General features: G+C 34.4%; 2 protein-coding genes and 1 non-coding gene across 3 annotated transcripts; 2 read left to right on the top strand and 1 right to left on the bottom strand.

Moving 5' to 3' along the window:
* Window positions 1-23,990: 23,990 nt before the first annotated feature.
* Window positions 23,991-24,098, top strand: LOC112760215 (small nucleolar RNA R71). The gene has a single exon (XR_003180666.1). It is a non-coding gene; the product is annotated as a small nucleolar RNA R71 (small nucleolar RNA).
* A 10,389-nt stretch (window positions 24,099-34,487) lies between these two features.
* On the bottom strand, window positions 34,488-35,309 carry LOC112754092 (uncharacterized). The gene has a single exon (XM_025801683.3). It carries the CDS (start codon window positions 35,283-35,285, stop codon window positions 34,488-34,490), a length of 798 nt encoding a protein of 265 aa, XP_025657468.1. The 5' UTR covers window positions 35,286-35,309.
* Window positions 35,310-57,732: 22,423 nt separating this feature from the next.
* On the top strand, window positions 57,733-61,234 carry LOC112755317 (putative expansin-B2). Its single transcript, XM_025803315.3, has 4 exons — window positions 57,733-58,005; window positions 58,657-58,769; window positions 59,835-60,025; window positions 60,601-61,234. Exons 1-4 carry the CDS (start codon window positions 57,807-57,809, stop codon window positions 60,932-60,934), a joined length of 837 nt encoding a protein of 278 aa, XP_025659100.1. The 5' UTR covers window positions 57,733-57,806; the 3' UTR covers window positions 60,935-61,234.
* Window positions 61,235-65,040: the final 3,806 nt, after the last annotated feature.

Here is a 65,040-nt window from a genome sequence, read left to right as displayed (position 1 = left end):
AATGTTGACCCCATGATGATGGGATGACTTCCAGGTTTCCCGGCAACGACGCCAATGTTCCGAGGGTTACTTGAAACTGAAGGTCGATCTCGGAGGAGATCTGCTGTTGTGGCCGGAGCTGTCGTGTCTGACTTGCTGAACCTTGAGATATTGCTAATCCTTGATCACCGGAGGGGGTGGTACCTGCAAGAGACTTCGATGCTTAAGTTAGCACGGGCTTTGAGCAGGTTTTTTGTGTAGAATCAGAGTATGAGTTATACCTGGGTGCTCCAGTGTATTTATAGTAGTGTGGAGTGACCTCCCTTGAGATAAGTTAGTTATCTTATCTTATCTTTTTGTGGGTGAGTCCCCTTATCTTTGGCCAGCCGCCTTTAGGTGGGCTGTGTTTCTTCTGCTTTGGGCCTACTTGGGCCCTTATAGCAATTTGGCCGAGCTTTTTGGAAAGAGGTCGGTGTCGACCAACGTTTATAAGAGGTCGGTAGTTTTTGTCTTTATCCAACCCGGCTCTCCTAGCTCGACCCAGGGTATAAACAGATAGTGGAAATAAATTGGTGATTATCATGGGGTTATGTTGACAAAGCCTACAAGAATTTGTCAAATAACTATAATCTATTAACTAGGGGGTGGAAAATAGGTCGAAACTTGGTTAACCAATACATTTAACCGTAAAAAAGATACGACTAGAAAATTGAGTAAAAGTCCGACTAACCCACTTCGCTTAACTCACAGTCGCAGGCATTGGCGGGGCAAAGTGGATAAGCACACTGGGCGCTTGTTTTTTTTTTTTTTCAAATTCCAACTCAATTCCTATTTAAAAAAAATTATCAACTTAGTTTATGAAAATGTTTGTGTGATAGAATTTTAAATACTTGCCAAGACTTGTAAAATTATAAATTTTTTTAAATAATTAGACTTGTGAACTGTTTTTTTTTTTAATAAAAATAAAAAATATATAAGCCACCAACTTGTCAACATTAGACAAAATGAACTTGTGTTCTATGACTGTTTAATTAGACATGGTTGAGCGGCCCAACCCGTCTAAAGTAGGCTCCGGATGGGGCGAGATGAGTTTGTCCATTTATTAAGTTTGGATTGAATGCCTCAATACTTATAATAAATTTAACAAAAATATTACTTATCCTTTAATTTTCAGTTTTTAATCAATTTTTTTAAAAATTTATTATTATTGAATTAATTTAAATATCTATTTTTACGTATTAATTATTCAAAAAATTAAAAAAATTATTTATTTTTCATTTTTTCTCTCCTCTAAAAACTGAATAAAAGATAATATTTAAAAGATATTTAGTTGCACTATAAATTTAGATAAGGAGTCAATTTTTTTTATTCAATACTATTTATTTTTTTAAATTTATTTTTTTATTTTTTTAAATTTTAAATTTTAAATTCTTAACTTTAAATTCTAAATTCTCAATCATAAATCTAAATCTTCTTTAAAAAAATAAAAGTTTTTACAGTAAAAAAATTTTGACTACTACTAACTAATTAAAAATTAATTTCATATACTTATTCCTTCGGATATATTGACGTTGTCCAAATAAAATACTCGACATGTTACTACAAAATTGTTATTTACAGACACCAAGCATGCAATCAGTGGCGGAGTTTGAAACAAAATTTTGGGGGCCCGGATAGAAGATAATTGTCAAGATGCTTTTGATATGGACTCCATTTAAAATAAGCTCATCTAACCTCATCTCTCTGATTTGGGTGATATTGCCAAATTTAAAGCCGTTTTCCAGGGTTTTGTTCCAAAGAATTAAGGTCAAACTCATCAGATGCAACTCTTTGAACTTTTAGAGGTTGTATTTCACTTTTTTCGTGATTCATTAAAGTAGAAAAACTATCTACAGGTGTTAATATTGTAAAAGTTATATGTTCTCCTTCTTAAATATTAGCCTTCCTCTTAAAAAATGCATCAATTCTTTAATTTTTCATGATTATTTTATATAAAAATTTGAATATATATCCTGTAAAATATGTAAAAAAGAAGTTAGAATGATAAATATTAAAATTTATAATATTTATTGAATTTTTTTCTATCAATTTATACAAATACGATAATATCAATACTTATTGAATATTCTAATATTTTTATGATATAAAAAATTAAATTAGATAAACAGTAAAATATAAAATGTAAAATAATACTAAATTACATAAATAAAAAATACCTAATTTTTTATATTTAAACTCAAAGGTAGAGAAAGTGTTGCTTATTGAATAGAGAAGAGCTGCGAAATACGAATACACTTAGTTAAGTCCAAATCTAACATGTTTTGAATATTTAAAACTAAAAATTATTGTGCAATAAAAACAAAAGATAAAGATTAAACTTTGGTATTTTAAGTCATAGCAAAGTATTTAAGCCAATTAAACTAATTTTTTTATTTTTTAAAGAAGTATTACTAATTTTTTTACCAAAAATTTGAGAACCATGGCTCCCCTTGTCTTAACTAAGCTCCGCCTGTATGCAATTTTTGGTTAGATCGACATACGAATGATTGAACTGTTATGTGAATACTTGGATATAGAGAGTTCGCCACACAATTCAGCCAAAGTGATGGTTCCACATATACGCAACATCGAAGTTCAATTCCAAGCCAATAAAGAATCCTGCAATTTGGTGATAATTTTGGAATGTTCATATGCACATACAGGCTACAGCATCCATTCATTTTAATTTTTGAGGATTATGTTTAGATCAAAAGAGAAATAAAATATTGGAATAATATTAATACAATCATAATACCATAATTTATATTAGGAAAATCCAATGCAATAATAACAGCCGAAAAATTATAACTGTTGTTTAATTTAATGATAGATGATCGGAAAATAATATAACTGTTTGTCTATTAGAGGTACCAACGATATACATTACAAAATGTTAGTACTTAATTGAAGTTTATCGAACTAATTTAGATTGGTCTAATAGTTAGCTCACTTCATTACTCTACTTATAATACAAGGGAGGCGTTACATGGCGGCGGATTTTTTTATGATTGGCGGCGGTTTTAAACCGCCGCAAAATCAAAGGCCGGCGGTTCACCGGACCACCATGGTTATTGGAGTTGGAATTGGATTCGGCGGCGGTTTTAGAAAGCCGCTGGTATAACCGGTACTAAATGAATATTTCGCGGCACACGATTAGAAAACCGCTGCCAAATGTGAGTTATAACATTTGCTTCATGTTTACCGGCGGCTTCAAAACCGCCGCTATTTATGAAGATGTTTTCAAGTTAGCACACGTTTAGCAGTGGTTTTAAAACCGCCGCTAAATGGTTCTGTGATTTCAATAACAGTTACCGGCGGTTGTAAACCGCCGTATTATGTAACAGATTTTTTAAACTTTAAATCATTTTTCGGTGGTTTAAAACCGCCGCCAAATAAAAATATATAAAAAAAATCTAGGATTCTATAAAAAAAAGCCTGTAATTTATTTGGATATTATAGAACTATTTTTTTTTTGAATTTTTTATTATTTTAAGAGTTAATATTTTCAACCTTAGAATCTAAACTTGCAGCAAAAACAAAAAACTTATCTGCAAAACAAAATAGTATATTCATAAAAATACGAAGAAAAACAAATCTCTTGCAAAGAATTGCATAGTCTAATTCAACAAAATGTTTGTTTCAATCTAAAATATCTCAAATCCTAATAAATTATTTTTCACTCTATCATTCCACGGAACTCATCCCTGCAGCGATGTCTGGTGGCAACTCCTCACCTTGCCATTGAAATAGATAAATCAGAGCACTCTCCATGACCTGCATCTTTTTTTTATCTGCTGCTGCCTCATCCTCCATCGCCTTCCTCTTCAACTTCTCGCCTTCCAGCTCTGCCTGCAGTTCAAGCAGCTTCCTCTGGGTCTCCTCTAGCTGGACTCCGTTACCTAGCGCATGTGAGTTCGAACCGAAAAGTTGACTAGGAGTCGGTCCGAAACCCACACCACGCACTCTTTCCGGTTTCTCTTTTCCGAAAGCAATGGAATCATTTTGAGGTAACACTCTAGCAGACGTATCCTCTTCCTCAATCTCCTCAATTCTTTCCTACAGTCACAAATTAGCACATACAATCATTTTGTGGATAGGTCCATCTCATGTCAAGAACACGCCAAATAGGAACATTAATTATATCACTTTCATCACAGTAAAACACACACAAATGTTACGATAAAAATTGGGGCTCAAAAGATAACAACGTAAAACAACTAAAATAGAGCATTTGTTTCATAGGATGCCAACCACTATAAAAAGAAATAAAGGATAAGTGAAACTGAATCATTTAAATTCTACCCCAACTGTCTCTAAGTTACATCGAAGTTGAAAATGTCTAGAAACATAGCAAGGTAAATTTGTAACAATAATTAAAAGTAAGGTGAATTGGAAATAGTAAAGTTCTTTTGGTCCATCTTGACATAGGGGAGTAAACCATTCAGTAAAGAAATGAAAAACAAAATAAAATAGAGAAGTCGACTATAACCCTATTTGAGATCATAACTTTATTGATCAATTATAATAAGTAGTACTTACACCAATTGCTCTTGCTTCCTCATATATATAGGAGCCATCCTTTTTTTTGTGCACTGTGATCCATAACTCTCCTCTACCGACTCTTCTTCCTTGTTGTTCCGACTGTATCAAAAAAGTTGAAGCCATCACCGTATTCCATACAACCAAGGTATCTTAAGTCATAGAAATAGTCCAGTAAAGAGTGAATAAAAAAGTAAAGTACCTCTTCTTCCATCCGCCGTGCAAAGCTTTTCGATCCGCCAGTGTGGGTATATAGTTATTTTGATCGATTAATCGCGTTTTTTTTTCTACACTTCTCCTATTGGTCCATCAGAGACAAAGGGCGATTAGAAAATGATTTAAAAAGACTCAATGCTAAATAAATTGTGTTGTGGTGTACCAGTGATATATTAGAGTACCTTCATCTCAGCTTTGGCGTGATACTCAAGGAACCATCTCCAATGCTCTCGATCAATTCCCGGCGGATGCTGCTCAATATTTTGTTCCATCATGAATGTTGGCTCATAAAAATCACCATACAACCTTAGCCTTGCTTCCTTCCAAGACTTCCCCATACTTTTCAAAATATTTTTCTTGATAGTTCCTTCACTATCTTTATCAAAGTAGAAAATTTGCTATACAAATAATACAGTTTGTCAATAATTAAAAAGATAAGTAGATTTGATTCAACATGAATATATACTTTTACCTTGACACATTCGTTATAAACCTTGTCTTTAGTGGTAATCTTATGCCAACTTTTCTTACAAATAGAAAATTTTTCAAAGTCAGATCCTAACAGACCAAGCACGCCACTCAACATTCCAACTTCATCTCCAATTGCTTGCTTTGCGCTGTTGAACCTGAGCACGACCTTTCTTCCGTTAGGCCGTTTCATAGCCTCCCTCACGCTTATTCTTGCCGGCTTGATTGTGCTGCCGGAATCTATAAGCCAAATATAATACTTTATATGTGTATCCATTGTGAACAGAATGCGAGAAAATTAATATATAATATAGATTCTAAATCATGTTGAACAAATAAAAATTATTAAATACGTTACCGATTATCTTAACTTCCCAAAAATCTGTAGTCTTGCGTCCTTTGTGACTCTGAGATCTAGGATTAACAAAGGGGTCCTCAGCTTCTTGATCAAGAGAATTGGTGCGGAATTTATAACCACAAAATAACTGGCAAATGCACCGGGTCGATCCCATGAGGATTGATGGATTAAGCAATAATGGTTAAATGATTTACTTAGTTAGAAAAACAGAAAATGGTGTTTGAAGGTTCAAAAGCATTAACAGTAAATTCAGAATATCGAAAAGCAAGCAGTAAACAAGTTGTGAATAATACATGGAGAAACAGTTAAGGCTTCAGAGTTATCTATTTTTCGGATTGACTTTTCTTACTAACTATTTTAATCATGCAAGATTTAATTCATGGAAAACTATATGTGACTAAACCCTAATTCCTTAGACCTTTTTAGTCTCCTCTAACTTTCATCAACCGCCAATTCCTTGGTCACTTAATTCTAATTAGAGGGTGAAGTTCAATTCTAGTTTATATGCCACAAAAATCCTAATTACCCAAATATAAGAGGATTATATGTCACGTATCCCATTAAGTCCAGATAATTAGAAATTTAGGAGAATTTGTTTTCAAGTAAAGAGCTTTTACAAGTTATACAAGAACTCAATTAGAAAAATGGTCATACTTCTATTCCACCCAAATTCATAAAATAAAGAACGAAAACAATTCTTGAAATATAAATCAGTACATGAATTAAAATAGAAAAATAATAGTATCAATCCATACAATAGACAGAGCTCCTAACCTTAACAGTGGAGGTTTAGTTGCTCATGGTTCAGAGAGAAAACTAGGATTCTGAAAACTGTAAATTGTGGAATGAGGTAGGTGAGAAGAGAGAGCCCGAAGGGCTGATTCTTTTTTCCTTTTATGTCTAATCCTAATTAATGTAAATTATATTTCCTAAAATTAAATAATATCTTTTCCTATTTTTAAATAAAAATTAAAGTCTAATCAGAATAAATAGAAGATCTCGCATAGTTTGTGCATAGGCGTGGGGACCACTTGATTCATTAACTCAGAAGCAAATCCCACGCCTAACTTGGCATGGAGCTGCGCCTTACTTGAGGTGGGCAGCAAAGAATGGCATGGAATGCTTGAACATTGGCACCTTACTTGAGGGGATTATGCGCCTAACTTGAAGAATGGAGTGCTACGTGCGTGTTGTTATGATGCTTCGCGCCTAACTTGAGAAATCTCAAGTTAGGCGCAGCCTTGGCAGTGTTGATGGAGAAGAAGTATGGACTATTATACATCGTTGGAAAGATCTAGAAGTTAGCTTTCCAACGCCACTAGAATCACATCCATTGGACGTTTGTAGCTCGAGTTATTTAGGTTTGAGTGCAGAGAGGTCAGGGTTGACAGCATCATTCGCCTTCTTCTCTTTTTCTACGGAAACTCCATCAAATCCATCCGAATGCTACCTAAAATAAATAGAATTGCACACGACTCAAAGTAACATCCATAGTGGCTAAAATATAATTAATTCTTGATTAAACTCAACAAATTAAATGCAAATTCACTAGGAAAAGATAGGAAAGATGCTCATGCATCAAGAATCTACATCATGTGCATCAGCTGGCAAGTTTACGTGGCCTGGCTCTGAGTCCTGAATGTTATTTGTGCTCATTTGTGGAGCAGACCTTGGTACACTGCGCGGCGGAAGGAAAGGGCGTGAAGTTGGAGGGACACTATCACCACTGTCCGGGAGAATTTGAGAGTCATCGTGGTGGGGAGTCGATTAATGGTTGTAACATGACAAGGGGGAATGGACAAATTGAATTATGATCAAATCCTCACCTGGGTGGGTCCTTCCGCTGATGAATCAGGGCTCTGCTCCTGCTCGTTTAGCGCGCTACCAAAAACAACTCGCGGGTTTCTTCACAATTAAGGGGAATCAATTGCTGGAAGTACGAAATAGGGGGAATTGAAACAATGAATTAAAACTTACGTAGCGGCATTTCTTGAATTAGTCGCCAGGTATATTGCGGTACGAGGGGTGGGCATGTTTCGCGCCTCTGCTCCTGCTTCTCTTTGCGCCAAGAAGACAGGCCAAAACGAGGGGGCTTGAAGATATATACCCCAATTGAGCAGCGGTTTTCACTGCCCAGCCGCTATCCAAGGGTGTTTTGCGGCTTCTGCCAGACCGCCACTCGCCTCTGCCGCTATCCTTCGAATGAGCGGCGATTATGGCCAAGGCCGCTATTTACTCGCCGTTACCCTCCGCCTCTGCCGTAGTAATTAAGTAAATATTGAAAATTTAAATTCTATCTTTTCTATATGCAGTAACCCATTAATAATAACAAATCTTTAAATAAAATCCAGATCTACAACAGATTAATCCTTAGCATGTCAAACTAAAAAATATTGTGAAAAACAAAAAAATTAAAACAATTACCGAAAGGGGTAAATCAATTTACGGTTCTTAATACAACACTAAAAATATGATAGAGTGACGAATTCGGTAAAGCTCTAATAACTCATACTAGCTAGTTATTACTACAATTTTGATTTTTTTTTTCAATCGACATAAAGTTAAGTTTGACATGAAACCTGAAGGAGCTATTGTATTTAGGTTTACTACAACAACTCTAAGCACAAATATTTCATTGAGTTATTGTGTCTACGTATCAGATACATTTTAAATACGACACTCATTAATACTAATTTGAGATGTATATCTGTCGTGTTCAATCATGTCTTAATAAAAAATAAAAACTTTTTCACTAAACACGCTTGGACATACATACATACCATCACGTATCAGCGTGTCTAACTTTATTCTTAACATGTATTGCTTAAATAAATTTAGAAATAGTATATATATTATTATTTATTAAAACAAAAAATATTTTACATATTTTATATAATTCAAATAAGATATTAAAAAGATTAAAAGATTAATTTATATTTTAATATTAAAATATCATTATTAATTTTCTAAAAAATACTTTATATTTTATATATATGCATATCTTATATTTTATAAGATTTTAAAATTCGTATGTCGATATATCTTATATTGTATCGTATCTCGTGTTGTGTCCGTATATTATAACAATAAACAAAATTGTTTTTAAGTATTAAATTTTACTGTTATATTGGATTAGTTGTTCATACTCGTAAATCGGTAGCTAATTGAGATTTAAAATTTTGTATCCAAATTCACTTAAACAATTTGAAGACTTAAACGAGATCTTACTATTTAAAATTAATACCAAATTAAATAGTGTATTTATATTTATTAAAGCCAAATTTAAATTTCTTTTTTCTAATTCAGTAAAATAACCTTACAGCGAATATTTTAGTCATTTAAAATTACCTAAAAGTGCATCTCAGTCTTTTAAAAATAAATTTAAAAATTTTCACATTCTAATTTCGTTAAACAACACATTAATTCCAAAAAGGTATTTTGGTCTTTTCAAAATTAATCCAAAATAAAATCTTTTAGATTTTACAATATAAAATTTTAAAAATATTTAATTTTAATGCATTTATAAACAAAAAAAAATATTTCTACCTATAAATATTTAGAACGTTGACAAAATCATTCATAAGGCTTTGTTTGATAACAATAGACACAAAGTAATGGACAAAAACATAAAGATATAACAACACATACATACATGCATAGACATAAACTTATACATTAAAAAAATACTTTGAGAGTTGGACAAGTGTTCACAATAGGAAGGAGGTGCACAAGAAATAGTTGGTGTGTATTTTTGTAATTATCTAAAATGTTTGGATGAAAAGGAACATATGAATTTTTCAGAACAAGGAAACAAGTATTGAAGAAACTATTAGTAACTCCTTTAGAGTGGAGTAGATTCCTTTTGTTGTTGATGATAATGTCGGAAATAACAATGTGATTTTTATATTCTTTTTATTTTTCTATTTTATTCTGTTTGTCTTTGTCGCTCCACTTTATTGTGTTGAGCTGTCTTGTTCAAAAAAAAAAAAAGACAATATACTAAATTTATATTCATATCAAAATACTAAATTTACCCGCATCAGTAACACCACAATCACCACTACCATCATCTACAACCATCATCACTACCACTATCAAATTCATCATCATCACCATCATCATCTATAATTAACATAAAGATCTTGATAAATTTCTTAACAATAACTATTTATCTATCTAAAAAAATGACAGAAAAAGACAAAAGCAGTAATCATAGTAACAATCAACCAAAATTAAAAAAAAATCAAGAGAATGAGACAGATGGGGTGATGACAATAGCAAGGCAGAAGAAGGTAATGGCGGCTACGAGTTGCTGGAAAGTCATGGCAGTTGTAAAAAGGCAGAAGGCGAGTAGGTACGATGCTGCGAGTGTTCTTATGTTGCGAGGGGTCGGTGCTGCGAGATACTGGGTCGCAAGGGATGGACGACGACAGCACTGCGAATTGCTGGGTCACGAAGGGTTGACGACGACGACTCTGTGATGGCGTGACGACTTGCTATCTCGTGAGGGTTAAATGGCAACGACGCTGTAATTTTGTTGTTTTCGTGAGAGCTGTATGGCAAAGGCACTGCGACCGTTGTAGTAGTGGGCGACAGATCTAAATGAGTGACAAAGAGTGGTGATAACGGCGGTGGCAGAGGGAGGAGTGATAGAGAGAAGAGAGTAGTGGTAGAAGATATAACACCCTTACTATCAGAAATCACGCTTCCGACTGCGCTACTTTGATAGCAAGAAGTATTACGACTACCTTACATACTAAATATTAAAATAGGAGCCTGTGACTCGACACTGTATCGCTGATTCCTTTAAAAACCAAAAAATAAATACTTTATCTTAAGAAAAATACAAGCAGACATAGATTCATATACAAGACTCTTTCTATATTATCTCGTAATATAATAAACATATAAACATACAACTCCTATCCCTCTTACAAACTTGTAATAACAAAGACAATGGAAGAAAATAATCTAATTAATACAACAACATATAAACCAAACGCAGTATAACTCTTCTTAGTGCTTCTTCATTCGGTTCTTGAAAAGTAAAGCTGTAGGGCGGTGAGAACCTAACCACACGGTCTCACCATGGAGTTTCAAAGTTGTCATAAGAAGATATTTAATAGGAAAACTATTTTCAAGTTCAGTGATTATCATTACCTTATGAATCTTTTAAAAGACCAATAGGTAATCGTTCAAAACCTTTTCAAAGAAACAATGTTTAATCTTTCGGAAATCCAAAACATTTCCTTTCTTATAAGAAAATCTCAATCAGAAACCAACCACGCAATCAAACAACACAATCATTAATTCAGCACCAAAGTTCAATCTCAAATGTAGCACGCCAGGGCAAACACAGGCAAGGCAGACAAGAAAAGCACAAGTAGGCAGCAGTTACAGCAAATAGTTCAAGTAGCAGTTACGAACAGTTTAGCAATTAGGCAAACCAAAACAAGTTCAAACTCAAGCAAAACATACAAATGCATATGATGCATGCCTGTCCTATGGCTGATGAGGCTCATCTGTCGGTTATCCAGCCAACCCGACAAGTCTGAATTGTACTTAGACTGTCCCCCGACGTGCATCCCCAAGAGTCTATGCATAGCTTTTTCTCAAATAATCAATATTACTCAATGGGGGTAACATTCCCAGAAATTTATATAGTGCCCGGTCACACACTTACGTCGTAGGGTCAACAGAGTATCGAGTTTTCAACCTGGTACACGTGGTGGCAAGCCACGACACTTAATCCAGGGAACCTCGTATCTCAGATATTTCAAATTCATAAGTGGTGCGCAGAAATTGTGATTACACTTTGATTATGTAAAATTCATCGCTCTTTCTTTCCCTGGTAATGGCGCCAAAAACATGATGCCAATACCATGGTTCACAACTTCGCACAACTAACCAGCAAGTGCACTGGGTCGTCCAAGTAATACCTTACGTGAGTAAGGGTCGAATCCCACGGAGATTGTTGGTATGAAGCAAGCTATGGTCACCTTGTAAATCTCAGTCAGGCGGATATAAAATAATAATGGAGTTTTCGAAAGTAATTAATAAAATAGGGATAGAAATACTTATGTAAATCACTGGTGAGAATTTCAGATAAGCGAATAGAGATGCTTTCGTTCCTCTGAACCTCTGCTTTCCTGCTATCTTCATCCAATCAGTCTTACTCCTTTCCATGGCTAGCTTTATGTAATGCATCACCATTGTCAGTGGCTACTTTCGGTCTTCTCTCGGGAAAATGATCCAAATGCCCTGTCACGGCACGGCTAATCGTCTGGAGGCATTGATGAGTTATTTTGGTGAAAAATAAATTTCTCCCAAAACACACAAATCTAACCGGCAAGTGTACCGGGTCATATCAAGTAATAAAAACTCACGGGAGTGAGGTCAATCCCACAGGGATTGAAGGATTGAGCAATTTTAGCTTAGTGGTTAATTTAGTCAAGCGAATCAAGATTTGGTTGAGTGTTTTGTGATTTGCAGAAATTAAATTGCATGGAAGTAAAGAGAACAGGGAATTAAAGTGCTGAATCTTAAAGAACAAGAAATTAAATAGCAGAAACTTAGAATGCAAGAAATGTAAATTGCGGAATCTTAAAGTGCAAGAAATGTAAACGGCTGGAATTGTAAAGGGAATTGGGGATTGGATTTGCAGAATTTAAACAAGGAAAAGTAAATTGCATCAAGCAGAGAAGTAGAAGAAGGTTTGGGTTAGATTGGATCTTGAAGCAGAAAAGTAAATGAACATGAAAACAGTAAACAGAATGTAAATTGGGATTTCAGATCTCAGGGGTCCAGAGACTAGAAAACCAGGTCTAGATCTCACTACCTTCCTTGATCCAACAAGAACAATTACAAGGGAAAAGTAAATTGCAAAGAAAATAGATGAAGAACAATTAACCCAAACTGAAATTCAATTAAGCAGTAAATAAACAGAGAGATCCAAGGATGAGATTGAAACAGAATTTCTTCAATTCTTCAACCCAAGATCCAAGACAATTGTAATAGAAATTGAAAGCAATAAAACTGAGAGGAAGAGAAGTGAATTCTCCTTCCCCAAGACAAAGAAATTAAAGATCACTCAATATCAAAAGCTCTCCGAAAACTATTATGAAAATTCAAAGGGAAAGCTCCCCGAAAACTTGAATTCTATCCTATTTATACACTTTCTTCCAATGATCTTCAAGCCTTGAGTTGGGCCTTTGCTCTTGGTGGAATTGGGTTGAAAGAGGCCTTGGTTGATTGCTCTTGGAGTTTGAAGAGGAACCAAAACGAACCAATTGAACCGGGTTTGAGTTTTGCAAAAGTTGGACCAAAAGTTTGAGCAAAAGTTAGGGGTCTAACTTTTGCTCCAACTTTTCATATCAGCTACCATAATCTGCTGATACCAACGTTGGTGCCAAAGTTAGGGGTCTAACTTTGGCCCTAACGTTGGCCTTACCTTGTGCACTTGTGGCGCCAACGTTAGCCACCAAGTTAGGGGGCTAACGTTGGCGCAAACTTTTGCTCCTCCCCTTGTGATTTTCATGTGCCAACGTTAGCCTCAAAGTTAGGGGGCTAACGTTGGCGCAAACTTTTGGTGCCCAGGGAGGTTTTCTTCATGCCAACGTTAGCCTCAAAGTTAGGGGGCTAACGTTGGCGCAAACTTTTGGTGCCCAGGGAGGTTTTCTTCATGCCAACGTTAGCCTCAAAGTTAGGGGGCTAACGTTGGCGCAAACTTTTGGTGCCCAGGGAGGTTTTCTTCATGCCAACGTTAGCCTCAAAGTTAGGGGCTAACGTTGGCGCAAACTTTTGGTACCCAGGGAGTGATTTTCAAGTTCCAACGTTAGCCCAAAAGTTAGGGGCTAACGTTGGGGCTAACTTTTCAACCAAAAGTTTGTGCAAAAGTTTGATGCTAACTTTAGGTCCAGCTTTTTGCTTCCTGGTTCAATTTCACTTATTCCATTGTCTTCTCTTTACTCCTAGCTATTCCTTCTTGCTTCAACCTTTCTCCAAACTTTCTTCACCTATCATTAATCAACCAAACACATCAAAGCTATGCTTGAAATCATGAGATATTCATTCTTTCATAATATGTGACAATTATAGTATAAAACCTCATGAAATAGCATGAATTCATACATGGTTGATTAAATCAAAGGAAACATGAAAATCTACCTAATTGGCTTGCTTGTAGCTCAAGAAAGTGCATAATTCTAATGAAAACAAAAGAAAAAGACTAGTTAAAATAGGCTAAGATGACTTGTCATCACAACACCAAACTTAAAGCTTGCTTGTCCTCAAGCAAGAAATAAATTTATACTCCAAGGTTCTTTCAATTAAGATGGATTGATGAATAACTTGTAAAGTCCAGTGAGTGAAGTGATCAGGTACAGTGGGGTGAACTCTAAATCATGTGCTCTTGCAAGGGTTTCAGTGCTTATTAGTCCTCACATATTGGGAGTCTTAGGTCTTGGGATTTTCATCCAAATGGTATCATGGAGATCTCTTTATATGTAATCACCTTGAAGCAGCTTATAGTTTCTGTGCTTTGGCCTCGACTCTAAGTGTCATGTCTCAAAGCGGCTCTTTAGATAAGCTTTCAATCAATACTCCTAAACCAGTTGGTTTTAAGGTATTAGGTGTTGAAGCACCCCTAAGGATTTACTTGCTCAAGCCTCTTTCTTTGACACACTTCAACCACAAGCATTTACTAGGATAACAACTCTTTGAGTTTTTGTTTCTTTCTTTCTTTTTCTGCCTAGTAATTGATGCTCAGAGCCTTGGGCCATGTTCTTTTTGTTTTTGTACTTTCTTTACTTTCTTTTGTTTTGTTTGCTGCTTCTCGGATCAATTGATTTTTGAGAATCTCCACAATACTTCTTTGAACTTCATGTCCTGCCTATGAGCTCCCATGCAAGTTTTCACAAGCATGCAACCTCAATACAAAATCATATAACCAGAACCACCACTTTTCCTAATCTTTTGCTTGCCTCAAAATTGTTTAATTCCTCAATCCTTCTTTTCAAAGAACTTTCATGTGATGCATTTCTTGAAAATGGAGTGCAAACAAGTTTTGAAGATAAGAATGTTGTGAATGATCAGACACCTTGCTTATTGAATTATAAAGAAAGATTATGCTATGCAGGCAGGCAGGGCAGATCAGGATACAATCCAACTTTCAATCACAGCAATATTTGATGTAAAACAATCACTTAACAATACAACCTTTTGGAGTTCGCTTGCTTTCCTTCTTCTCATCATCATCATTGCTGGCCTTTAGGTTCATCATTTGTTTCTTTGATTGATGATTCTTAATCCTTCCAAAAGCTTGTATGGACCTCTGCAATGATATGGAAAATTGCTTGTTCCCTAAGCACTTGGAAACAATGGTTAGTCTGGCTGATTTATTTATGGGCTTTTGAACTTACTTTGGTGTGAGAACACCAAACTTAGTACCTTGCCAATGGGTTTCATGCATCAAATTAACCATGTATAATAACTTTTTTTCTTTTCTTCTTCTTTTTCAAAAGCAATAAAACTGAAAACTAGGAAACAGCAGAATAGTTAACTAGTTCATCCAACATGCTTGAAGCCAGCATTATGCAGAGAGTGAGAATGTGTTTTATAATGGGATTTTGGTGAAACACCAAACTTAGAATCCTGCATTCTCCTTTAGATTGTTTTGGTGTGCAACACCAAACTCAGCTTCTTGCATTATAGATAAAACTACTTAACCTTTTTATTGAAATAGATATGAAAAGATAGTTACCTCCGGTTGGGTTGCCTCCCAACAAGCGCTCTTTTATTGTCACTAGCTTAACATCCTTCACTCTGTGCTCATGGAAGTTGAGGCTTCTGTTGCCTTAGATTTTCTCCTCTCGCTATGGGCTTCCTTCCCTCTGTTTCTCTTTCCATAGCCCTCTTACTTTCCTCCATGACTCCCTTCTCTTTCAACACAGCATCCTTTTCATGGCTCTTTGGGTTCAGAGTCCCCTCCTTCTCACTCAATTCAGCAAGGTATTGAACAAGTTGTTCCATCTGCCTTTCAAGTCTTCTGAGTGAAGCCTCCTGGTTCTTGCTTATCATCTCTTGATGTTTCTTTATTTCTTCCCGCTCTATTACCATCATTTCTTGAATTTTTATGGACCTCTCCATCAGCATTTCTAGAATATAGATTCTTTGAAAGGTTGGAAGTGGTTGTGGCTGTGTCAATTGTGGTGGTTGATGAGGGTCATTTTGAGCGAATGGTGAGGTAGGACGGGGTTGGAAATGTGTGTGATTGTTGTTGTGGGGATGTGTTTTAAGTTGGTTTTTGAAGCTGGGATTGTTGCAGTTGAAGTCCCTTGGTTTTTGGTTTTGGTTCTCAACCCCCCTACCATTAGAATGAGTTCTCCAAGGTGGATTGTACACATCATTCTGAGGCCTGTGTTGGAGCATGTTAGAGTGATTGCTTGGAGATTGTAGTTGCTCATAATTTTGTTGCTCATGGTTAATGACCCCAAAACTGTGTTCAGCTTGATTACTCCCATATGAGCTTTGAGTCAGGTTGTATGTATGTATTACAGCATGTCTCAACTCAGTGATTTTCCTAGCCATCATGTCCAGTTGTTGTAGAGTCTGCTGATGTATCTGCTTGTTTTGGCTTATTACTGCACGAGCACCTTCAATTTCTTTCTCTTGTGTGAATGGATGAACTTCTGCCTCTGGCTTAACAATTCTTTGTGATGGGTTCAATTTGACTAGGAGCCCATTCATCAGTTCTTCCCATCCGATAATGCTTCCTTGTGGAAAAGCTTCAAACCATTGGGCAACATCATTCATGGCTATGGATAGTTGCTTCGAACTATGGGTTACATTATCATCCAAGGTGGGGATATTACTCTCATGATTGCTAGAATTTGTTGAGTTCTCCTCCATGATCTGCACAGTCACAAAAATTCAAGTGATGATTGAATATTTTCAAGCTCAGAATGTGATTCAGAAGGTTAGTTGGCACAAAGTATCAAACAGTTGATAGACTTGGGAGATTAGTGGCATAAATTGCTTCTCTTGTGTAAGCAAGAGCATTGCATAGAGCCAGAAATTTCCCGGAAAACTTCACTTTGTTGCTAAAGCGAAATTTCAGTTATCTCAGGCAAAAATTCAAACAGTTAGTGGGTTAGTCGAAATTAGAGAAAAATAAAGAGAAAGTGCTTGATCTAGATCACCACCTCACTTAATCATTGTCAATCTAATCAATCCCCGGCAACGGCGCCAAAAACTTGATGAGTTATTTTGGTGAAAAATAAATTTCTCCCAAAACACACAAATCTAACCGGCAAGTGTACCGGGTCGTATCAAGTAATAAAAACTCACGGGAGTGAGGTCGATCCCACAGGGATTGAAGGATTGAGCAATTTTAGCTTAGTGGTTAATTTAGTCAAGCGAATCAAGATTTGGTTGAGTGTTTTGTGATTTGCAGAAATTAAATTGCATGGAAGTAAAGAGAACAGGGAATTAAAGTGATGAATCTTAAAGAACAAGAAATTAAATAGCAGAAACTTAGAATGCAAGAAATGTAAATTGCGGAATCTTAAAGTGCAAGAAATGTAAATGGCTGGAATTGTAAAGGGAATTGGGGATTGGATTTGCAGAATTTAAACAAGGAAAAGTAAATTGCATCAAGCAGAGAAGTAGAAGAAGGTTTGGGTTAGATTGGATCTTGAAGCAGAAAAGTAAATGAACATGAAAACAGTAAACAGAATGTAAATTGGGATTTCAGATCTTAGGGGTCCAGAGACTAGAAAACCAGGTCTAGATCTCACTACCTTCCTTGATCCAACAAGAACAATTGCAAGGGAAAAGTAAATTGCAAAGAAAATAGATGAAGAACAATTAACCCAAACTGAAATTCAATTAAGCAGTAAATAAACAGAGAGATCCAAGGATGAGATTGAAACAGAATTTCTTCAATTCTTCAACCCAAGATCCAAGACAATTGTAATAGAAATTGAAAGCAATAAAACTGAGAGGAAGAGAAGTGAATTCTCCTTCCCCAAGACAAAGAAATTAAAGATCACTCAATATCAAAAGCTCTCCGAAAACTATTATGAAAATTCAAAGGGAAAGCTCCCCGAAAACTTGAATTCTATCCTATTTATACACTTTCTTCCAATGATCTTCAAGCCTTGAGTTGGGCCTTTGCTCTTGGTGGAATTGGGTTGAAAGAGGCCTTGGTTGATTGCTCTTGGAGTTTGAAGAGGAACCAAAACGAACCAATTGAACCGGGTTTGAGTTTTGCAAAAGTTGGACCAAAAGTTTGAACAAAAGTTAGGGGTCTAACTTTTGCTCCAACTTTTCATATCAGCTACCATAATCTGCTGATACCAACGTTGGTGCCAAAGTTAGGGGTCTAACTTTGGCCCTAACGTTGGCCTTACCTTGTGCACTTGTGGCGCCAACGTTAGCCACCAAGTTAGGGGGCTAACGTTGGCGCAAACTTTTGCTCCTCCCCTTGTGATTTTCATGTGCCAACGTTAGCCTCAAAGTTAGGGGGCTAACGTTGGCGCAAACTTTTGGTGCCCAGGGAGGTTTTCTTCATGCCAACGTTAGCCTCAAAGTTAGGGGGCTAACGTTGGCGCAAACTTTTGGTGCCCAGGGAGGTTTTCTTCATGCCAACGTTAGCCTCAAAGTTAGGGGGCTAACGTTGGCGCAAACTTTTGGTGCCCAGGGAGGTTTTCTTCATGCCAACGTTAGCCTCAAAGTTAGGGGCTAACGTTGGCGCAAAATTTTGGTACCCAGGGAGTGATTTTCAAGTTCCAACGTTAGCCCAAAAGTTAGGGGCTAACGTTGGGGCTAACTTTTCAACCAAAAGTTTGTGCAAAAGTTTGATGCTAACTTTAGGTCCAGCTTTTTGCTTCCTGGTTCAATTTCACTTATTCCATTGTCTTCTCTTTACTCCTAGCTATTCCTTCTTGCTTCAACCTTTCTCCAAGCTTTCTTCACCTATCATTAATCAACCAAACACATCAAAGCTATGCTTGAAATCATGAGATATTCATTCTTTCATAATATGTGACAATTATAGTATAAAACCTCATGAAATAGCATGAATTCATACATGGTTGATTAAATCAAAGGAAACATGAAAATCTACCTAATTGGCTTGCTTGTAGCTCAAGAAAGTGCATAATTCTAATGAAAACAAAAGAAAAAGACTAGTTAAAATAGGCTAAGATGACTTGTCATCAGGCATCACCCTTGTCAATGGTCACATCCTATCTTCTCAGTGAACATGGTCAACGCACCCTGTCACGGCACGGCTATTCATCTGTCGGTTCTCGATCATACTGGAATAGGATTTACTATTCTTTTGCGTTCTGTCACTACGCCCAGCAATCGCGAGTTTGAAGCTCGTCACAGTCATTCAATCATTGAATCCTACTCGGAATACCACAGACAAGGTTTAGACTTTCCGGATTCTCTTGAATGCCGCCATCATTCTAGCTTACACCACGAAGATTCTGGTTAAGAGATCTTAGAGACACTCATTCAGTCGAAGGTAGAACGTAAGTGGTTGTCAGGCACGCGTTCATAGGGAATGATGATGATTGTCACGTTCATCACATTCAGGTTGAAGTGCGAATGAATATCTTAGAAGCGAAATAAGATGAATTGAGTAGAAAACAGTAGTACTTTGCATTAATCTTTGAAGAACAGCAGAGCTCCACACCTTAATCTATGGAGTGTAGAAACTCTACCATTAAAAATACATAAGTGAAAGGTCCAGGCATGGCCGAATGGCCAGCCCTTCTGATCTAAGAACCAGGCGTCCAAAGATGTCTAATACAATAGTAAAAGGTCCTATTTATAATAAACTAGTCACTAGGGTTTACAGAAATAAGTAATTGATGCATAAATCCACTTCCGGGGCCCACTTGGTGTGTGCTTGGGCTGAGCTTGAGTGTTGCACGTGTAGAGGTCCTTCTTGGAGTTGAACGCCAGCATTTGTGCCAGTTTGGGCGTTCAACTCTGGTTTTGGATCCTTTTCTGGCGCTGGACGCCAGAATTAGGCAGAGATCTGGCGTTAAACGCCAGTTTGCGTCATCTATTATTGGCCAAAGTATGGACTATTATATATTGCTGGAAAGCCCTGGATGTCTACTTTCCAACGCAATTGGAAGCGCGCCATTTCAAGTTCTGTAGCTCCATAAAATCTACTTTGAGTGCAGGGAGGTTAGAATCCAACAGCATCAGCAGTCCTTCTTCAACCTCTGAATCTGATTTTTGCTCAAGTCCCTCAATTTCAGTCAGAAAATACCTGAAATCACAGAAAAACACATAAACTCATAGTAAAGTCCAGAAATGTGAATTTAACATAAAAACTAATGAAAACATCCCTAAAAGTAACTAGATCCTACTAAAAACATACTAAAAACAATGCCAAAAAGCGTATAAATTATCCGCTCATCACAACACCAAACTTAAATTATTGCTTGTCCCCAAGCAACTGAAAATCAAATAGGATAAAAAGAAGAGAATATACTATAAATTCCAAACTATCAATGAAACATAGCTCCAATCAAATGAGCGGGACTTATAGCTTTTTGCCTCTTGAATAGTTTTGGCATCTCACTTTATCCATTGAGGTTCAGAATGATTGGCATCTATAGGAACTCAGAGTTCAGATAGTGTTATTGATTCTCCTAGTTCAGTATGATGATTCTTGAACACAGCTATTTTATGAGTCTTGGCCATGGCCCTAAGCACTTTGTTTTCCAGTATTACCATCGGATACATAAATGCCACAGACACATAATTGGGTGAACCTTTTCAGATTGTGACTCAGCTTTGCTAAAGTCCCCAATTAGAGGTGTCCAGGGTTCTTAAGCACACTCTTTTTTTGTTTTGGACCTTGACTTTAACCGCTCAGTCTCAAGTTTTCACTTGACACCTTCACGCCACAAGCACATGGTTAGGGACAGCTTGGTTTAGCCGCTTAGACCAGGATTTTATTCCTTTAGGCCCTCCTATCCACTGATGCTCAAAGCCTTGAGATCCTTTTTATTTGCCCTTGCCTTTTGGTTTTAAGGGTTATTGGCTTTTTGCTCTTGCCTCTTGGTTTTAAGAGCTTTGGCTTTTTCTGCTTGCTTTTTCTTTTTCTTTCTATTTTTTTCTTCGCCTAATTTTTTTTTTCTGCAAGCTTTGTTCTTTGCTGCTTTTTCTTGCTTCAAGAATCATTTTTATGATTTTTTAGATTATCAAATAACATGTTTCCTAGTCATCATTCTTTCAAGAGCCAACATATTTAACATTCTTAAACAACAACTTCAAAAGACATATGCACTGTTCAAGCATACATTCAGAAAATAAGAAGCATTGTCACCACATCAATATAATTGAACTAAGTTCAAGGATAAATTCGAAACTCATGTACTTCTTGTTCTTTTGAATTAAAACATTTTTTCATTTAAGAGAGGTGATGGATTCATAGGACATTCATAACTTTAAGACATAGTTACTAACTACTAATGATCATGTAATGAAGACACAAACATAGATAAGCACTTAACATAGAAAACGAAAAACAGAAGAAATAAGAACAAGGAATGAATCCACCTTAGTGATGGTGGCGTTTCCTTCTTGAGGAACCAATGATGTCCTTGAGCTCTTCTATGTCTCTTCCTTGTCTTTGTTGCTCCTCCCTCATTGCTTTTTGATCTTCTCTTATTTCATGAAGGATGATGGAGTGCTCTTGATGTTCCACCCTTAGTTGTCCCATATTGGAACTCAATTCTCCTAGGGAGGTGTTGATTTGCTCCCAATAGTTTTGTGGAGGAAAATGCATTTGAGGCATCTCCGGGATCTCATGGTGATGAGCTTCATACGCCTCTTGAGCTCCATGAATGGGCTCTCTTGCTTGCTCCATCTTTTTCTTAGTGATGGGCTTTAGAGATGAATCTTTCCATCTCCCATGGCTCAGAGGTGAAAGCACTTGCCTTCCCTTTCCTCTTTGAGGTTTCTCTAGCCTTAGGTGTCATTAATGGTTATGGAAAAATAAAAAGCTTATGCTTTTACCACACCAAACTTAGAATGTTGCTCTCCCTCGAGCAAAAGAAGAAAGAATAGAAGAAGAAGACGAAGATATGGAGGAGATGGAAGGATGTGTGTATGGATGTGAGTGGTGAATGGAAAACAGAAGGGATGACCATGAATAGAGAGAGAGAGAGGGTGAGGTGGGTGGGGATCCTGTGGGATTCACAGATCCTGAGATGATCCTGTGGTATCCACAGATCTTGAGGTGATCCTGTGGTGTCCACAGATCCGGAGGTGTCAAGGATTTACATCCCTGCACCCATTAGGCATGTAAAATGCCCTTGCACACAACTCTGGGCGTTCAGTGCCCATTTGTTGGCCATTTCTGGCGTTGAACGCCAGAACCATGCTTGTTCTGGCGTTCAGTGCCCAGATGCTGCCCATTTTGGGCGTTCAGCGCCAGAACCATGCTCTGTTCTGGTGTTGAACGCCAGGCAGATGCTTCCTCCAGGGTGTGATTTTTCTTCTGCTGTTTTTGATTCCGTTTTCAATTTTTATATTTATTTTGTGACTCCACATGATCATGAACCTATAAAGACATATAACTAAGAAAAATATAGTTAGATAAATAAAAATTGGGTTTTCTCCCAACAAGCGCTTCTTTAATGTCAGTAGCTTGATAGTGGGCTCTCATGGAGCCTCACAGATGTTCAGAGCATTGTTGAGACTCTCCAACACCAAACTTAGAGTTTGGATATGGGAGTTCAACACCAAACTTAGAGTTTGGTTGTGGCCTCCCAACACCAAACTTAGAGTTTGACTGTGGGGGCTTTGTTTGACTCTGCTTTGAGAGAAGCTTTTTCTGCTTCCTCTCCATGGATGCAGAGAGAGATCCTTGAGTTGTAAACACAAGGTTGTCCTCATTCAATTGAAGGATTAATTCTCCTCTGTCCACATCAATCACAGCTCTTGCTGTGGCCAGGAAAGGTCTTCCTAGAATGATGGATTCATCCTCTTCCTTTCCAGTATCCAAGACTATGAAATCAGCAGGGATGTAAAGGCCTTCAACCTTTACTAACACGTCCTCTACTTGTCCATAAGCCTGTTTTCTTGAATTGTCTGCCATCTCTAATGAGATTTTAGCAGCTTGCACCCCATAGATTCCCAGTTTCTCTATTACAGAGAGGGGCATAAGGTTTATCCCTGAACCAAGGTCACACAGAGCCTTAAAGATCATGGTGCCTATAGTACAAGGTATTATGAACTTTCCAGGATCCTGTCTCTTCTGAGGCAATGTCAGTTGATCCAGATCACTTAGTTCATTGATGAACAAGGGAGGTTCAACTTCCCAAGTATCAATGCCAAATAATTTGGCATTCAGCTTCATGATTGCACCAAGAAACTTGGCTGTTTGCTCTTCAGTAACATCCTCATTCTCTTCAGAAGAGGAATACTCATCAGAGCTCATGAATGGCATAAGGAGGTTTAATGGGATTTCTATGGTCTCTAGATGAGCCTCAGAGTCCTTTGGTTCCTCAGAGGGAAGCTCCTTATTGATCACTGGACGTCCCAGGAGTTCTTCCTCCTTGGGATTCACGTCCTCCTCTCCCTCATTGGGTTCGGCCATTTTGGTTATGTCAATGGCCTTGCACTCTCCTTTTGGATTTTCTTCTGTATTGCTTGGGAGAGTGCTAGGAGGGATTTCAGTGATCCTTTTACTCAGCTGGCCCACTTGTGCTTCCAAATTTCTAATGGAAGACCTTGTTTCATTCATGAAACTCACGGTGGCCTTAGATAGATCAGAGACTAAGTTTGCTAAGCTAGATGGGTTTTGCTCAGAATTCTCTGTCTGTTGCTGAGTGGATGATGGAAAAGGCTTGCCATTGCTAAACCTGTTTCTTCCACCATTATTAAAGCCTTGTTGAGGCTTTTGATCCTTCCATGAGAAATTTGGATGATTTCTCCATGATGAGTTATAGGTGTTTCCATAAGGTTCACCTAAGTAATTCACCTCTGCTATTGTAGGGTTCTCAGGATCATAAGCTTCTTCTGCATAAGAAGCCTCTTGAGTACTGTTGGATGCAGCTTGCACTCCATTCAGACTCTGAGAGATCATATTGACTTGCTGAGTCAATATTTTGTTCTGAGCCAATATGGCATTCAGAGTATCAATTTCAAGAACACCCTTCTTCATAGGCGTCCCATTATTCACAGGATTCCTTTCAGAAGTGTACATGAACTGGTTATTTGCAACCATGTCAATGAGTTCTTGAGCTTCTGCAAGCATTTTCTTTAGGTGAATGGATCCACCTGCAGAGGTATCCAATGACATCTTAGATAACTCAGACAGACTATCATAGAATATATCCAGGATGGTCCATTCTGAAAGCATGTCAGAAGGACACTTTTTGGTCAGTCCTTTGTATCTCTCCCAAGCTTCATAGAGGGATTCACCTTCTTTCTGTCTGAAGGTTTGAACATCCACTCTAAGCTTGCTCAGTTTTTGAGGAGGAAAGAACTTGGCTAAGAAAGCCGTGACCAGCTTATCCCAAGAGTTCAGGCTATCCTTAGGTTGAGAGTACAACCATACTCTAGCTCTGTCTCTTACAGCAAAAGGAAAAAGCATGAGCCTGTAGACTTCAGGATCTACTCCATTAGTCTTAACAGTATCACATATATGCAAGAATTCAGTTAAGAACTGAAAAGGATCTTCAGATGGAAGTCCATGAAACTTGCAGTTCTGCTGCATTAGAGAAACTAATTGAGGTTTCAGCTCAAAGTTGTTTGCTCCAATGGCAGGAATGGAGATGCTTCTTCCATGTAAATTGGAATTTGGTGCAGTAAAGTCACCAAGCATTCTCCTTGCATTGTTGTTGGGTTCGGCTGCCATCTCCCTTACTTGTTCGAAATTTTCAATCAAGTTGTCTCTGGATTGTTGTAATTTAGCTTCTCTTAATTTCCTCTTCAGAGTCCTTTCAGGTTCTGGATCAGCTTCAACAAGAATGCCTTTTTCTCTGTCCCTGCTCATAAGAAAGAGGAGAGAAAAATAAAAGAAGAGGAATCCTCTATGTCACAGTAAAGAGGTTCCTTATTGTTAGTAGAAGAAAAGAAGAAGAAAAATCTGAACTCAGAAAGAGAGAGAGAGGGTTCGGATTTTTGGTGGGTGAGGGAGAGATGTTAGTAGATGAATAAATAAATAGAATAAGATGAGAGAGGGGAAATTTCGAAAATAATTTTTGAAAAAGAGTTAGTGATTTTTGAAAATGGTTTTTGAAAAAAATGTTAGTAATTTTCGAAAATTAAAATAAGAATAGAATAATTAGTTAATTAAAAAGAAATTTTGAAAAAGAGGGGAAGATATTTTCGAAAATTAGAGAGAGAGTTAGTTAGGTGGTTTTGAAAAGGATAAGAAACAATCAAAAAGTTAGTTAGTTAGTTGAAACAAATTTGAAAATCAATTTTGAAAAGATAAGGAGATAAGAAGTTAGAAAAGATATTTTGAAATCAAATTTTGAAAAAGATAAGATAAGAAGATATTTTTGAAAAGATATGATTGAAATTAGTTTTTGAAAAAGATTTGATTTTTAAAATCACAATTAATGACTTGATTCACAAGAAATCACAAGATATGATTCTAGAACTCAAAGTTTGAATCTTTCTTAACAAGCAAAGAACAAACTTGAAATTTTTGAATCAAAACATTAATTGGTGATGTTATTTTCGAAAATTTGATATAAAAATAAGAAAAAGATTTTTGAAAAATATTTTTAGAATTTTCGAAAATAACTAAGAAAAATGAAAAAGATTTGATTTTTGAAAAAGATTTTTTTTTTTGAAAAGATAGGATTTTTAAATTGAAAATTTGATTTGACTCATGAAAACAACTAGATTTTAAAATTTTTTGAAAAAGTCAAATCTAATTTTCGAATTTATGAGGGAGAAAAAGGGAAAGATATTTTTTTTATTTTTGAATTTTTATGATGAGAGAGAAAAACAAGAAAAATGATGCAATGCATGAAAGTTATGGATCAAAACAATGAATGCATGTAAGACTGCTATGAATGTCAAGATGAACACCAAGAACACTATGAAGAACATGATGAACATCAAGAACACATTTTTGAAAAATTTTTAATGCAAAGAAAACATGCAAGACACCAAACTTTGAATTCTTTAATGCTTAGACACTAAGAATTCAAGAATGCATATGAAAAACACCATACAACACAAAACAAAAAATCATCAAGATCAAACAAGAAGACTTACCAAGAACAACTTGAAGATCATGAAGAACACTATGAATGCATGAAATTTTCGAAAAATGCAAGATGCACATGCAATTGACACCAAACTTATAACATGACACATGACTCAAACAAGAAACATGAAAAATATTTTTTATTTTTATGATTTTCTAATTTTTTTGTATTTTCTTTTAATTTTTTTTCGAAAATTATTGTGAAAAATAAAAATAAGGATTCCAAAATTTTTAATATGAATTCCAGGAATCTTGCCATGTTAGTCCTAAAGCTCCAATCAAAGGGTCAGGCATGGCTTAATAGCCAGTCAAGCTTTAATAAAAATATGAGTGTAATTCAGATATGACAAGCCTAACATGCCCTATCCAAAAGAATTGGACATGGCTCCATTGAGGTGATTAGTTGAAGACCAATCCCAAAGCAGTTTGGGTATGGCCAGATAGGATTCAACATGTTTCATGAAACACTAGAATTCATTTTTAAAAATTCTGAAGAAAAATATATTTTTGAAAACATTTTTATTTTAAAACTTTTTTTTTTCGAAAACAGATGAGAAATTTTTGAAGGATTTTTGAAAAATTTTTGAAAACAAAATAAAAAGAAAATTACCTAATCTGAGTAACAAGATGAACCGTTAGTTGTCCAAACTCAAACAATCCCCGGCAACGGCGCCAAAAACTTGGTGCGCAGAAATTGTGATTACACTTTGATTATGTAAAATTCATCGCTCTTTCTTTCCCTGGTAATGGCGCCAAAAACATGATGCCAATACCATGGTTCACAACTTCGCACAACTAACCAGCAAGTGCACTGGGTCGTCCAAGTAATACCTTACGTGAGTAAGGGTCGAATCCCACGGAGATTGTTGGTATGAAGCAAGCTATGGTCACCTTGTAAATCTCAGTCAGGCGGATATAAAATAATAATGGAGTTTTCGAAAGTAATTAATAAAATAGGGATAGAAATACTTATGTAAATCACTGGTGAGAATTTCAGATAAGCGAATAGAGATGCTTTCGTTCCTCTGAACCTCTGCTTTCCTGCTATCTTCATCCAATCAGTCTTACTCCTTTCCATGGCTGGCTTTATGTAATGCATCACCATTGTCAGTGGCTACTTTCAGTCTTCTCTCGAGAAAATGATCCAAATGCCCTGTCACGGCACGGCTAATCGTCTGGAGGCATCACCCTTGTCAATGGTCACATCCTATCTTCTCAGTGAACATGGTCAATGCACCCTGTCACGGCACGGCTATTCATCTGTCGGTTCTCGATCATACTGGAATAGGATTTACTATCCTTTTGCGTTCTGTCACTACGCCCAGCAATCGCGAGTTTGAAGCTCGTCACAGTCATTCAATCATTGAATCCTACTCGGAATACCACAGACAATGTTTAGACTTTCCGGATTCTCTTGAATGCCGCCATCATTCTAGCTTACACCACGAAGATTCTGGTTAAGAGATCTAAGAGACACTCATTCAATCGAAGGTAGAACGGAAGTGGTTGTCAGGCACGCGTTCATAGGGAATGATGATGATTGTCACGTTCATCACATTCAGGTTGAAGTGCGAATGAATATCTTAGAAGCGAAATAAGATGAATTGAGTAGAAAACAGTAGTACTTTGCATTAATCTTTGAGGAACAGCAGAGCTCCACACCTTAATCTATGGAGTGTAGAAACTCTACCGTTAAAAATACATAAGTGAAAGGTCCAGGCATGGCCGAATGGCCAGCCCCTCTGATCTAAGAACCAGGCGTCCAAAGATGTCTAATACAATAGTAAAAGGTCCTATTTATAATAAACTAGTCACTAGGGTTTACAGAAATAAGTAATTGATGCATAAATTCACTTCCGGGGCCCACTTGGTGTGTGCTTGGGCTGAGCTTGAGTGTTGCACGTGTAGAGGTCCTTCTTGGAGTTGAATGCCAGCATTTGTGCCAGTTTGGGCGTTCAACTCTGGTTTTGGATCCTTTTCTGGCGCTGGACGCCAGAATTAGGTAGAGAGCTGGCGTTGAACGCCAGTTTGCGTCGTCTATTATTGGCCAAAGTATGGACTATTATATATTTCTGGAAAGCCCTGGATGTCTACTTTCCAACGCAATTGGAAGCGCATCATTTCGAGTTCTGTAGCTCCAGAAAATCTACTTTGAGTGCAGGGAGGTCAGAATCCAACAGCATCAGCAGTCCTTCTTCAACCTCTGAATCTGATTTTTGCTCAAGTCGCTCAATTTCAGTCAGAAAATACCTAAAATCACAGAAAAACACACAAACTCATAGTAAATTCCAGAAATGTGAATTTAACATAAAAACTAATGAAAACATCCCTAAAAGTAACTAGATCCTACTAAAAACATACTAAAAACAATGCCAAAAAGCGTATAAATTATCCGCTCATCAATAAGCCATGTGAATAATTCAAAGTTCACATCTCAACATTCTCAACATCATAATCATTCATCAATCCAAATCTCATTTCCAAGTTCATTTCAAAGCCATATTTCAAATAAAATTCTCATCATCCTCTTTTTCATTCTGTTTGTTAACAATCTCAATTCCAAAACAAAATTCTTTATTTGATAGACAAATCAATCTTAAAACGTATAATGCTTAAAACCAAATCCTTTTAATTAATTACTTTAAATAAAACTTCCAATTTTATAAAATTTCGCCAGCATCTCCTCTAAAACTCGGACACTGCCACCCTTTTCGGGTCCCATCCAAACATTTCTCAAACCTTTTTCTCAACCATTTTTAAATCTCAAACATTTTCCAGAATTGAACCAGTTCCAATGTCAAATTATTTTGAAATCAACCAATTCTAACAATAAAACTCTTTTTAAAATCGAATCAGCTCAAATATTAAATCATTCATAAAATCAAACTAATTCACAATCAAATCGCTCCCAGAATCAATTTATTTTCATATCTCAAATTATTTCCAAAATCGTTTCATTTATATTACTAAGTAAACTCTAAAACCAAGAAAATCCACCTTTCTCAATAATCAAGTAAATGACATTCCAAACCGGTTTTTATCCACAATCACACACCACTCACGCAATCAAGCACTCAATAATTCAGTCCAACAAACCATCACATCCATAAGACAAATATAATCACAGAAGTAAATCTCTTTGCATCAATATCTATTTATCACAACTTTGTAATATAAAATAGATTTTAAGAAAACCCCTACCTCGACACGCAAAACCATAATCCAAACGCGTCAACTGAACTCGTTTCTCTCAGCCCAAAATCAGCGGCAACTGAAGCATCTGCTCCGCTTGCTTTCCCAAAAGCAAAAACAGCCTCAATCGCTACATGTAAGCTCGGCTATTGATCCCTAACACATCAATATCGCAAAGACTTTTATACACATAACAAGACACTAACGCATAAGTTTTTCGAAACGTAAATACTTACTATAAAAGAACACAGAGCAGCAGCGATTTTAGCATCGGTTGGGCGGCTCCAATGGTGGCGCAGGACAGAAAAACTTGCTGTGACCATGTGATCATACATCCTGACACAGATAATCTCAGCAACCACCCTCACGATAAAAACCAACTTAATAGACAAAGAAGATGAAGCAAGCTTAGCGCTTAGCACACAGATACCGACTTCAATGGGGGTTCCAAGCGGCAGTGGTGTTGTTCGGCGACAGAGGCACGGCCAGAAGCTTCGACAACGGCGGATCTGACGGGGATGACGCTGGCAACATGAGCGGCGACTGTGCGCGGCGGCTGGACGGGCGCGGTCCTCCCTTCCTCGTGGATCTCTCTCCTCTGCTTCACCCATGGACGACGACGCTGACAGCTACAGCAACGGCGACAGGCTTCACGGCGGGGACGACGGTGGCGACAGGAACCCGCGAAGACGACGACGAACGCAAGTTCAGTGGCTAGCGCGACGCTTCCTCTCTTACCCGTGAGCTCTCTCTTCCCTCTTCGCGAACGGCGGCGGCGACGGTAGCTGGGTGTCCTAGCGGCGGTGAGCTCTCCCCCTCCCCGGCGCTCTTTTCCTCCCTCCAGATCTCCCTCTTCTCTCTTCCCTTTCACCCTATTCTTTGTTCTCTGTCTCCGTTTATCCCTCTCTCCCTCAACGTTTTCTTTCTTTTTTTGCTATGTGCTGGGTCTGTTTGGAAGGAATGAAAAACTGAAAAGGGTGAGGCGGTTGAAGGGAAAGGGGAAATTAGGGTTAGAGTGATATTTTGGGGATTTAGAATTTTGGTAAAAATTAGGTATAAGGATAGTTTGGTAATTTTAATAAAATTGGAGCATAAAGTATTAATATTTGAAAAACTAATTTAATGTCTAAAATTACTTTAAAATACTGTTTGTGGTATAAAAATACCAATTGATTCTCAATAAATTACTCCAATTGAAAATACACGGTAATATGATTAATTTTCTTTATCTTTAACTTATAGTATTAAATGATATAGATTAAATTATCTAAAACCAAATCATATAAAATTTTTATTATTTCATAACTATCAATTTTATAATTTAAATATAAAAAATAATTTAATAATTATAAAATTAAGTAAAATTCTAATTAATTATCAAAACCTTATTTAATTTTTGATTTAATTAACTTTAATAAAATAATTTCTAAGAATAAAATTTCTAATGAATAAATGAATTGAAATTAATTCATAATAAGATTTATTTAAAAATTTTGAGTCTTACAGAGAGAGAGGAAACATTAGAATTTAAGATTAAAATTAGAATTTAAAAATTATCCAAGGACAAAAAGAAAAAAAAAATCAATATCTTGTGTCTATGTCTTAGTGTCTCAACGTAAAAGTCGTACACAAATTTTGTGTATTTATGTTCTCCTGTGTATGTCTATCAAATTTGTGTCTCGTGAAAACAAACAGAGGACATCTGTCATGTCCTGATGTCCATGTCTTATAGAGATATGGACATTGGATAGAATCAAATGCTACCTAAGCATCCGTTTAGTTAGTGGGTGTGTCTACCCAAGACACAGACATAGTGGTACACGTCTATCATTTGACTAGTAAGATACAAAATTTTGATAAACACGGGAAGACACAAAGATACACAAAGACAAAATTTGTACATAACAATGAAAAATAAAACACTAATTTTAAGATATAGACATAATATTTCTAACATTCATATTTCAAATATGCCCTTGTTTTAGACTTATAAATCCAAAAGACCTAAACTATCATTTCGATTCTTTTCTTTTCTTCCTCTTACACCCAAAGTACAATGAATTTAACCTCTCCTCTTCTCTTCTTGCCACTTAGTCTATTGCCGTCTTTCCTCCTTTTATGCCACCAGACTATTGTCATCTTTCATTCCTTCTTGCCATTAGTTTATTGTTATCTCTCCTTCTCCTTTCCTTCCACCTAAATTTCTGTCGCCTCATCTTTTTCGTGTCATTAGACTAGCACCTCTCCTCCTTTTTACTCCTCATTCCTTCTTTTTTTTTCTTTTTCTTTTTCTCCTTTTTTTTTGTTTGTTCTTCACAACCATTCTTTTATTGTCGATATTCTTTGTCATTATTGCTTCTGCTTCACATTTTGTCTACATATTTTTAGATTCGTATACCCTTTTTTTTGTCTATTTCTTAATCTGCTTTCGCCTACTTTTTTATTTATATATATACCTTTTTATTTTTTTTCTGTCATATTTTTTTATATTTATTTTTTTCCCTGTCTTCAGTTTTTTTTATATATTTTAATTATTTATTTATTTAGATTTTGGTTTAGTTTTGTTAAATTGAATTGCATTTTTTGAGTGATATTTGTCGGATTAAATTTGTTATTTAGTTTAGATTGTTAGCAGTGGTTGTTTAGTTGCGATGGTGGCTAATTTTATCAATTATTATTAATTAAAAAGTACAAAAAATAATACATATAATATTTTTATAATTAAATTAAATGAGTAAATAACAGTCATTTTATCAAAACTTACAACATCCACGTGTTTCATGAGAGGACCTACGGTCTGCAGAAAAAGGGGCCAGAGCACATGGGTGTGCGGGACCGACTTTGATTTTAATTTAATTTTTTATTATTAAAATGGCAATAGCCAAATATATCGGCCAAATGCCGACGACATCGTTTTCTTCTTGGAAATACAAATCAAGCAAATTAACCGTATAACCTGGTGATACTGCAATAGAGAATTGTTAGTTGAGTGATAATTTAATTCTTTTAATTTATTTTCTTAATTAAAAATATGTATTTATTTTTTCTTAATAAAAATATATTTAAATTAATACGAATATAATTTTTTAAGAACATAAAAATTTAAAGGATTTTTTTTTCTGTTTATAAATTAAAAAAATTAAAATTTTTCGTTATTATTTCATTGTTCGTTAATGGAGCCGTTAATGGAGGTTAATCCCGTTGAACTAACTCATATCCACATGTTGATCGACCAATCCAAATTAAATATGAATTCTCGCGTGGGTGTCTTCAATACCACGACAGCCCCACCCAATCTTTGGCAAAAATCAAGGTTGCTTCGACTTGTTATTATTATTAAGTAAACTATTAAAATAATATTCAAAAATTAATGAATTATAACTTAAATGATATAATTTTTTTTTATATTTATGTAAAAAATTGTGGGTTAGAATCTTCTTATTTTCGATAAAAAAATACCAAAAAATTCATAGACAAACGAATTTTAAAAAATGTTACTAAAAAATAAATTTTTGAAAAATTTAAAAATATAATAAAAATTAGATATTAAATATATATTTTAAAAAATAATTTTAGAGATCAAATTTTAATACAAATGTTTGTAATTATTATTAGAAAAATAATATTTTTTTATCATTAAAATTTATTAATTTTTTGTCAAGTAATTTTTTTAAAATTTTTTTATTATAAATGACCATATTTTTTAAAAAAAATAAAAAAGTCTAGAAGTCAAATTTTATTTCAAATTTTTTGTATATTTTTTAAATATTTATTCAAATGTGGTCATAAATTTAGATTTAATGGATAAATTATTTGCTAACTATAAAAGTTTATTTGTTATTTATAGAAAATATAATATTTATTGATTCTTTTTGTTATAATTTTAAGGTTTAATTATTCTGTTGGTTCCTATAATTTTGGAAAATTTTTAATTAAGTATTTGTACTTTTTTTTTCTTTTAATTGAGTCATTATATCAATTTTTTTTAATTACTCCCTATACTTTTTTTTTATTTGGGTCTTTTAACCATTTTTTTTTAGTTAGATCCTTATAAAATTAAATTAATTACTGTCAAGAGGGATCTAATTAAAAAAAAAATTGGTGCAGGGATCCAATTAAAAGAAAAAAAAATATAGGAACCTAATTAAAAATTTCGCGAAACTATAAAGACTAATAAAGTAATTAAACATAATTTTAAATTATTTCGAACTACTTTGTCAATAATATCTTTCATAGATTTTTTAATTAGTAGCTGAATCTTTCGACTTATTATTATTGTTGTTGTTTCAAAAACTTAGTACAAATAATTAACATCAAAGATAATAAGTACATCAAATTTTTTATAGTTGGATAAAATAAAAATGAATTAAGTTTGGTGATCGAGATATTTTACACTTGATGTCCAAATTTCCAAATGAAAAATAATGCAATACTTCTTATAACTTTGCACCATTAAAACTCCTTTTAAAAAGTTAGTAAAAGGTAAGTAAAAGAAGTATTGTTTAAATTTATTTTTATAAGTTATTTTAAAAAAAATTGGCTAAGACTTTTTTTTTTTAGTATTTTAGTATGATTAATTTGGACCTATTTGAAAAGACAATATTGTCTTTTATATTTAATTTTAAAAGATTAAAAGACCTTTTAAAATTAAGATTATTTAATTTAAATTAAAATTTGATTAAATTTTAAAAAGAAAAAAATATTTTTAGTTGATTTTAAAAGACAAAAATATTATTTTAAGATTAGAGATATTAAATTATTTTAAAAAATTAAAATTTTGATTTTGATTTTAAAAAGATAAAATTATCCCCTTTAAAAGATTAATTTTAAAATGCTAAAATATTCATTTAAATATTAATTAAAAAGACAAAATATTATTTTATTATTATTGTCGTTTAAAGGAAAAAAAAACAATCATTTCTATTCATAAATGTTTAGAACGCTGATAAATCTATCCTTAAAAAAATAAAGTAAAACTATTAAATAACATTTTAATCAAACTAATCAAATTATCTAATAGTTTTCAATTATCGATCAATTTCACATGAAAATTTTATTAATGTTAATATAAGGAGTGTACGAAGTTAGTCTCAAAAAATAAAAAAAAAATAAAAAATTTATAAAATAAAGACCCATGCATACATTAATTTGATATTTTAAAAGAATAAATGACCATTTGTACCCATGAGAGATGAAAACGCTGACATTTGTACCCATGATAGCTCGAAATTAACCTTGTACCCATGAGAGATGCTGTCCGTGTAACAAAAGTACCCCGCCTTGGATCTGAGCTTGGTTCGTGCCTTTCCGAACCTACGTGGCACTCCCAAACCCTCCCCCAATCTGAGCCAACCATTCACCATCATCATCTTCATCTTCTTCACCATCACCATCACCATCACCATAACCTCCATAACCTCCATCACCATCACCTCAGCACCGCCACAGCCACCTCCCTTCACCACAACCTCCGGCGACAACCCACACCGCCGCGCCCCTTTCTCTTCTTCTTCCCCTCTTCTCACCTCCGCTAAGCCCAGAAACCACAGCGCCATTTTCAGTGTATCCAATGATCATCAAATGCCAAGAACTCATGTTTCTCTCTGGCATTCGATCAAACACCTTGCGCGCAATATTCATGTTACCACATTTCCCATACATTCCAATCAACCTATTGTTCAATTCAACCTCCCCTCGAAACCTCGATCTTCTCAAGAACTCATGAACCTTTTTCCCATACTCAAGCGACCTCGTACCCTCGCACAAATTCAACATGGCGAGAAAAACACCATAATCAGCAACTGAACCTTGACCCATGAGTTCCAAAGTTTCAGCAAGCTTACCCTCTTCGCACAACTCAATCAAATTAACGTTCAGGGTGGTTGCATCAAACAGCGCATTTTGGCGGTTCTGGTCGACCCTATTATGAGTATTATCAAGTTTGGGTTTTGGTTCTCTGGGAAGATTCTCCTTCCGTGAAGTTTGGGTCTTTTGAGCGAAACGACCAGTGGGGGTGGCATTTTTACGGCGGGGTTGGACCTTGTTGCTGTTGGTGGTGGGGTTCTTGGAATCGGGAACGGCGTAGGAGCATAGAGGAGTGGAAGGGAGAGAGCAATTGGAGGGCTTCGAAGGAGAGAAGTGTGGGAATTTGGAATGGGATGAGATGACGGTGTTTAATTTGCGGGGAACGGATCCCAGTGACGCCATTGATGAGTGGAGTTTGAGCTCCATGGAGTTCTGATTTTGGAGGCTGTGTGGAACAATTGCAGAAGAATAATTTTCCATCCCCTGCATTTTTTTCTGAGTTCTGTTTCTTTCATTGTATTGCTTTTAGTTCATTTTGCTTAATTTGGTTAGTTAGAAATGCATGTTAGTGGATTTAGGTGTGTTTTGATTCATGCTGGTGTTTGAAAATTTTGCTGTTTTGGTGGAGAGGAGGAGCTGGCGCTGTGGTTTCTAGGCTCAGCGGAGGTGAGAAGAGGGGAAGAAGAAGAGAAAGGGGCGCGGCGGTGTGGGTTGTCGCCGGAGGTTGTGGTGAAGGGAGGTGGCTGTGGCGGTGCTGAGGTGATGGTGATGGAGGTTATGGAGGTTATGGTAATGGTGATGGTGAAGAAGATGAAGATGATGATGGTGAATGGTTGGCTCAGATTGGGGGAGGGTTTGGGAGTGCCACGTAGGTTCGGAAAGGCACGAACCAAGCTCAGATCCAAGGCGGGGCACTTTTGTCACACGGACAACATCTCTCATGGGTACAAGGTTAGTTTCGAGCTATCATGGGTACAAATGTCAGCGTTTTCATCTCTCATGGGTACAAATGGTCATTTATTCTATTTTAAAACTTTTAAATAAATGTGATGTTCGTTTCACTTAATTTATCTTAGGTTTAATTATTCTGTTAGTCCCTATAGTTTCGCAAAATTTTTAATTAGGTCCCTATACTTTTTTTCTTTTAATTGAGTCCTTCCACCAAAATTTTTTTAATTGGGTCCCTACATTTTTTTTCCTTTTATTTAGGTCCCTATACCAATTCTTTTTTTTTTTGTTAGTTGGATCCCTATAAAATTAAGTCAATTACTACTAAGAGAAACTTAATTGAAAAAAAAAATAGTGTAGAGACTCAATTAAAAAAAAAATATAAAGACCTAATTAAAAATTTTACAAAACTATAGAGAGTAACAGACTAATTCAACCTTTATCTTATTATTCTTTAGTGAATAGTTACACATGCTAACGATCTTAACTAAAAAAATATTAATTCTTTAATTAAATTCATAAAATAAACGTAGATATGTCACATATGATCCTATATCATAGTACAAATGATGTACCAACTACCTAAATAAAGTCTATGAAGTCGGTAGTTTAATTGTTTTATTCATATAATTTATTGGTGATATTTTTTATCGTGTTTAATTTTTTAATTATTTAACGTAAATATAAAAGATAAAATTCACTTTTATCCCTTTTATTTTTTAGATAAATTAGGCACATAACTTAAGCACCATAGATTTTTTTTTTTATTGATATTTTTTGTAAAGTTCGAGTGTTTGAAATTTTGTGGTAATGGTTATTATTTTTTTTCTTTTACACTTCATTGATTATATTTAGTAGTTACGGTGTATTTCACGCATTACATATACGTAACTTTAAAATTTGATCATGCAGACATCACTAAATAGCAAGATTTTAAAATTCAAATTAGTTATCGAACTGCTTTTAAGTAGTGTGATTTGTAGATTTAGAAATTCAACCGATTCAATCAAAATAATAGAATAAAAAAATAATATATAAAATTATAAATAAATATAAAAAATATAAATATATACTAATATAAATTTTTAAATATAAAATTAATTATAAAATTTTATAATTTTATCTAAGTATAACATAAAAATTAAATAAAAAGTGAAATAATCAAATATTAAGGTTTATATATATATATATATATATATATATATATATATATATATATATATAAACATTTATAATACTATGCATTTAATTTTATGTTAGAGAATAATAAAAAATAATAGAAAAAATTATTAGTTTAATTATTATATCTTAATTTGTAATTTTTTTATTTGACAAAAATAAGTATATTTTATATCTTTTAATTTTTAATATATATTTAATTTAAATTAAATATATTTTTTGGTATTATTAAATATATTATATTATAATATTAAAGATAAAGATAATTTATTATATATAAAAAAATTATCATGAATGTGAATAGTCCATTAGAGACACTCACAGAAAAGTAAAAAAAATGAAATTTTAAAAAATCTAAATTTTAAAACTCGGTTGGCTTGACGATTCACAGACAATTCTTAATCAAACAATTTTGATTTATCAATTGAACTATACATATATTTATACACAAATATGTTAGTGACTAATTTTAATGACTAATTTTAATATATAAATAATATTTTTGGTGATCATATTATATCACTTTTCATAAGTGTTGGGAATAAGACACCATTCCCCCTTGAGAAAACACCTTTGACAGAGAAATAAAATAGACACAATCACAACACAAGAATTTAACGTGGAAACTCTAATTATCGGAAAAAAAACCATGGCCGTTGTCAAATGACAACCAGAGAATATCACTATGTGAAAATTGTTACAACACATAGACTTCTTTCTCTCTAACACCGGCACCCCAGTACACCCACACTCTCTCAAAGCAAATATCTAACTACACCTCACAACGCTCTCTAATCAAAGAGTACAGAGGAAAAGAACAATCAAATACAAGCTTAAAGTGTTTCTGACTGGTGCAAAAATAAATGGAGAACTTAGCCTCATATTTATAGCCTAGGCCACCCACTTCATTTGCTATCCTAAGCAATGTGGGACTAATTCAACCAAATCCTAACAATCTCCACCTTGATTGAAATAGTCACACATCTTCAGCTTCCATTGTCAACACTGACAATTCTTTGCTGCCATTGTCTATACCGACAATCATAGTTCAGAGAACTATCATACTCCACCATGAAAGTATACTCACTTGGAATTAGACCACTCCAAGCATTTCGCCTTGGTACAGATCGAAACCTTGCTGAAAATTCATGGTGCAACTTCCAAATTGGCTTTTCCTGGAAGTTCTTCAGCCATCGACCTAACTCCGCCACACACCTTGCATCTCAACGCCAACCAATGCCCGTGTGCAATTGTGGACCCGATTGCCACAACTTATCCTTATCCATGGCAGTGCAGTAATACCATGAGGATACTTCTTGTCTTCTAGAGAACATCATCTTCTCTCATAGAGAGAGCAACCAGAGATCTTCTCCTTCAACGCCTTGTGCAAACCTGATTGTATCAACACATCCTTGACTTGTATTTGCCACAAGCCAAAATTGATTCTTCCATCAAATTTCTCTATTTCAAGCTTCACAGCACTTGAATATCCTGATATTGTTGCAACCGTATACTGGAATAGTATAACTCAACTGTAGACCGTGCACTAGGAAGGGTCCCCAGGAAAGAGAGGTGGGTCACAATGGACACACTTAAATACCAGGTCTTTCCTTAGCCAGAACCTTTCCAAACTGCACTCTCACAGTGTCACACTGCCTTTCAGCAACAACAACAGCAACCAAAGATCAACCTCAAGCCACAGGACAAAATTCTTTTCTGATGTGGAATGTCAGACTAGGCTACAACCACAGAGCATACTAAGAATAAATCCCACCGAACCGAAACTCTGATACCACTTGTTGGGAATAAGACACCATTCCCCCTTGAGAAAACACCTTTGACAGAGAAATAAAATAGACACAATCACAACACAAGAATTTAACGTGGAAACTCCAATTCCCGGATAAAAAATCACGGCCGTTGTCAAATGACAACCAGAGAATATCACTATGTGAAAATTGTTACAACACATAGACTTCTTTCTCTCTAACACCGGCACCCCAGTACACCCACACTCTCTCAAAGCAAATATCTAACTACACCTCACAACACTCTCTAATCAAAAAGTATAGAAGAAAAGAAAAATCAGATACAAGCTTAAAGTGTTTCTGATTGGTGCAAAAACAAATGGAGAACTTAGCCTCATATTTATAGCTTAGGCTACCCATTCTATTTGCTATCCTAAGTAATGTGGGACTAATTCAACCAAATCCTAACAATAAGCACTTTGCGACATTTTATCTAGTGGCACTTTCTTCAGTGACGCTTTGTATCTGCACCCAAAAAGACTTGATGAGGTAAGAATATTTAAAATTGTTAAATCCTTTAGTTATTTGAGTTGGTTGTTACTTTGTCTTATAAAATTTGAAGAAAGAATATCTGAAATTCCTAAATTTGTCTGAAATAATTAAGTCTTATTATTAGTATGAGAAATCATGATGAAGTCCCTCTTCATTCGATGATGGTAGCAATTATGTATACTTCTACCCCAAGAGATTTGTTTTCTGTATTTGTTTTTGCCTTTTCTTTTAAACACTTTTTCAGTTTTTTGTCCTTATTTTTATATTTGTTTATGTATTTTATTTTGAGACAAAATTCAAATGAAACCTTAAATACAATACAAGAGTGGTCAACACGTACCCAATGTGATTTAAATTTTTCTTGTTTGCAAAAATTATCATTTCAATGGAAGAAAATAAATAATATCAGTGGACAGAAATTATTTTTAATATGAAAAGAGAGATGGTATTTTAGTTAAATAATATTGATATTTAAAATATATTACAATATTATAAAAATATTTAACACGTTTTTTATGTATTTTAATATGCCTTCCTGTGTGTTAGTGAGGATGTTATTACATATGCAACATGCTCTTTATGTATTGCAACACACCTTCACATATTGACTTCTCACTTATAAAATCTACACTCCTATAATTACATTAAATAATTCTATTTTTTAAAAAATATCAATATTTTTTCACCTAATTTTTTTTTTTAATTTTAAACTTATAGTGAAGTAACATAGTAATTAATAGAAAAGTAAATAATAGAAGATGCACCTGAAAGATTAACATGCTGATCAACAATCTCAAAATATAAAAAGTATACAATATTGTAAAAAAATAATATTAGTTTGACAAAAATAATAAAAATTTATTATTTTTAATAAGTGATTAAAATCGCTAAGTATTTGATCTAATTTTTTGGCATGAATATTTGGATAATTATTCAAAATATTCGTAAAAAAATAGTGCAAAATTTTTTGTTATTCGTATAGAAATAAAATAATAAAAAAATTATTTAATGTAAAATTATCAACTTTTAAAGATAGAAAGATTTTATTTTTTTAAATAGGTTTATTTAAAAAAATATTATGTGTACATAAAAAATTAATTATCAAATAAGTTATTATGTATTTGTATATTGATATATGTATTGTTTAGGTTTTTTTTCGATATGCATTTTATGATTAGCGGCGATTTTAAATCGTCGTAAAATCAAAGGCTGGTGGCTCACTGTACTGCCACGGTTATGGGTGCGGTCTTCAGCAGCTGTTGGTATAACCGCCTCCAAATCAATATTTTGCGACAATCATTCAAAAAACCGCCGCTATTTATTTAGATGTTTTCAAGTTGACGTGTGCAGAACTAAGGTTTTGGGCACAGTTACTGGCGGTTTCAAACCGCCGCAATATAAGACAGATTTTTCAAACTTTGAGATACTTTTCGGTGGTTTAAAACCGCTACTAAATTAAAAAAATAGGAAATTTGGTTTTTTCCTTAAAAAATCGTACAATTTTTTAAAAATATTATAGAACTATTTTTTTGTTTTTTAAATTTTTTATTATTTTAAGAGTTAATATTTTCAACTTTAGAATCTAAACTTGTATCAAAAACAAAAAAATTATCTGCAAAACAAAATAATATATTTATGAAAATACGAAGAAAACAAATCTCTTGCAAAGAGTTGCATAGTCTAATGCAACAAAATGTTTGCTTCAATACAAAATATCTCCAATCCTAATATACTATTTTTCACTCTATTATTCCACGGAACTCATCCCTGCAGCGATGTCTGGTGGCAGCTTCTCACCCAGCCGTTGAAATAGATAAATCAGAGTACTCTCCATCGCTTGCCTCTTTTTCTTCTCTGCTGCTGTTTCAACCTCCATCGTCTTCTTCTTCAACTTCTCGCCTTCCAGCTTTGCCTGCAGTTCAAGCAGTTTTCTCTGGGTCTCCTTTACTTGGACTCTGTTGCCCGGCGCATGTGAATTCGGACCGAAGAGTTGACTAGGAGTCGGTCCGAAACCCACATCACGTACTGATAAACTCCAATTTTGTGGTTTATCTTGTGCTTATTTCAGGGGATTCTATCACATTTTCCCACATTTATTCAATGAAATAGCATGGTTTTGTAATTCTCCCCTAAATTATGCTTAAATGTGAAAACATGCTTTTTAGGCCCTTAAATTGGTGATTTTAGTTCACTTTAATTCCATTCGATGCCTTGATGTGTTTGTTGAGTGATCTCAGGTTCATAAGGCAAGTATTGAATGGAAGAAATGAGGAGAAAAGCATACAAAGTAGAGAACGCATGAAGAAACAAAGATTGAGAATACTTCAATGGGCGCGCAAGCGTACAAGGCGCACGCGCGCAGAAGTGGCATCGCATGGCGAAGCGTACGCGTACATGGCGCGTACACGCGGATGAGAAAAATGGCCAAGCGACGCGCACGCGCACATGGTGCGTACGCGTCGATACTCGCACGTGACTCACTTAAAGGCAAAACGCTGGGGGCGATTTTTGAGCTGCCCAGGCCCAAATCCAACATGTTTCTGAGTGTATTTCATACAGAATTGAAGCCCAAGCAAAGGGGGAGCACTTAGTTAGTCATGATGAGCCTTTAGTTAGTTTTCTAGAGAGAGAAGCTCCCTCTTCTCTCTAGAATTAGGTTAGGATTAGGTTAATTTCTCTTAGATCTAGATTTGATTACTTGATTTCATCTTATTTTCTTTACAATTTCATGCTTCTACACTTTGATTCTCTTAGTTTTCATGTTAATTTTTCTTTTATGCCTCTTTTATGTTAATGAATTCTTGTTGGATTTGGATTTACTTTAATGCAATTTAATGTTTGATGTTCTTTTAATTGTTGAATTGAATTGTGAATTTTACTTTCCTTGCAATTGATAGTTGGTAGATTTACATTCCTTGCACATTTACCATGCTTCCCATTTATGCCTTCCAAGTGCTTGACAAAATGCTTGGAAGGATGTTAGAGTAAATTTTGAGCATTCTTGGCTTGAAAAGAGTGATTGGGTGATCTTGAGTCATGAAAACCCAACCTATGTTGGTGATCTAGAGTTGTTAGTTAATATTATTTCCGTTAACTCTAATCTCTTGCTAATTCAATTAGTGAGTTTATTAGGATTTTTGGATTGAGATTAACTAGTCTTGTTTGACTTTCTCTCATGGAAGATAACTTACACCTTCTTCCAACATTGGAGATAAAAAATAAGATAAATTCTTGTTTACTATTGTGACGTGATTGATTAGTCTTGTTTGACATTCTCCCTATGTGAAGACAACATGATACCTTCTTCCATTTGTTGGAGTTGACTAAATAAGATGAATTAATCATTGTGTGACTAGGATAGAAAGCCTATGATCTCAATCCTTGCCATGAATGTCTCTCTTTATTAATTGCTTTCTTTAGTTACTTGCTTGATCTACTTTTCTTGCTATTTATTTTCTTGTCCTCTTATCAAATCAAACCCCCCTTGCACCCTCATAGCCAATAATTGACCACTTCATTGCAATTCCTTGTGAAAGGACCCGGAGTCCAAATACTTCGGTTAATTTTCATTGGGGTTTGTACTTGTGACAAAACCATATTTTAATTTGATGTGAGGATTAACTATCGGTTTGGACTATACTAACAGCGGAAATATTTTGTGGAATTCCGAACCGGTAGAAATTCTTCGCGTCACGTACTCTACCCGGTTTCTCTTTTTCGAAAACCTGAGCAATGGAATCATTTTGAGACAACACTCTAGAAGACTCATCCTGTTACTCAATCTCCTCAATTCTTTCCTACAGACACAAATTAGCAAATACAATCATTTTGTTGATGGGTCCATCTCATGTCAAGAACACGCCAAACAAGATGATTAACTGTATCACTTTTATCACAGTAAAAGAACACACAAATATGAATGAAAAAAATTGGTCTCAAAAGTTATTTACATAAAACAACCAAAATCTAGTCATTTGGGAGCAAAACCTACTCCTCTTATAAATATCAATTTTCAAAAATGCATCAAAGATCCTTTTATTTGGTTACAATAATAAAGGAAAAATTGAAAAGTAAAGAAAATAACTTTAGAAATAAAATGAATGGAAATGAAAGAAAAGACATTTAATTTAAAGAAAGCAAAAACCTGCTTTCGACAAAATTGAAGGTCTTCGAAATCGAATACAAAGTACAGAATCTTAAAAGAAAGTGAAAAGAACAAACTTGCTGAAAAGATAAATTTGTAGGAAAAGAAAGATTACAAAAAATTTAAAATGGATGTAAAAGACATAGGAACCCTACAAAAAAGAAAACTCTTTGCAAACTTAGAAAGTCGTTGGAAATATGAGCGTGCGAAAGTATTTTCTGAAATGAGATTTCAACCCTTTTTTCTTCCCATCTTCAACTATTTATGAGACTCCTCGCCCAATCAAATCCTTATGCATTTCCCATGTGTGTAAATTCGTGAATAACGTTCCTTCTACACTTTAAATTATATTAATAACTGGCATCAATTGTCTCCACTCATCAGTTTTCTTCGATAAGTTTTGTTGATCGACCCTATCTTTCTCATCGATAAATCCTTTTCGATGAACCATATGTCCTTCGAAGATATCAATCAAGCCTTGACTTCGATACCTCAAAACTTATTTTATTTTGACTAACACTTTGCCCTTTTAGAATTAACGTGCCCATTTAAAATCAAAATGAAAATGAAATGCTTAATCCTATTTTAAAAATTTCCTTGAATGCCATAATTAATTAATTAATTTGCGCAAAACTCATTAACTGCCCATGTGTCAAGAAATCCAATTATTACGCCACTACAGTAAGTTTTCTCCTTAATTACTACTTCTCTCTCCTTCAGTTTCACCTTCTCAAGGAAATTTTCTGTTTTCAAATTTGAAAAACAAACCACAAAAGAAGAACTCCATTTACTTTCTGTAACACCCTAAGTTCTTATACTATCGTGGAGGTTTTTAAAATAAGGTGCCACACTTGATTAAGCAAAGAAATGACTAAATCGTTGCGCAAGGAAGGAGTAAATACGTGTAGAGCGGAAAACGAGTAGCGCTAAAACGTTGGGATTTGAATTAAAGTGAAATAAACATCTTAACCATGAGTACGTTTCAAAATACTTATAGGAAACTAAAACAGGAAAAGAAGCTAACTACGTCCTAAACTAATCTCGTCGAAGAGGCTCCCCTACTTGCATCCTATCCTATCCTTGATCAGGAGTCTTTAGTTATTCGTGAATCGAGGTACCAGGGGTCTCCCTCCAACACCCTTTCGCGCAGTGAAGACCCGGTTCCGTTGTGTGGGATGAACCAAAACTCGCGGGGTGCCGAAGTGGGGGAATAGGGTACGTATTCCACCTTTGGACTTCCGCAAGGGTTCAACTTCTCCTCTGGATCCGCCTCCATGGTGTCTTCCTTCTGGCCAGGGTCGTCGGATTCCTCTTCCTCGGCCTCGGAGTCGGACTCGAGGTGTACCACCTTAGGTGACCGCTTTCTAGATGTTGAAGCATTCCTATCTAGTATGACGGGCAGCTGGGGTTCTTCTTCTACGGGTTCTCGACCTAAGTGGATAGTCTGGAGCACGGTAGTAGTGGTCGCAACTACCCACGCGTGCTTTGAAGGGTCATACTCAGAAGTTACCCTCGGGGGGGCACTGCGTCGTCTCTATCCGCTGTGCCATGTTCCTCTGGAGATAGTATGGGAAAAGAAAGGGGGTGAGAACCTAACGTCTCAGTAGGAGTGCTATGTAACACCTCCATATCCATCTCCAGCCCACGTGCGGGATTTTAAAAACAAGCGTATAACATGGCATGTAATATGCATCTTCTTTTTTGTAAAACATGTGTGTAAAAGAAAGGGAAAACATATAGGAAAATAGAAGGATAATCATCAACATAATCATAATTAAATCTAAGGAAAACATGGAACTTAAGCTTTCATTCGTGCCTTCTTTCTTTCTTAATTTATAACTTATCTGGAGGGTATTGAGCTCAAACCGGTATAAGTGGGAGTCCCCTTCCCTTACCGAAGGTTCTTATCCCAAACGTTTTGGCGATCACCTTCCCTTACCGAAGGATCATCTCGATCGATCACCCTCCCTTACCGAGGGATCATCTCGATATCTTGTCTTTGGGGGTCACCTTCCCTTACCGAAGGATCATTCCCTCAGTTTAATTTACACTCAAGGTTATTTAGACATACACAAGAAGAGAGTCATATAAAAAGATATATTATTATATAAAATTGATGGGATAGTCTCCTTCCCTTACCGAAAGTTCTTATCCCAAATGTTTTTCGATCACCTTCCCTTACCGAAGGATCATCTCGATCGATCGCCTTCCCTTACCGAAGGATCATATCGATATCTTGTCTTTGGGGGTCACCTTCCCTTACCGAAGGATCATTCCCTCAGTTCTTTAACAAGTACGGTTATTTAGGCATATACAAGAATGAATCATGCGAGAGGAGAGGCATATATCATGATAAAATAAGCATGTTTGAATAAGATTTTATACGAAAGTAGGTACTCTTGTCCTTAGAGGGGTATAAAATAAATGTACATTATAAAAAAATAGGAGATTAGCTTAATAAAACTATTATAAGAAAACATGTACTCTTGACCCTAAGAAGATATTAATGATATAACGTAAAAAGTATAATCTAAGTGCATATAGTAATGAAGTGAGTATTTGAAATACTTGGATTAGATATTATAAGAAGTATGTACCCTTGATCTTTAAAATAAAGGAGCAATAATGATATAAAGGGTCATTTAGTTGCATATAATAAAATAGGGTTCCTTGAACAAGATATAAAAAGGAGCATGTACTCTTAAGATTAAAGGAATAATAATAATGTAACGGTATCAAAGGTCATGTAAGGGCATATAGTAAAATTAGGGAATGTTAAATAATTTAATAAAACGTTATAAAGGGGCATGTACTCTCAACATAAAAGGAATAGTGATTAAAGGGTCATGTAAATGCACATAGAAAAGATATGGGATACATATTAATGGATTCAAGAGGGTATAATTGACAAAATAAATAATCATGCTCAATGTAGATGAGAGATAAGCAAAGAATAATTCATGTCATAAAATACATGAAAGGTGGTAGCCATGCATGGATGGAAGAAAACAAAATAAAGCATATTACATGCCAACCTAAGTAAGAAAGGCATAATTCCCTACCTTCTTTTCTAACGCTTCTTTGAGCTTGCCTCTTGTGTTTGCCCACAGAATGTTATTTCTTTGTAGAGAGAGAAGGGAGAGGATAAGTGTTTGAGAGAAGTGATTTTCTACCTATGGGTGCTCCCCTATTTATATACATTTGGGGATGGGGTGGTTGGGATATTTTAAATTTCAAACTAAGGGTGGTTACCAGGTTCCTATCCAAAATTTCAAAATTCTAAACTTATCTCCTAACTGATTTTCAAACTTCAAATTTAATTTTGTTTCTAGAAGGGGCGGTTGTTACACTTTCTACTATTCTATTCGGCAACACATTCTCACTAACCAGCAACGTTAGCTTTCTACCTTCTAATTTTTCCATTTAATCTTCTCCTTCTCCAGTGATCATTCCATCTTCAATCTCATCCTCCTTTTCTGATTTCATCTCTTTGTAATCAATGGCTTCATCCAAGGCTCTAGAAACCTCATCAACCAAAGATAAAGGCAAACAACCCATGACTGATACTTTTATACAACCTGATTTAAAGATATTATCCCAGACTGGAGACATCGTCATTGAAAACCCAGGTAACACAACGAATGACAAGGAAATCCTCTTCCTTTTCACTGTAGAAGACGACATTTATTGCTTCATCAGCCCTTTGCACTCTTCGGAGCAAGTCAAAAACAAACTGCCTGCCATTCTCCTAGTGCTGAAGGAGAAGATCTACTCATTAAACAAGACCTTTTCATAGCACCCTTCATTGATGGTAAAAAAATCTTTTCGAAGTAACTCTAAAATTTCTTTCAAAAATGCCAACTTTTTCTATTGGTATCAAAGGGTTGAATATGCAAAAGGTGAAACCTGAAAGTTGCAAGGTATTCATGATCTCTTTCGTCTTTCTCATTTCACACCCACTACACATCATTGGATGATTGGTATTGTACTCTGTTTTTGGAATAGAACCACCAATAATTTTCACCTTCCATGTGGCATGGTTGGCCCCACACTCTTCAATGTGACCACCATTACTGAACTATCAATGGGTAACCCTATTGCCACATTCGAAATGAAGCCAAATTGGCAGTATAAAATCATCGAGAAAAGCTTTTATGGGAAATTTATTAAACACAATATGGGGAAAGAAAACACTCCTATTACTGATGATGAATGTGTAGCATTTTTGTATTATTGGCTAAATGTTATTATTTTCTGTTCAAGAAGTGTCTCGATGCAAAAATTGTTCATTCCCTTGGCTGCCTTGCTTCACGAGGGACACAAATTTAACTTAGCCAAATTACTCCTTGACAATCTGTATGACGAGCTATGGCAAATGGTCGAGAGTCTTCGGAAGAGAAATTCGATCAGTGCATGAGGTCCCCTTTGGCTACTTCAACTTTCGCTTAATGCTATCTTCGAAAAACACATGAAACAAGGAGGAATCACAAGTTCTGATAAACAAAATATCGAACAATTTCGACTAGTCACCTTGCAACCAAATTTCAAAAATGCACGTTCGACTGATGAACTTTTTTGGAAAGCATTTTCAAAACTTCATTCATACAGAGATTTTCAAAATAAGAACTTGGGACTTGCCCCCTTTTGCAGAATGAAAGTGTGGATCGTCATGGTTTTAACGCCATCTTTTTTCAGATGATGACGTCTATACCTCGAATAATGTGACTTGGTGTAACTTTCTTGCGATCCAAATTTTTCTAACAGGCTTCCCCCAGTACAAAAAAAGAACAATTCAAAGTAATCCTTCATGCCCCTCACTATGTAGCTAGATAATTGGATTTTTCACAAGCCATTCCAGCTCCTTTTCCAAGAAAACATCCAGCTCTTTGTCATGTCACCCTCAAAACCAAAGAAGATGTCAAAAAATGTCTCGACCTCAGTGACAAAAATTGAAGTCATTACTCCCCTCTTACTTTCCTTCATAGTGACTTTGTTACCAAGTCTTTCATCGAATGGTGGAACAACTACTACTCTCGATATGATTGCACTTTGGACAATATCATGAAGAGATCGATAAAGACTCATCCTATTACTCCAAAAGCACCTCCCCCCAAAGCTCCAAAAAGAAAAATGGAGTCATCAAGACAACAAAAACAAAAAGTGCAGAAAACTTCTACCAAAACCACAACGGCAAGAAAGGTAGAATTTGGTTGAAACTTCGCCTTTTTTAAATGAAATAACCCTTTTTTTTAAATCTTCAACTTAGACTCTTTTCTTTATCACATAAACAATCCTCCAATGAAGACTCTTCTGATAGAAGTACTAGACCTTCACCAAAACAAACTTCCTCTCATTTAAACAACTCTTTTTCTGCTTCTAGCAGTTCTGAATCGAGTAGCTCATCGAAAGATTATATTCACTCCCAACATCCTGAACCCAAAGCAATCACCAAGGTACATTCATAACTAATACAACATCAATCTCATTTGATTAATTCTTTTAATAGTTCCTTTTTTACTTATTATTATTTTAATGTGATAAGGCTGATGCACCCTTTCAACAACCTCCTTCCACTTCTGTGGCAAAAGCTGCTTCTGACAAAGAAAGAGAACATCATTCAAGCTCATCTTCCAGCGGTAATGTGATCTCCCATTACCTATCAATTAACTAATAAGAAGTCCAACAACCTGATCCACAAATATCTAAAAAGTTCACTCCTCCTGTTAAAAACATCAATCACTCAACATGCGCAATCTTCACAACATGATCCTGAGACCAAAGAAGGGCCTTTAGCTACTGTTTCTATTTTTTCAGAATGGTGAAAAAATTTGATCACCAACAACCTTTTTATCTCTCAACAAAAGGATGAAGTGAAGAAAGGAATGACCGCCATTGAAGAAGAGTCTACTAAGCTTGATACTGCCCATAAGTCAACGCAAAAAGCGTTTAAAGAATTTGAAATCAATATCATCCATGCTGTCAACACTCGAGCTCGTTTAACACAATGCAGAGAAGAGCTGGAAAAAGAACTTGCCCTAATTCAAGATGAAGAAGCTTTGTTGGACGGGCCCTATTTTAAAGCACAAAAGAAAAAGCAAGATCTCTATTGAGACCTTTGTGAAATAGAAAACAGGCAAGATGAAATCAGGAGAAAATATGAAAGATTACAAATTGAAGAACACGATGAGATTATGGTTTACTCCTCCTATGACAAAGAAAGAGTGCGCCTTAGATTCGAGTTAGAAAAATTACTAAAGCCTTATCTTTAAAGACTTAAAATGTTTTGTTTGTTGTTTTTTTATACATATTCATTAAAACTTTTCCTTCTATTACTTACGCTTCTTTTCATATATTAAACATTATTCTCCCAGTATCGATATCGCTTTAAATACTTCCCATTTATTGACTTAACTTCAACACCAGAATCGATATTCTTTATACGATATGCATTCTCAGAGTATAAATCAATTACCTGAAAAGAGCCTTCCCAATTATGAGACCATTTACCATAAAATCTTGATTTTCTTTCCATTGGTAACATAACTTTAAGAACTAATTTACCTACCTAAAGGAGCTTTTCTTTTACTCGTCGTTGTAACTACGAGCAACATTCTCCTTCTGATGAATCTTATCTTCAAGTGCCAAAATGCATTCATTATCTAAATCATTTAATTCATCAAAAATCACATTCCAATAATCCTCAATTGGCAATTCATCCTATCTCATTATTGTTATAGTACTAAGATTAATTTCTAAAGATAAAACTGCATCATGGCCATAGACCAACTTATAAGGAGATGTGTTCGTCGATCCTCTGTAAATTTTGATAAGCCTATAATACTTGGCTTAAAGTTTCATGCCAAGTTCGAGGCCTCTGACTAATTTTTTTATTAAATTAATTAAAATCTTATTTTCAGCCTCAACTTGACCATTTATTTGTGCATAATATGGCGTCGAAGTCACCATATTTATATTTCTTGATGCTGAAAAATTTCTAACACGTTGACCAGAAAATATGGTACCCTGATCAGTACTCAATGTTTGAGTAATTCCAAATCGATGAATTATGTATTTTTTTATAAAATCAATAATCTCATTTTTGCCCACTTCCACCAAAGGAATAACTTTGACCCATTTTATAAAATAATCGATGGCCACTAGAATAAATTTATGATTCTTTGACGAGGGAGGGTGGATCATTCCAATCAAATCCAAAGCCCAACATCTAAATGGCCAAGGTTTTATAATTGAATGTAACTTAGAGGTAGGAATTTGTTGTATTACTCCATACTTCTGACATTCTTGACATGTTTTAGCATAATTAATACTATCTTTAACCATAGATGGCCAATACACTTGATCATGTCAAAGTACCCATTTTATTCTTTCTCCAGCTTGGTAAGCATCACATATGCCTTATGCATTTCTCTAAGAGCAATATCTTTTTCGAATTTACTTAAGCACCTGATAAGACTCCCTTCAATACCTTTCTTATATAACTCATCACCCATCAACACAAAATTCATTGCTTTATCTTAATCTTTCGATTAACTTGAATATTAGAATTTCTCAAATATTTTGCAATTGGCTTTCTCCAATCATCATCATCCCACTCGTCTATAATTAAAACTTCTTTTTCTTCAATAGGAACAAGAATTTGTTATACCTTACCAATTTTTCTAGAGTTTTGGGAAGTATCTTATATTTCAATGCAATTTGAGCCAAATCATTAGAAACTTCAGTTTGAATTCTTGGAATATGAACCAATGATACCCTTCGAAAAGAAACTAATAATTTTTATGCTGTCACAAATATTTTTGTAATTTTTCATTATTACATTTAAATTTTTTCGACAATTGTTTTAAAACTAACCAAGAATCTCCTATAATCTAGACATCTAATTCCACTTTATCAATCAAAATTTCTAATCCCAATATCAACGCCTTATACTCAGCTATGCTATTTGAGCATGGGTATTTCAATTCAAACAAAAATTCTGATAGGACACTTTCTGGGGATATAATCAAAATACCAACTCCATCACCATCTTTATGCTTTGAACCATCAAAGTAGAACTTCCAATAATCAGAATTCACCTCGATAATGTTTGTTTCCTGGTCATTGGAATTATTCGATCTACCGACTAGAAAATCTGCAATGACTTGACCTTTAACAGCCTTAGCTGGCACATATTACAAATCAAACTCTGTTAAGACAAGCATCCATTTGCCTAATCGACCTCTTAACATAGGATAAGATAATTTATATATATACTTTATCAAATCTGTTTGAGCGATCACCTTTGTAGTTTTTGCGACCAGATAACATTTCAATTTCATGCAAGCATAATAAGGAGAAAGACATAACTTTTCAATCGGAGAATATCTTGTCTCAATATTGGACATAACTCGACTCAAGTAATAAATGGCTCTTTCATGACATTCCTCATCATCTTGAGCCAACATGCACCTAATAGTATTTGTCAATGTTGCAATATATAATTTTAATGACTCATGAGGGCGAACGGTTGCCATTATTGGTGCTTTCGACAAATAATCTTTGATTGAATCAAATGCCTTTTGATGTTCCCTTGTCCACACATACTAGGACTCATCCTTGAGCTTGACTAAAAATGAAAAAATGCAAGTACGACCAAAACGATTAGAAAAAAACATCGAAGAAAATTAATCTTTCCCAAGAAAGACATCACTTTTTTATTTGACGTTGGTGGTGGTATCTCCAAATTGCCTTAACTTTATTTTGATCGACAGCAATTTCTTTCTTTTGAACTACGAATTCCAAAAAATTTCCTACAGATATTCCAAACACATATTTCAATGGATTCATCTTTAAACTTTTTTTACGCACTATGTCGAACGCTTGATATAAATTATCAAGATGATGGTCTAATCCCAAGTACTCAGTTGGTATAATCGAGATAGTGCTCACCATTTTCTCATCTCCTTCATCGAAATATTCTCCATCCAAGTCAATGTCCTTTTCTTTATCATTGACTGGGGCTGCAACAACAGCCTTGCCTTTTTAAATTTAGCTGGTGAAGGAATCCCTTTAGGAACAGTTTTCCATCAGATGGGAAGACTATTCGAGAATGAACAGAAGGGGTTGCCCCATTGTCCTTGGAATTTGATCATTTTTTCGCACCATCTATCGTCCATACATACCACCTCGATGTCTTCTAGCTTTTTCTCGAGGATATGGATAACGACCTCGATTAAAACCTCGATGACCCCTCTGAGGATTACGCTTATACTGCGCATCTCGATTACGAAACTCTTGACAATTTCTTATCCATTGCACACCTAAGGTTTGCGAATGACTCATTGAAGGGGAAAAATTACTTTGAGGGACTCCATAACTTTGTCCCTCTTGTTGTTGAGAAGATTGCCTCTAACGAATTTGTTCCTCCTTATGAGCTAACCCTTTTTTCATCCTTTCTTTCTCAAATATAGCTACAACATCAGCATCAAATACAACATTAAATCGAGGGCACAAAGACACATCTTGATCCTTTAATTTCTGCTGCATCAAGATATCCAACAATCCTTCACCAACACCCAGGTACACTACTCGAACATTAGTTTTGAAATTCCCCAAAGCAGTATCAAATTCATAAGAAAAACCAACCATGTTGATCCCTAAGAAGGGCTCTGCAAAATTTACACCGGCATCGAAGGGATCAATAATCAATCTTCATATCTTTTTTGCCATCATCAAACTTTAATATCCCCTCCATGATTGCTTCTTGAATCAAATTCCTGAAACGGACACAATTATTAGTCAAATGGCTAGTTGCTTGATGAAATTTACAATAGGATTTCCCCTTTAAATCTTTTATCAAAAGCAATGTCCTGCCTTCCAGCAAGATTAATTATTTATCTCTAAGTCTAAGTAACACATCAAATATTTGATCTAATTTTGAAATATCAAAGCTGTACTTCTTTCTACTCTTATGTTTTGTATCATTAGATTTATCAACACTTGTGATTTTCTTAAGCAAAGAACACACATAAGGTGGACCTTTCTTTAATTCAGCCAAATCAACTTTAGAAAATTCAAAATTAGATTCCTCACTTGAGGATTCCATTTCGACATATGAAACCTTTTCTTTTCGAGAAAAGGGTTTATTTTTCAACCTTTTCTCATTTTTAAATCTTTCTTTTTCCTTTTGAAGAATTTTCACTTGACGAACTCTTTCGTCCAAATGAGCCAAATTAGGTATATGGACTTTAAGCAACTTTTGACGCATGTAAAAACCTAAATCCATAGTTGCTATTTTACCACTTCACTTTCGGAAAGAGACACATAGCATCAACTTCGAGTATTTTTAAAACAATTCATGAAGTCGTTAATTGATTCTCCATTTTCACGTTTCAAAGCCACCAAGACAGTGATTGTTACATTCATTTTTCCTCTAAAAAATTGAGAATGAAAAGCACTCTCCAATTGCACCCAAGTTACAATCAAATTAGGCATGAGATTAGAAAACCAAGTAAATGCTTCTTCGTTAAAGAGGAAGGAAAGAATTTCATCTTCAAGTTTTCATCATTTGCTAAATTTCCAATTTGACCATATATCGAGCAATATGCTCAGTGGTCGATTAGCCAACTTCGCTTGCAAACTTTGTTATTATTTTAAGATTTTTTTACACCCCTAGGCATCTCTGCTGCTTGTACAACAGCAGAAAAAGTAGAAACAAAGTATGGTTGATTCATAAAATCCACATTGAATCTAACTCTGTTAAGCACATCCTCAACAATCCTAGTAACTTGGTATCATTCACCATGTTGATTGGCTCACATTCGAGCCAATACTGCATCCGCATTTTGATATCGTTGAACTACTCGTGGAATATCTCCTTCAAAGTGCATATCTCCATCCCTATTTCTGGACATGTTTATTGCATCTTCTGGATTCATTTGCATATTCTACTGATCACCTTCATTGTAATCAACAATTCGAGCAATCCGCTCAACTTGTTTTGCAAGACGTTCAAATTTTGACTCATGATTAGCCATCATGGGTTCAAAATGATAGTCATTTACTGGGTCAATAAATTGACCAAATCATGATAACTTTCATCAACATGCTGTCGAAAAGCAGCCATTGAACCAGGATCATTCGATGTAAAACCCACTTGATAATCACGAGAAAACTCAGGATATAGTGGAGGAACTGAATTGTTGACTACTCCTGATGTATTTTCAAATTGAACCGGACGAGCATAACCACCCATTGGTGGAGTATAACCTGGAGGAAGGCCGTAAGGGGCCAACCAGCGGTTATTGGCGGTTGTGTTTGCATCAGGGCAATTTGTGGATGTGGATTTCGCCCACTATTATCGAATTAGTAACCGTCGCATTCTCTCCCAACATACTACCTTTAGAACGCAACATCATCTCCGCCGAAGTTTGTGCAACTATAAAAACATTATCAGTTGCAGATGACTCAGCGTTAGAATTAGAAACTTTGTCTGCTATATGTAAAATTCTGTCACTTCTAAGTTGCACACACTAGATCATTACAGAAATTTTTTGGCACACTTAATTTTTAAAATTGTCTCACTAGGAGTGTCAATTTGTTATGTAGATTTTTAGAAAATTTAGGTGGTTCGATATCTAGTGATCTGGGAGCGAAACCTACTCCTCTTATAGGTACTATTTTTGAAAAATGCATCAAAGATTCTTTTATTTGGTTACAATAACAAAGGAAAAACTAAAAAGTAAAAAAAATAACTTTAGAAATAAAATGACTGAGAATGAAAGAAATGGTATTTAATTTAAATAAAGCTAGAAATTGCCTTCGGCAAAATAGAAGGTTTTTGAAATCGAATACAAGGTACGGAATCTTAAAAGAAAGTGAAAAGAACAAACTTGTTGAAAAGATAAATTTGTAGGAAAAGAAAGTTTACGAGAAATTTAATTAAAGTGAATGTAAAAGACATAGAAGGAACTCTACAGAAAAAAAGCTCTTTGCAAACTCAGAAATTTGTTAGAGATATGAGTGTGCGAGAGTGTTTTTTGAAATGAGATTCCAACCCTTGTTCCTTCCGATCTTCAACTATTTATAAGGTTTCTCAACCAATCAAATCCTTATGCATTTTCCATGTACGTAAATTTTTGTATAACCGCTTTCGCGCTTTGAATTATATTAATAACTAGCATCAATTGTCTCCACTCATCGATAAACCTTATGGCCTTCGAATGTATCAATCAAGTCTTGATCTCGATACCTCAAAACTTATTTTATTTTGACTAACAACTAGTAATTAATTTTTAGTATATATATAACATAGTTATTTTTTAAAATAATAAAAATATTTTATTTTCTAAAATACTTTTTTAAAATTGGCTCAAAATCCTATCTCTAAATAACCTTTAATTTTTAGATAATATGTTATTAATTATATCTCTCTTATTTAATTATTTTATCAATTATCTTTTAGAGAATGTTTGTAATTTTCATTCTCTGTAGTTATTTTTGTGGGCCTCCTTATACATGATAATGTTATTAAGGAGATACTAACTTAAAAAGTTATTTTATTTAATTTAACATATATAACATTATATGTATAATATGTATAGTTATATATTTATTATATATCATATATTAAATTATAAAATATATTAAAAATATATTAAACTATATACATATTTATATATAAATATATTATAACTAATTTTAATATATATTTAATATTTTTTATTATATAATATTATTCAATTATTCTAACAAGTGATTAAGGAATAGGCAAATAAAAAATACAAATAAAATAAGTTAATTTTCTATAATCATTTTTGGCCTCTAATTAGTCTTATCTTTGCATTGGTAGTTTATGTTGGGTCATCGTGGAGAGCCGTCGACTAGGGCCATCAAAATGGGCTAAATTTATCGGGCTAATCTGTTTATCCGTTTAAATAGGTGGACTTTGTCTCTAAAATTAAGTCCGTTTAAATTTCGGGTTAAACGGGTAGCCCGTTTAATTTTTTTTATATTTTTTTAAAAGAGTAGCACTTTTACCTAATATTTCTCCTGATCCGACCCGAAAATCCGACCCATCAATTAAAAGAAATATTATTTTTTAATGATTTTTGACCTAAAAATGATATTTTTTGTCAAAAATATTTTTCAAAAAATAAAATAAAATAATAAACGGACTGGCCCATTTAACCCATTAGACTGACCATAAATGGTCCGAGTTAGAAAATTTTGGCCCGCGAATAAAGTGGGCTTAATGGGCCGGGTCTAAATGGGCCAGGCTAGCCCGTTTGACAGCCCTACTGTCGACCCATCGAGAACATAAGATGACATCACATCCAACTCAAAATCTTAAGATAATAAGTTAATGAGTCTCTCATCTTATAAATTCCTCACTTTTTTTTTATTTTTTTAGATGTTAAACTAACTTCAACACTTCTTACACTTGCCACACTAACCATTTAAATGTCCTTGACATACATAAACAACAGAATCTGCTTCTATCTAATAAGATCGCAATCTACGTACGATAATTAGGGAAGTCCCATCTCCTTACATTACGATGAATACGTGAATGACGTCTCCAATCTAAAATACAAACTTGTTACTTGGCTTCTTCTATGACGTTTGTGCAAAGTAGTGGTGAGACTCAACTTTCTCTCCATCATTTATTTATTATATTTTTTTTATAATTTTTTATTTTCCCATGTGGAATACTTTACTTGTTTTCGGTTAATAAATTAAAATATGCACTTCCCTCTTTAATTTCTCTTTGTTTTTTTTTTTCCATTGAACCATTCTATATAATTCTATTACATAAAGTTCAACTAACTCGACTAGATTCAAACTCTACTATATAAAGAATAAAAAATAAATATTTAAATTAATTTCTAAAAAAATTTAAATTGAATATTTTGATTATTAATAATTTTTTATTATTTTAGAGGTATTCGAAACAAATTAATCTCTCTATAAGAAAAATAATTTGTCTTGTTATAATATTTATTAGGTATTTAATTATCTTATAATAAAATCTGTTAAAAATTGATTTATTTAATAATTAAATATTTTATTGTATTAAATTCTCTAACAATAATATTTAGATATTTTAAAGTAATAAAATATTATTAAAAATTAAAATATCTAATATGAAATTAATTTATATATCGATGACCAATTTAAATATATACTCAAGAATAAAAATTGTCGAATAACTTGTTTTATATATAATTTTCTTTAGGAATAATATAATTCGAACTTGAATCTCTTTAATTATAGTTCTATAAATAGCACCATAGCCATAGCATATTCCACACAACATAGATCACAGTAACCATCAAGTACCAAACGGTATTGGCAAACTCTGTTGTGATAATATATATGGCTCTTACACTTCAGTGTGCCCTCTCTCACATACTCAGTTTCCTAGTGTTCCTGTCAATATTCCTAGTGAACCCTTCCTTCTGCTTCAACCCTAAAAAGCTTGTGAATGCTTCATTCTCATACACCCCATCTGGTTCAGATTGGTCACCGGCACTTGCCACTTGGTATGGACCTGCTAACGGTGATGGAAGTGAAGGTAATAATAACGTCATTGCCATGCAATTTTTCGTTGATGATACAAATAAATAATAATTTAAAAAAAAACTTTAGAGAACCAACCATACTATAAGCCAATTTAATTAACTCGTCTTTGTTTTTAATTTTGAAATTTCAAAAAATGAGTGTAGTGAGAAATTGTTTTTTTTTTATTTATATATAATTAGCATTTTTTCAATTAATTGACTATAATTGATTATATTCCAAATTGATTATCTAGCGGAATTCTAATTTAAAATAATCTTATTTAACATTATATTTATAATTTTGTGTATGTGATATCTATAATTACATATTTATTATATCTAATATTATTAGATCATTTCAATAAATAATTAAATTAAAGAAGATAAAATAAAATAAAAAATAATTAAAAAATATAAAATAAAATAATTTGAACTATTTTGATTAATTTTTTATTATCTTTTGGATATTTTTGCATATTTATAAGATACCCAAATACTGCTTAAACAATTGCTGAATTATTGAAAAGAAATTTTAACGATGAGAAACGTTTTTTAACGCCATAATTATTAGTGTACAAATTCTTAAACCCAATTTATAACGATTGATTAATTAGACTGTGGTCCTTGTATATATATAATATAATATAATTGTCATGATCATGTAGGTGGTGCTTGTGGATATGGAGTTACTGTTGGCCAAGCTCCAATCTCTGCAATGGTATCAGCAGGAAGCCCTCGTTTATATGAAAACGGCAAAGGCTGTGGTTCTTGTTACGAGGTTCATATCTTGAAACACGAAGCCACATATATTTCCTGAATTATTATATTTTTGGATTTACATTTTCATTATAAATTAGAGATATATGCATGTATGTGTTATTATATTATTAGTAAAGTAATTATATATATTTTTAATCATCATTGTGCATGAGAAATGACTAATTAAGAATTTTACATATGGGTTCAAATGATATTTTTTTAATGAAAGATCTACCTATAAACATGATCTATATAGCAAACTCTTCTACTTAATAAAATAAAACTTCGTAATCGTTGATGTTTGCACTACTGTGTAAATAATAATTTACAAATTGAAATATAATATATGATACGTTTTATACTGTCGCAACTATACTTCAAAATTATTAAAACTATATATTCTTTTAATTTTTATATATGTATTATATGTTGACTTCCAATTATTCAAGATATAATAACTATTTATGTATTTTTTTAATCTATTTAAATGATTTAGAAAAATATTTTTTTGATATGGTATTAAATTAAAATTTCTATGACCAAATTGGATTCTTTACGATTGCGTTTGAAAGAGACCGAGACTTAGAGATAAAGACTGAATTAAGTTTTTTTTTATCGTATTTGGTGTAAAATATACTGGACTTAATTATATTTCAATATTATATTTGATTTAAGATAAATATAGAGACCAATGACTTATAATTCAAATGACATAGTCTTTTCGTACTCATTTAAGAGGTCATGGGTTCGAGTTTCTCTATCGTTGGTAAAAAAAAAGATAAATATAAAGATTGAAAGATAGATTTAAAATTTAAAAAAATTAAATAAAAATATTTTTAAAAATAAATATTATAAAAATTTTAATGCTATATTTTACTTTCTAAAGATACTAAAAAATTAAAATTTTATGTCATTGAGACTAAAATTTTAATTTTAATTTTGATTACTGAACACAATATTCAATTCCAGTATCCCAGTTTAGGTGTCAGAAAACAAATGCATCCTTTGGGGAAAAAAAATGCATCCTAATATATAGTATAGTAATTAACTCATGCTGGGTTGCAATTATAATTTATTATTTAAGGTGAGGTGCACTGGGAATTCAGCATGCTCGGGAGAGCCTGTGAAGATAGTGATGACAGATGAGTGCGATGGATGTGGTTCAGATGCCGAATACCATTTTGATTTGAGTGGCACTGCTTTTGGTGCCATGGCTCTCTCAGGTCAAGATGGCACCTTGCGCAATGCTGGCAAAATCAACATTCAGCATCGAAGGTTTCTTTCGTAATTCAACCTTCTAACTTGTTATTATATATATACTCTATACTTTATATACTCAATTAGCTTAATTGATATTCCAAGTGGGACAAAATAATTCTGAAAAACTTTCACTATATTTTCAATAAATATTACAACTTTATTGACTTAAATTTTCAGTTTTTGACATTCATCGTAGCAAGATTTGGTCGGTGTATGTTATTATCATTATTATTCTCTTAGCGTTTATATTATTTTGTTTACAATAGAATTAATGCATGAATTACTCCAATAAAAGTCAAAAGATTTTGTCGTAGATGAAATATTATTATCAAAAACCTAAAACTAGCACCTAACTCCTACAAGATGACTACTATTGAAATCATGGTCCAGTGATCAATTCAAGTAAATATATCGTTCCTGAGGCACATTAAATCGTGATATTAACATTAACAATAAATTACTAAATTCTTAATTAAAAATTCTTGACTTTCTAACTTATATTCGCCTAATTTTTATAGTTTCGTCTTACATTGACTTATTTTATCAAACAAGCCACATTTTCTTAAACGTGACAAGCTATTTTCTTGCAGAGTTGAATGCAACTACCCTGGTGTGTCAATTGCATTCCACGTGGATGCTGGATCGAACCAAGAATACTTCGCTGCCGTGATTGAATACGAGGATGGAGATGGTGACCTTTCAAAAGTTGAACTCAAAGAAGCACTTGACTCAGCCTCATGGTACACCATGGATCAATCATGGGGTGCTGTTTGGAAACTTGACAAAGGGTCACCACTCAGAGCACCTTTCTCTCTTCGGCTAACCACACTCGAGTCCGGTAACTCTATTGTGGCCAACAATGTCATACCTGCTGGCTGGGTTCCCGGTCACACCTACAGATCCATTGTTAATTTTCAAACCTAGCTAGCTAGCTAGCTAAACCCAATAATAATGCTACACAAATATAAATACAGAGATAAGGTAATAAAGACAGAAAAGAAAAAATAGAGTCAGAGATATATAAAGTATTTTTGTTCTAAAAACGAGAACAAAAATTATCCGTCTCTATTGATTTTTCTGTCTTTATTTCTCCGTGTCTAAAACTTTGATTTCTGGGGAGCAAATTTCAAACACAACCTAAATCTATACATGTCATATATCTTTGTATGGATTTACACTATTCAAGATAATATAGCTTTGATAAATATCTATACTCCGGACCTATATATTTTGAAGGATTTGTGTAACATTATTATGTGATATCCTCTACAGAAAAAGATAAATCATATAAGTCGTCCTATTAGTGGACTTTGGATTGTCTTCTTTAATCAATTATGAATGAAATAATTAACGTTAGTTAACCTGTTAATTACTTTGGGTCGTTGTCATATTTTCCATCCAAGTAAGGCACAGCGGAAGAAATTAAAGTTTAGTAATATCTAATCATCATTGAAAAAAAAAATTATATTTGTTCTGTTCGTTTTAAAATAATTCTATATCTAAAGAAAACATATATAATGTAAAATAATAAAATAAATTCTGAGAATATTCAAAATTATATAAATAGACAAAATTATTTTTAGATAAATAATAGTTATATATATAAATAATTGTTATTCAATTATTGAATTTAAATTAATAAAAGTACTTCTAAAAAAGAATAAAGAGTTGGACACATATCAAACATACAACAAATAAAGGAGACACAAAAAAAAAAAAATACAATAAAAGAATTTTTCTATAAATAGAGTTTGACCATTGTAAAATGATTGAAATTTTATTCACTGAATATACACTTACAAGCTTATTAGTCTCATAGACAAACGATATACAAATTATTCATTCTGACTAAGTTCTTATTACTCTTGTTAATTAATTTAATTACATTTTGTTCATTTCAGTTTCTTCTAGTGTACAAACTTTGTTTCCCTGTAACTTGTTTTCATTCTACCAAGGTTTACTTACCCTTAATGCTTTAGAATTTCGCTAAGGTTAAAGAGTATTTTCAGTGATAATTCATTATTTCAACTTTAGCATTATGTAAAGTGTATATGTAAGATAAATATTGAAAGAACACTCTATATTTAATATAATTTTTTCTGCATATTTCTTTACAATGTTTGCTTATTATTATGATATGTTTACATGCTTTCTTAGATTTTGAACAAGAAAACTAAGACCTTAGGCTACCAAAAGTATATTCCATAGAATACTAAAAAGCCCAAAAAACACAAACCAATTGTTATTTCTTTGGACTTAATATTATTATGAGAAAATGCACTTTTTTATTATCAAAATTTTTAAATTTACCCTTAATAATATTCAAATTCCCTTAATTTTACCCTGAACGTTTAAAGAGTTTCAATTGTTATTTCTGTTGGGAAAATCTCAACCAAGGTTCAAAACAAGAACCTGTCTAACAGCGGAAGCACCAGAAATAATTTTCCCACAACCTGTGCAATTAAATGGGCAATGCCAAAGATACTCCAAGCAGCAAATATAATGGCAGAAATTAAATAATCAGACACCAGAATTTTAACGTGGGAAAACCCCCAAAAGAGGGACAAAAAACCCACGGGACCTAGTCCAGAAAAATCTTCCACTATCAGAATAATGGGTACACAAACAGTCTTCCTAGTAACACTAGGGCATCTCAACAATCAACAAAATACATCACCAAAACTGGTGGAATCAACATAAACCCTCCACAAAGTGGGTATCTCAAATCAGGCAAAAGAGAAGGCAATACAACAAATAAGTTATATCCTAATGTTCATCTCTACACCAGGAATAACATACTAAAATTTCATAAGAAATGGAGCAAGTTTACCAAGTCAATGTGATCAAAGTTGGCTTGCCCTTTTCCCCCAAATTTTTTCTTCTCCAACGCCGAAACCCTTGCTGTTATTTTCCTTTCATTCAAATGAATGAAGCCTTCAAAAATCTCTCTCTCCCTTCCTCCGTGGCTTAAAGCCACTTTCTGTTATTTATTTATTTATTTATTTTTTTTTGTTTTAATGTGTGGGCCCCACTTGAGGTTGGGGACCCACCAACAAATCTCCCCCTCACCAACTCAAGTGTGGGGATAGGCTGCTCCACCAAGCCCGCCTTCTCTTTGCAGGAATCAAACTTCACTGCAGGTAAACTTTTAGTCATCATATCTGAACCATTATCATCAGTATGGATCTTCTCAAGTGCATATGACTTCATCTCAAGCGCTTGACGTATCCAATGATACCTCACCTCTATGTGCTTCGATCTGGAATGAAACGTCAGATTCTTGCTGAGATGAATAGCACTCTGACTGTCACAGAATAACACAAACTTCTCTTGATTGATGCCTAACTCTTGTAGAAATTTCTTCATCCATAAGAGTTCCTTAGAAGCTTCAACAACAGCAATATATTCTGCCTCTGTAGTAGACAAAGCAACACATTTCTGAAGTCGAGATTGCCATGACACAGCTCCCCCTGCAAAAGTCATCATATAACCAGAAGTAGACTTCCTTGAATCAAGATCCCCAGCCATATCCGCATCTGTGTAACCATCCAACACAGGTTGGCCACTTCCAAAGCATAAACAAACTCTAGAAGTACCATTAAGGTATCTGAGAATCCACTTCACTGCTTGCCAGTGTTCTTTGCCAGGATTAGAGAGAAACCGACTAACAACTCCAACTGCATGAGCAATATCCGACCTGGTGCAAACCATAGCATACATCAAACTGCCAACTGCAGATGCATATGGAATCTTCTTCATTTCCGCTTTCTCTTTCTCACTTGTAGGACATTGCTGCAAACTCAGCTTGAAATGACTAGCAAGTGGAGTACTAACAGGTTTAGAATTACTCATGCTAAACCTCTCTAAAACCTTTTCAATGTACTTCTGCTGTGACAACCACAGTTTTCCATTCTTCCTGTCACGAGTGATACTCATGCCAAGGATTTTCTTTGCAAGACCCAAATCCTTCATAGCAAAGGATCTGTTCAAGTCTTTCTTAAGACTTTCAATCTTCTTAGTGTCATGACCAACAATCAACATGTCATCAACATAAAGCAAGAGAATTATAAAATCACCATCAGAGAATTTCTTAACATAGACACAATGATCAGAAGAAGTCTTACTATACCCATGACCTTCCATGAAGGAATCAAACTTCGTGTATCACTGCCTTGGCGCTTGCTTCAACCCATATAAGCTCTTCTTCAACTTGCATACAAGGTGCTCCTTTCCTTTAACCTCGAAACCCTCTGGTTGCTCCATATAGATTTCTTTATCTATGTCACCGTGAAGGAATGCAGTCTTCACATCAAGCTGCTCAACCTCTAAATTCAAGCTAGCCGTCAATCCAAGCACAACTCGAATAGAGGACATCTTCACAACTAGAGAGAAAATCTCCTCAAAATCAATACCTTTCTTTTGCTCAAAGCCTTTCACAACCAATCGAGCTTTGTACCTTGGTCATGAGACATTTTCATCCACTTTCAACTTGAACACCCATTTATTCTTGAATGCTCTCTTACCCTTCGGCAACTTCACCAATTCAAAAGTATGATTCTCATGCAAGGATTTCATTTCTTCTTGCATGGCCTTCAACCAATCTTCTTTATACTCATCAGACATAGCTTCCTGGTAGCTCTCTGACTCCCCAGTCTCAGTGTTCATCACATACTCATGAGGAGAGTATTTCTGAGAAGGATGACTCTCTCTAGTAGATCTTCTCAATTCAAGCTCAACTGGTGGTTCAGGTGGAACTTCAACATCTGGCACCTCAGGTTGAGGTGCAGGTTCATCATGCAAATCATCACCATCATTATCAACTTGTACATCTCCCCCATCAACAGGAGGTCTAGTGAAAGGACCAGGTTCATCATCAACAGAGCGTCTAACAGTTACTGTTGGCTTATCTATCTTCTCAAGATCTTCAATAGTTTGGTCTTCAAGAAAAATCACATCTCGGCTTCTAATTATCTTCTTGCTCGCCGGATCCCATAATCTGTAACCAAAGTCTTCGTGACCATAACCCATGA

The sequence above is a fragment of the Arachis hypogaea genome, chromosome 16 (genome assembly GCF_003086295.3).
Source record: "Arachis hypogaea cultivar Tifrunner chromosome 16, arahy.Tifrunner.gnm2.J5K5, whole genome shotgun sequence".
NCBI lineage: Eukaryota > Viridiplantae > Streptophyta > Magnoliopsida > Fabales > Fabaceae > Arachis > Arachis hypogaea.
The sequence above is the reverse complement of the archived record's forward strand: the minus strand, read 5'-3'. Positions and strand labels throughout refer to the sequence as shown.

What these genes read in the sequence shown, in the direction of transcription:
- LOC112754092 (XM_025801683.3), bottom strand. Translation starts at nt 35,285, where the DNA reads ATGGAGCTCAAACTCCACTCATCAATGGCGTCACTGGGATCCGTTCCC.
- LOC112755317 (XM_025803315.3), top strand. Translation starts at nt 57,807, where the DNA reads ATGGCTCTTACACTTCAGTGTGCCCTCTCTCACATACTCAGTTTCCTA. An exon ending in GCTGTGGTTCTTGTTACGAG is followed by an intron (nt 58,770 to 59,834) that starts GTTCATATCTTG and finishes TTATTATTTAAG; the next exon opens with GTGAGGTGCACTGGGAATTC. An exon ending in ATCAACATTCAGCATCGAAG is followed by an intron (nt 60,026 to 60,600) that starts GTTTCTTTCGTA and finishes ATTTTCTTGCAG; the next exon opens with AGTTGAATGCAACTACCCTG.